The sequence below is a fragment of the Salvia splendens genome, chromosome 5 (assembly GCF_004379255.2).
Source record: "Salvia splendens isolate huo1 chromosome 5, SspV2, whole genome shotgun sequence".
Lineage (NCBI taxonomy): Eukaryota > Viridiplantae > Streptophyta > Magnoliopsida > Lamiales > Lamiaceae > Salvia > Salvia splendens.
The window spans coordinates 28,966,677-29,038,765 of NC_056036.1; the positions used below are offsets into that span (position 1 = coordinate 28,966,677).

The 72,089-nt window shown below is 39.9% G+C and overlaps 2 long non-coding RNA genes across 2 annotated transcripts; both read left to right on the plus strand.

Annotated features, from left to right (window-relative positions):
• The first annotated feature begins 18,994 nt into the window (after nt 1-18,994).
• On the plus strand, nt 18,995-27,578 carry LOC121803064. Its single transcript, XR_006050902.1, has 2 exons — nt 18,995-20,384; nt 27,307-27,578. It is a non-coding gene; the product is annotated as an uncharacterized LOC121803064 (long non-coding RNA).
• A 38,194-nt stretch (nt 27,579-65,772) lies between these two features.
• Nucleotides 65,773-67,693, plus strand: LOC121803364. Its single transcript, XR_006050969.1, has 3 exons — nt 65,773-65,823; nt 66,924-66,987; nt 67,457-67,693. It is a non-coding gene; the product is annotated as an uncharacterized LOC121803364 (long non-coding RNA).
• The last annotated feature ends 4,396 nt before the right edge of the window (nt 67,694-72,089 follow it).

Below are 72,089 nucleotides of genomic sequence, written 5' to 3' on the forward strand. Positions count from 1 at the left end.
AGGCCGGCAAGGAGACCAAGCAGACGGATCAGCAGGCCGGCGACGGGCATGCCGAGCAGGAGGTGCAGCAGATCGGCGATGGGGGCACCGAGCAGGCTGGAGGGAGTAGGGAGGCCGAGGCTGAAGCCGAAGTAGACAAGGAGAAGGAGGCTGAAACCCACAGAGGAGCCGGAGACGAAACTGGCGGAGTATGATTTCGTCTCCCTTCTCTTAGTTTAGTTTCTTTCTCTCCTTGTAAAATGGCCTTGAAGCCCTCCTTGTGTAAAAAATTTTTCTTGTGAATGAAAAAATTCTTCTTTCTACACTCGTGTCTTCTTTATAGCTTTTCGTAATCTCTTTTACTCCTGTTGTGGTTTACTACCTGCTCGGTAAACTGAAATGCCGAACTGACATAGCTGCTTTGTATTCTTAAGTCTAAGGAGCTGGAGGTACTTCACTGGAAGCGGCTATACTCTTCGGCTTTAAACGAAGCTGAGAAAAAAGCCATAGATGACCAGGTGAAGTATGACGAACTCTTGGCTCGGTTAGTGGAGCTGGAGTCCAACAATAAGGACTTAAAGTCCATAAAGAAAGATCTGGATGTCGAGCTGAACACTGTCATCGCTGAGAGGACTGCATATGAGGATTTCATCTGCGGGCGCGGGGGAATGACCATATCTGAAGAACAATGCGCTGGAGAGCTCGGCTTGCCAACAAGTTGTGAAGTCATTGCGGCGCTTAGCTTCTCGGTACGACATCATTCTTTCCCGGCGTCCCTCAATCGAGAGATTCCTTAGGCGTTTCCCGCCAACAGATGCTCACACTCCAACTCAAACCTCTAATCCACTTGCTCAAGACTCTGCTCCAAACCAACAACGGACTCAGGATGAACCGGAAACGTCAAGACGAGAACGTACTGCAAGTCAGCAACGGACTCCGGAGCAACCGGAAATGTCAAGACGAGAACGCCCTGAAGTTCGTAGAGGAGTTGTGATTATGAGTGAGCAAGATCAGCGGATGCTTCGTGAAGAGACTCTTCGCCGCCGAGGTGCTAGAACTTCCCGGACTCAGGGAAGGGGCGGTAGGTCGATCAGAGCATCTCGTCGACCTACTTATTCTTCAACTGTTCGGAACACCCGAACTCAGCATCATGAGGATTTTTTGGATAGGTGGCTCAACTTTAGCAACCGTGGACAGTAGAATAGTCCTTTGTAATGGTGTAACGCCTTCTCGTAGAGCAGCGAAATTGTATGCCGAACAAGACTTAATAAATGAAATTTTTTCATTTCGCTTCTATCACTGCGTATTTACAGTTCAGCGATTTTTTATTTCATTTATTGTACTCGTCCGCGGTCTTATGAAGAAAACTCTTCTTTGACCGGACTCGTCTTCGGTCTTATGAAGTAAATTCTTCTTTGACCGGACTCGTCCTTGGTCTTATGAAGTAAACTCTTCTTTGACCGGACTCGTCCTCAGTCTTATGAAGAAAACTCTTCTTTGACCGGACTTAGTTTGTGTCCTTATTTGGCGAGTTTTATCGCTTGGATTGGACTTTCCCTTTGTGTCCTAATTTGGCGAGTTTTATCGCTTGGATTGGACTTTCCTTTTGTGTCCTAATTTGGCGAGTTTTATCGCTTGGATTGGACTTTCCCTGTGTCCTAATTTGGCGAGTTTTATCGCTTGGATTGGACTTTCCCTGGTTGACCGAAGTGGTTTTCGGCTTATTGCAGTCCGTTTCAGACGAACTGCTTGTTTCTTAAGCTGAATTGTGGTCTTGTATCTCCCTCAGAAGCTTGGACTCACAATTGTCTTTAATACATGATCTAAAAAGGGGATCAGCCTTTAAAGATCAATATACCTCAGTACTATTTATAAGAGACAAAACGCACATAGAGACTAAACGCACATAAAGATAAAAAAGACGAAAAAGATTTTAAACTTTTATAAAACGACCAGCATAAAGGACAAATAGAAACATGAAAGCACATATCCCTAGGACCGAACTAGATACAAGACTGACCGGACCTTGTCTCTTACAAATGGAACTTCTTGAGGTTGGAAATATGCCATGTTCGGGGTACTTGTTCTCCTGACATGTGAGTCAATTTATAAGACCCTTTTCCCAGGACTTCTGACACCCGATACGGACCTTCCCATGTGGGTTCAAGTTTGCCCAGCTTTTCTGCTCGGCTTACTTCATTGTTTCTCAATACGAGATCTCCCACTTGAAACTGCAGCTTTTTCACCCTTTGGTTATAATACCGGGTTACTTGCTCCTTGTACTTGGCTGCTTTTATGCAGGCCAGTTCTCTTCTTTCTTCGGCAAGATCTAGTTCGGCTCTCAGTCCGTCATCATTCAGTTCTGTTGAGAAATTGAGTGTTCGGGGGCTGGGTATGCCGATCTCAACCGGAATTACGGCTTCAGTGCCGTACACTAGACTGTACGGAGTTTCACCGTTGGAGGTTTTTGGTGTAGTTCGGTAAGACCATAGGACTTGAGGAAGATTTTCTACCCATTGTCCTTTGGCTTGTTCTAACCGAGCTTTTAATCCTTTCACCAAAATACGGTTTGTTACTTCCGTTTGTCCGTTTGCTTGTGGGTGAGAGACCGAAGTGAACCGCTGTTGAATATTCAACTCTTGGCACCAAGTCTTGAATGTCTTGTCGGTGAACTGAGTCCCATTATCCGAAATGAGGATATGGGGTATGCCAAATCGGCAAACTATGTTCTTCCAAACAAAATCCAATGCCTTCGAGCTCGTTATCGTAGCTAATGGTTCAGCCTCCACCCACTTTGTGAAGTAGTCCACGGCAACGATCAAGAATTTCATTTGCCGAGGAGCTTGTGGTAGTGGTCCTACTATGTCTATGCCCCATTGCATAAAAGGCCAAGGGCTTTGCATAGCACATAGATCGGTCTGCGGCATCCTTGGGATATTTGCATGGATTTGGCACTTCGTACATTTCTTAACGAGCTGTACTGCTTCTTGTACCATAGTTGGCCAATAATATCCCCATCTCAGAACTTTTTTAGCTAAAGCTCTAGCTCCGATGTGGCTGCCGCACGATCCTTCATGAACTTCTCTAAGGATGTAGTCCGTCTCTTCTGGTCCTACACATCGCAATAACGGTTGAAGGTAGGACTTTCTATATAGGACTCCTTCATGAAGTTCATACCGAAGTGCTCGGCATGTGATTTTCCGAGCTTCTCTCTTATCCTCGGGCAGTTGTCCTTGATCTAGATACTTTGATATTGGCGTCATCCAGTTCGGCGAGCTGGTTACTGAAAGTACCTCAGCCTCATCAATGCTTCTGTGCGGTAATTCCTCCACTTTTGAGCTCGGATATGAGGCCAACTTGCTTAAAGTATCTGCTCGGCCATTTTCCGCTCTGGGAATGCGGATTATCCGAAAATAAGAGAAACTTCGGCTAATGCTTTGCGCTTTGTCCAAGTATTTTTTCATCCTTTCATCTCGGGCTTCACTTGTACCCAACATGTGATTCACTATGACTTGTGAATCACAATGAATTTTGAGAGATTTGATAAATAGACTTTGCGCTAACCGAAGTCCGGCAAGAAGGGCTTCGTATTCGGCTTCGTTATTAGTGGTTGGGAATAAGAACCGAAGTGAATAAGTTACCTCGTGTCCGTCGGGAGCGATAAGTAGAATACCAGCTCCACTTCCCGTCTTATTCGAAGCTCCATCTACGAATCCAATCCAACAGTCCGGCGGCTCTACTTCGGGTTCCTGGGGCTGTGTTGGTTCATCATTGGTAGGGCTTTTCTGTTCGGCAATAATAGGGATTGCTTGATCGAACTTTGCCTCTACCAGAAAATCTGCCAAGGCTTGTCCCTTGATGGCTTTCCGAGGTAGATATTCTATTGAATGTTCTCCCAACTCTATGGCCCACTTGGCAATTCTGCCTGATGCTTCAGGCTTAGTCAAAACTTGCCGAAGTGGAAGATCGGTTAAGACGCATACCTTGTGAGCATAGAAATATGGCCGCAGTCTCCTTGCTGCATTTACTAATGCCAGAGCAATTTTTTCCAGAGGTTGATACCTTGTTTCGGGACCTCTTAATGCTCGGCTTGTAAAGTAGATAGGACGCTGCTTTAGGCCTTCTTCTCGTACAAGTACCGCGCTAATGGTTTGATCTGATGCCGCTAAATATAAGAATATCACTTCGGCATCTGTTGGAGCAGAGAGAATAGGGAGTTCGGCTAAATAACTTTTGAGTTCGTCAAAAGCCTTTTTTTGTTCGGCTCCCCACTCAAACTTTGGTGCCTTCTTCAAAACATTGAAGAACGGCAGTTGCTTCTCGGCTGCTTGGGAAAGGAATCTATTCAGTGCGGCTAGACATCCAGTTAGCCTTTGCACATCATGTATGGACTTCGGCATTGCCATGTTCTGAACAACTTGAACCTTTAGGGGATTTGCCTTGAGTCCGTCCTTTGAAACCCAACAACCCAGAAACTTTCCCGAATCTACCAAAAAGGTACATTTTTGGGGATTGAGTTTGAGGTTGGCTTTTTTGAGCACGTCGAGAGTTGATTTGAGATTGTCTTCGTAATCCGAAGTGCTTCTACTTTTAACAACTATGTCGTCAACATAGACTTCAACCTCTTTTCCGATCAGGTGCCGAAATAGCTTGTCTACCATCCTTTGATATGTGGCTCCGGCATTCTTTAAACCGAATGGCATCTTTTTATAAGCAAAAATGCCGAAGTCAGTAATGAAAGCCGTTTTTGAAGCATCATTCTCATCCATTAAAACTTGGTGGTATCCGTTATACAAATCAAGAAAACAGAAAATTTCGAAGCCTATCAAAGCTTCTACTTTTTTATCTATGTTCGGAAGGGGGTAGCAATCTTTAGGACAGTGCTTATTTAGATCGGTAAAATCTATGCACATCCGCCATCCTCCTCCTTTTTTCTTGATCATCACAGGATTGGCCACCCAAGAAGGATATTTTACTTCGAATAATACATCCGCCTTCAGTAATTGGCGGACTTCGTCATGGATGACTTGATTTCTTTCTGCCGCAAAGAGTCTTTGCTTCTGTTTTATAGGCCGGACTGAAGGATCAATATTTAACCGATGTGTGATTACCTCGGAAGACACTCCGGTCATGTCCAACGGAGACCACGCAAAGACATCTTTGTACTCTTTGAGGAGCTGGATGGTCTTTTCCCGGAGCAGAGGTGTTCCCGCGAAACCGATCTTGACCGTTCTGGATGGATCATCTTCGTATAACTGAACTGTCATCGAGTTCGGCTCCGGTGTGACTTCGGTCATTTCGCCTGCCCCTGACTCCGGCTGCTGTGATTGCTATGCTTGATGGTGCCGATCTGATTGCTCGGCACTTTTAAGCGCAATCTGCAAACATTCTTTTGCTCTCTTTTGATCACCTCGGATGACTGCAATCCCTCCTTTAGTGGGGATCTTGATTGTGAGGTGATAAGTAGAGCAAATGGCCCGAACTGTGTTGAGCCAGTCTCTTCCCAGGATGATGTTATACGGGGACCGAGCTTTTACCACAAAAAACTCGATCATCGTACTGGAGCTAGTAGGCGCTCTTCCCACCGTAATCGGAAGGCTGATAGTACCTTCAGGGCGGGTGTCTTCCTGGGCGAAACTTTTCAGAGGAAGTGGGGCCGGACTGAGCCGAGCTGGATCCACTTCCAGTTTATCAAAACATTCTTTAAAAAGAATGCTAACCGACGCTCCTGTATCCACAAACACTCTGTGGATCAGTTTGTTTGCCACTCCGGCTTGAATGACAATCGCGTCTTGATGAGGAGAAATGGCCGGGACGGGATCTGCATCTGAAAACGTGATTACTTCCTCCTTCTTCAGCCTTTTATGCATAGGCTCCTCTCGATTGACGCCTCTGCGTTCTGCTTTTAGAGACGACTTAGTCTTCCCGGCTGGGAGAGCGTCAATAGTCTGGATTACTCCGTCATATTGCGGCTCGTCATCGTCTTCGGGATCCTGTTGCCGTTTAGGATCCTGAGGAGCGCAGTTCGCACCTCTCTGTTTCTTATTCTTCTTCGGCAGCTTGCTTTGGTATTTTTTTAACGTCCCTGCTTTCACAAGAACATCAATACCTGCTGCCAAATTTTGGCACTCCTCGGTATCGTGACCGTGGTCTTGATGGTAGGAGCAGTACGTATCCTGACTTCGGCGCGTGGCTGATTTCGTCATCCGCTTTGGTTTTTCGAACATATCAGAATGCAGTTCGAAAATTTCCGCTCTCGACTTGTTCAATGGTACGAACTGAGCGGGCGGTTTCTCAAGATCGAGACGTGGTCCCAATCTGCCTTGTACCGGTGCCCTTTGAATTCTTTCAAAAGGAGTTCGGCGAGGAAGCCCCTGATCGCTATGATCGGGCTTCTTTTTGTCTCCTCTGGATGAGCTGTCTAAAGACCGTTTTCGACGGTCTGCCTCATCGGCACGAGAAAACTGGTCCGCAATGTCCCACATCTCTTGAGCTGTTTGCGGACTGCACTCAACGAGCTTTCTGTAGAGAGCTCCGGGCAGAATTCCATTTTGGAATGCCGAAATGACAAGTAGATCATTGAGATCATCTACTTGTAGGCATTCCTTGTGGAATCTCGTCATGAAGTCGCTAATTTTTTCATTGCGACCTTGACGTATAGAAAGCAGCTGAGCCGAAGTGATTCGGGCTTCCGCTTTCTGGAAGAATCTCTTGTGAAAAGCATCCATTAGATCTCTGTAAGATCTAATGCTCCCTTGAGGGAGGCTGTCAAACCACCTTCTTGCGTTCCCGATAAGCAGCTCGGGAAACAGCTTACACATGTGAACCTCATTGAGACCTTGGTTCGCCATATTATACTGATAGCGTCCCAGGAAATCATGAGGATCCACTAACCCGTCATAAGTCATTGACGGAGTTCGGTAATTCTGTGGCAATGGAGTTCGGGTGATATCATCCGAAAATGGAGTCTTCAGCGCTCCATACATGGCGAATCCGACATCTCTTCGGTATGGTGGAGATGGAGTTCTCCTGTGATTTCGGTACCGAGGAGGAGAAGGAACATATCGGTGGTGAGGATTCTTTCTCCTGGAAGGTGCGACACTACTGCGGTAGTGGCTTTCATGTCTGGAGGGGGAGGGAGAATCCGCTGTTTTCTTCTCCGGCTTCTGGCTCTTTTGCAGGAATGTTAGGAACTCATCCTGCTTCTCAGCCAAGAACGACTTGACAGCCTCATTCAAAGCGAGCTGCTGGGGAGGCTCGGTGCGATGACTTTTTGAGTGGTTTGTTCCTTCACCGTGAGAACTGGAGGCAGATTTCTCCCGAGGCTGTTTTCCAGACCTATGGGCTGGACTAGCTTCCTCACCTTCATCACGGACGGAAGTATGGGTATTATGTGATCTGGTACGCATTTTTTTTTTTTTGGTAGAAAAGGATCAAAAACTCGCTTTTATCACAGTTTTGGTTCTCTGTTTCCCACAGACGGCGCCAGTGATGATGTGGCGAATTTTTGATGGGAATAAATGCAAGTAATAAATGATCACAACACGGAAAATTACGTGGTTCGATTTACTGAGGTAAATCTACGTCCACGGGAAGAAGAGAGGGCAAATTTGTATTGCTTGGTCTCGCTTACAGATTACAATGCTGATTTGCTATAAGATTCAGGATCTAGAGAGCTTAACCCTCGTCTATCTGATCTATGTTCTATTTATACATTCGAACTAAGATCGTGGTTTGCAGCCCTGGTAGTGGGGTTGATAACTGCTTAATACCACTAAATAGATCGTGGGTGTAGTGGAGGTCGTGGAGATCCTGCATGGGTCCACTATCTCCTTGTTCGGTCGAATACTGAGACCGAACTGCTGAACTTTGCCGATTAGCTTTTGCCGATCTGAGAGTAGAGCTTGATTGGTTGGCTTTTACCGAGCTGTAGGCTGCGACCGGACTCTTTGGTTGTGCCGAACCGAACTCTTTGGTCATGCCGAACTGATACTCTTTCTTGGGTTTTGGGCTGATGGGCCGTCACTGTTATTGGGCTCGCAACTAGGGTTTAGTTGTTTAGTTCGTACCCCATCATACACCTTCATCTTCGACAATCATGTTGTGCATAATAATACAGGCGTACATTATATCAGCAATGCAGTCGACATTCCACAAACGCGTTGGTCCCTTAACTGCAGCCCATCGAGCCTGAAGCACACCAAATGCGCGCTCCACGTCCTTTCGCGCCGACTTCTGCCGCGTCGCAAAGTAGGCCTTCTTCGCATCTGATGCGCACCGGATCGTCTTCACAAAAACGGGCCACCTAGGATATATCCCATCCGCCAAGTAGTAGCCCATATCCGCATCCCCACCACTACCTCCGGCATTACTCATTTCTTAAATTGATCTTGAACAGAAAGTAAGGTAGAGAGAGAGTACTCGTATATATATTGTTTTCAAAAGAAAAAAAATAAAAAATAAAATCTGACGCCGGTTTGACGCCGATCTGGGACCCACAATGGCGCCGTGAGGATCGGCGTCGGAACCGGCGTCATCGCGGGAATCGGCATGGCCACGCCGATTTTGACGCTGATTTCGCCGACGCCGGTTCCAATGGTTCGGCGTCAGAACCGGCGTCGGCGAAAAATCGGCGTCGCGATTTTGACGCCGTTACTGGAGATGCTCTAAAGAGTCCATATTGGTAGGATGTTGTATCTATATGAGTATAGGGAGTGTAGTGCTCCCCTATGAGTGCAACCCCTACTCTATTAATATTAGGCATTTTGGGAAGTTCCCCAAGAAGTTCCCCAAGAACAAGTTTAGCCCAAATATATACTAAGATGGAGTTTGGGTGTGCATCAACAAACTCTCATTGTGGTATCAAAGCAATAGTTTGGGTCGGGCCTGTATGCTCGAAGTTCGTTCGATTACTTGCACATTTTCCATTGTTTCTGTGTGGTCTCAATCTAGACCTGTGGTATCCTGAGACGTATATGGTCTTGTTTTAGTGTGGTCTCGATAAAGACATGTGGTAACCGAAGACCTGTGGGAGCTCAATCGAGACCTGTGGTAACTTGAGACGTGTATGGTCTTGTTTCAGTGTGGTCTCGATCAAGACCTACGGTAACCTAAGACGTGTATGGTCTTGGTCTTGTGGTCTTGGTTTGGCAAGAGGATTGTTGGGTTCAAACCATCTCACATAAGAGAATTAAGAAGATGCCGAAAAATATGGAGACCTAGCTAGCTCATTAGAATAACGAAGTAAAGTTGTCTTTTAACCTTTTACTCCCTCCGTCCGCCAATAAATGTTTCATTTCACTTTTACTATATTTGGTAAGTGGACCCTACCTTCCACTAACTCATTTCACTCACATTTTATTATAAAATCAATATATAAAAATAGGTCCCACATTCCACTAAATTTTCTACACACTTTACTACATAAAGTCAAACAATTTCTTAAAACCCGTGTCGGTCAAATATGGGACATTTAATCACGGACGGAGGGAGTAATAAAGTTTTATTTTAGCAACATGATTTATGAGGAGAAGATCTTCCCTTTAATGTCTATCACAACTCATAAGATGAAGCTTGCTGAGTTGCTTGCTATAAAAATATTATTTTCGTATTTTGTGTAAAATATTATTTTCGTATTTTGTATATATCTTATTTGGCTATAAAAATCAATCAAGCCCCCGATCAACATTTTTTCTGCGGCCATCTTGGCTTCGAAGCTCAGGAAACTCAACATCAGTCACCAACAATCGGTTTGTTAAAAAACATATAATTTGATTAAATTAATCCAAATGGTGATATATATAAGCGACATGTTGAATCATACAATCGCTATCCGCCAACTGCAGCATATTTAATTAAATTACGCACATGGGCTTCTTCATTTTTCTTATTAATGGTTTCATTACATGAACAGAACCCCAATGTTTATCCAGTTGATGTAATAAGTGTTGCCTCTACAATTAAAAATAAAATGAAAATGAAAATTTAAATATTTCTAGGCTTGTAGTGGTTGCATACAAACATTTTAAAAGGCACTTAGAAAGTCATGTATCCAACAACTCTAGCATATGTTATTGCTTTCAATAATGGTTGCCAAGCATGACTTGTTCATCTCTATCTTTTATTAAAAATTGCAATTTTCAATTGTGAAATCATAATACTTCATCTGTCCTATAAAAATAAAGACATTTTTCATTTTTGGATATCCCATAAAAATATCCCCTTCTATTTTTTATAACTCCTTTCTCTCTAATAAGGTGTGCCACATTCTCAATTAACAATACTATAATTATTTTTCTTTCTATCCCTCTCTTACTATACCAATTGTTCATTAATTCTCGTGCCATCCAAATGCCCATATTTTTGTAGGACGGAGGGAGTACCAGATTTGTTAATTGTTTTCTTAAAGAGTGGTTGTCTTCTTTCATCTCTATAAATCAAATTTGTTGTTTCCTTGCATCTTTGAGCATCAAATTGCCAATCTTCTTTTATCTCTTAGTACCAAATTGGTTTTCTTTCATCAGTAAGGGCAGCTTATGGAGCTTTAGCTTCTCTTATGCATATCATAGATAACCTTCACAACCATCCTACCCCTCCCATTTCCATCCCCAAAATACAAGTTCAATCCCTCACAGAAATGTTGTAAGCCATATTTCTATGCTTTAATGATTTCGATAAAGAAATCTAATTCTAGATTTGAATTAATTCAACCACAACATTATACTGTAAAGTGGAGATAAAATCACCAACCTCCATCCATGTTTTCTTCATTTGATGTAGAGGTTGGATCCACCGATTGATGTTCATCCTTTCTTTGACTGAATTCTTCAGTCAATGTTATCCCCTCTTTGACCTCTAATCTTTAATGATTCTTTTGATGGACAAAGAATCAACAACTTTATATATATATATATATATAGGGGTGTGATAAACTACAAACCCCTAAGATACAAACTACGCAAACTCTAATCCTACACATTTATTAGAAATAATCAACGGTTAGTATAGATTGTATACATAATGTCAACATTACCTATATAATTGTTCACTAAGGGTAATTTAGTGATGTAACTAAGCAGCCCACATAATTAGGCGTTAAGTTGTGATTGAGAATCCAGTCAGTTACTCATTTTCAACACCCACCCCTTAATCACGTTTCTTCTCTCCCCTTTCCTCCATTCGAACCCTTCGATAATCTACTGCAGTCAATCGCGTTTCTTCAAGGAACCAAACCTCCAGCAATCGTTCGAATAATCGGTGTTGACGCGACCTCTGCTCCGGTGACATGAGTGCTAATAATCGGTGTTGACGCGACCTATGCTCCGGTGACATGAGTTCTCCGGTGACCTTTGCACCAATTTTAATCTTTGTGATTTCAATTCGATTTTGAAAGTTAGGTAGAGGAATAAAACATTATCATGTCAGTATCATATTTGTAAATTATGCGTGCAAAGTTCAACAACAACATACCAGAAATGCACCAATTCTCTATACATAATCTCATTAGCCATCATAAAAAAAAAGTTCAATGTCAGCAGTGGATAATGTCAACAGAATATTGGGTAGTGTGTTTACTTTGCAATGTTAACGCCTAATTATGTGGAAATGTCAACAGAATATCAGTAGAACCACAATGTCAACATAATATATATATCATGGGCAGTGGATAATGTCAACAGAATATTTGGGTAATGTCAACGGAATATCAGTAGAACCACAAAGGCACCACACAAATGGCAACACGAAATTGGGAACATATCTGGAACAGATCAGTGAAATGTTATTGACAAAGTTAAGGAATGGTTGGAGTGAAATGTGGGATTTTTGTAACCGATGCATGAATCACATTCCCTAAACACCCCAGTGACATAATTTGTGTTAAGCGTTGACATCCCCATATGCATCCCAAACGTGAACCGTTGATCAATTGCAAGGAGTGTGTATGATTAAAGTTTGTAGTTTGTATTATAGATATGAGTTTGTATTTGATCACACCTATATATATATATATATTCTCTCTTCGCCAAGAGACTGTGTATACACATATTCATACTTTACTTAAGCATATCTTTATGGTTTATCCTTAATGAACACAAGTAAAATATATATACATGTATGATCTCTGTCGTCTCATTTTGAATGGCATCTATATCTATTTAGAGATAATCAACCGACGCCATTAACCTACAATTGAAGAGACGTGACTTTTCAATACAATAACCATAATGAAGTTATATCAAAATAACTTCTTTCTCATATCAAAAGTCAACCGTCAGTTTCCTTCAACGGCATTACATATATATATATTACTACTTTAATATATAATTACTATACCATTTATATATATGCATATCATGAATCCATTCGAATATACATATATACATTATCTTTAATGTACAGTGTAATATTTTATTATGAGGTAAGAAGGAAGGGTTATCAATACACTCGATTCTAATTCTTTAATCGAAACCGATCCATCACGGAATCGTCTTTAATATTAGAATCCTTAACTTTTATTATTATGAACTTAATCTTTATTATTAAACCAATAGATACATAGGTCACATAAGAATATAAATATTCTTACATTCTCCCACTTGACCTTTGTATCGTCTTCAAGGTTTAATTACCGTAATGCGCACTTTTACATTGAGTTCTAAATATCCTTTAAATACTATAAAATTATAACTAATCGAATCATGGTGGTCACAAATCATTAAGCGACATAATCCCTTGCATGTATCACAAACCAATTCCAACTTTATATTTTATCTTTTGATTGAGAAGAACCTTAATTCTCAATTTTATCATATGTTATCCAAGAACCATAATAAATACATACTATAATGATAACATATTCAATAAAACAGAAACACAACTTTAATTGAATTCCAAGTGTCTTACACCTTATGAGCACAATATAATTCACAAGCAAGACTTTTTCTCTAATACCCATATATTTTTCATGGCCAATAAACATTTAGGTGATAATCATTTATTTAATGGATCCGCTCTAATTATATTTTTCCTTATATGCTCAATGGACACTTTATGTTTCTGTACTTCTTCATTTACAGAAAAGTACTTCAACGTCATGCATATCACCTTTCAAGTACTTATCTTCTTTTAGAAGAAGATTTCAGCGAAATTATACCATAAATTCTCAGCGCCTTGGCTATAATGCTAACATTCCCAAGTCCCAAGATTAAGTTTCGCAATAACTTTTCACGAACCCTGACCTTAAAGCATGTCAAAATTCAACTTTTATAGTGGAAATAGCAATGACAAACTATTTTCACTTTTCCATTATATTGCTCCCACGACTTAAAGGAACAAATAGCCAAACGTCAATTTTCTACTATGACGCATCTAGCATAGTCTGAATCTGAATATCCAATGACCTCTAAGTCATCGGATCCCCTTTGCATAAGCATGTGCTCTTTTGTGCCTTGCAAGTACCTGAGGACTTTCATTGCAGCTTTCTAGTGATCCTTTCGGAATTACTTTGATATCGACCCAACATACCAACAATAATGTAATATTCGGTCGCCTACATGTTTGAACATAGTTCAACCTACCAACCACTGATGCATATGGAATTCTTTCAATTTCCTTACGCTCCAATTCACTTTTAGGACATTGTCCGTCTTCTGAATTGGAGCTATCTTTATAGAGCAATTTTTTTTCCATTCTATCTCTCTAAAATTTTATTGATATATCCTTTATGAGACAAATTCAATAATCCTTGCGATAAACTCAAAATATTTCTATTTCGATCACATAAGATGTCTCATTTATATCTTCATTTCAAAATCCTTATGCTCCAATTCACTTTTAGGACATTTCATTTACCGAACTTGTCTCCCTTCTGAATTAGAGCAATCCTTACAGAGAGATACTATTTATTAAGATCATGTAACATACTCATATCATTTGCAACAAACAAAATTTCATCAACATATAAGACTCACTTTATAAACTTGCTCCCACTGATTTTTACATAGATACATCGATCAATAATGATCTCTATAAATTCATATGACATAATGGTACCATTAAACATTAAAATACCATTCACATGAAGCTTATTTTAACCCATATAATGACCTACTCAACTTACATACTAATTTTTCTTGTCATGTGGTTAAGAATCCTTCAGGTTAGTCCATATATATTTTCTTTACAATTTCTCCATCTAGAAAGGTGATTTTTACATCCATTTGATAAAGCTCAAGATCATAATGAGCCACCAAAGTCAAAATAATTCTTAAAGAATAGTCACTTTTCATAGCTCGTTGGAATGAGTAAATATTTATCACGGCTTATGTCACATTCACTTTTAATAGGGTAAACCATAGTCATTTGAAACGACATATATTATTTTCCTTACTGATCGTCTCAATATTTATTGTGGTTCACTAATCTCTTCTAGAATTGTGACAGGTTCATCTACTTCATTTTCGGTTAGTGGGTTTTACACATCATCATGTTGTTCTATTGTGTCTTTTGATTGTGATACAATAGGAAAACAGCCTTAGGTGCAACAACATGTGGATGAACTTTATCGTGGACTTCATGAACATCGACCTTTCACCACTCCCACTAGTTTTCACCATTTTCAATGAACCACACATTTCCCGTTTAAACTATTCTCGTACTATGGTTAGAATAATAAAGTGTAACCCCTTCAATTTTTCCGGATAGCCAATAAAAACAATTCACTGACAATCCTTGAATCAAGAATCTTTTCATGTGAGTTATATATAACATAATTTATGCTCGACCAACCTAATTACGAATATGCCTTAAGCTAAGTTTCCTTTTCGTCCACAGTTCAAAAAAATGTTTTAGGAACTGTCTTACTGGGAACCTAATTAAGCATATACGTCGTAGTCTTTAAGGCATAAATCCACAATGAAAAGGGTAAAGTATAACAACTTAACATACTTCTAACCATTTCCATTAATGTACGATTCCACCTTTCCACTACACCATCCTGTAGCGGAGTATTAAGCATTGTATACCGTGCAAAAATACCTCTACTTCGAAAAACTTTACAAATGGACATGAATAATATCTATTATAAAAACTCAACAACTCTATCCGATCTCACAACGTTAACATTTCTATCTAACTGCCATCCACTTCGTCAATGAATACCTTTTGGACATTCACTGGCTTGGATCTTTTATGCAATAGATACTTATTCCATAATGTGAGTAATCGTCAATAAAGATGATAAAGTAATTCTTATCAACCCAAAAAGGAGTATCAAAATGATCGCATATATTAGTATGTATTAACTTAATAAGCTGAGTGCTTCTCGTGGCTGATTTCTTTATAATGTGTTTAGTTTGCTTCCCTTTAATGCAATCTATACACTTATTTAGGACACTAAATTCCTATTTTCAGGAAGACTTTCATACTTTACCAATCTCGTAATCCTTTCTTTGGAAATAGGACCTAATCTTTAATGCCACAAGAATGCCAAACTTTTACTTGACGAAAAACCTTTAACGCCTCTACTATCAATATTAAATAAGGATTCAAAAACTTTACATCAAGATTGTATCCATTAAGTGAATCAAATAATGTACCATTACCATAATAGTAATAATTTCAGTACGATGTGGATACCATATCCAATCTTGATATTAAAACTTAAGTTATCCAATCCACTTACAAAAATAATATTTATAGCACACTCAGGCACACAGAGATAACCGTTAAGATCTACATGACATCTGATGTCTAAGATCAATCTATAAGTCTCAATGCCTTCGTTCCATGCCTTTATCATGTTTCTTATGAACAATTATTGTTTAAATCCTTTTGTAGATTGGATCAAACTGAATCCATGTTTAACATAAGACATATGAATTGTAGGACCAAAACTGACCACTAAGTATTATTGGGCTCTTCGATAAGATTTAATTTAATGTAAACAAGACTGTTGTGTTCAACTTTCTTATAGAACCAAGGCTTCCTCTTAGGACAATCTTTCCTGGAGTGTTCTATTTGCTTGCAAATGAAACACTTCTTTTCATCATGGATATGCTTTTTGGACCTTTCATAAAAAAATTATCCTTCCTTTTGTCCTACTTACTTAGTTTTCCTTTACTGGTACCTACACTTCCAAGAACTATGAGATTCGCGATTTGATAATTTATTGTCTCTAATCTCCCTTCCTTTTAAACCAACATACCCTTTAATTCTTTAAACGTCCCATTTATCTTTAATGGTGTTATAATTTACCTGGAACTGGCTAAATTCAACATGTAGGGAGTTTATGATAAATTTGTCCAACATCGCTCATGAACCCTCCATTCTCAAGGTCGTTAACTTTACTGTCAAGTTAGACATGTTTGTCACATGATCGTCAATCGGCTGAGACCAGTCAAACTTCTTTGTAGTAAGCTCATTCATTATGCTTCTACATTTGACTTATCAGCCAAACCCGATTGTGAACACTCTTTTAATTTTCTTAATAAATTCCCTTACTTTTTCTGTCATGGGCAAGGATGACCTCAAATTTTCTGCCATTGTTATTCTCATAAGGCTCAACCTGTTTGATCACTCCCAAGTCTCACATCGAGATTTTTAGCTACAGAGTGACATCTACAATGGTTGAGGATTCCTCTTCCGTTAGTATGACATGGTCCAATATCTTTACACCCAGCATAAGCCGGATCTATTCGGACCATTCGCCATAATTTTTCCCATTAATTTAATGACAGAGTAAGCATATGCGTACAAATTTTATAAAGCTACAACATTTATACATGCTTATCTAATCGTGCTTGAGTTCTTTAACACAGATTCAAAAACAATAATAAAACTTTAAATAACATGCATTCAAGTAACCTTTGAGTAATACTTAAACACATGTACTTTCAGCGATGCTAAATATATGCTTTAATAATTAATCAAACTAAACATATATCAAATAAGCATGTTGCCTTTGGGTGTACATACTAAATGACACATGAATAAATGATTAATCCACTTCGTATATATCAACTATATACAATGATCCACCTTTGGGTGATCTCCCTGTATATAGATAATAAAATAATTGATCAATCAAACTCTAGTGTCATTTATAGAATCTCTATAATCATGATCGATTAATTAACATACATCATTTTCAATAAATAAATGCAATATAACAAGACCACTTTGGTGAAAAGCATGTTATATATTATTTAAATATTGAAATCTTTAATGGGTAGAATATCCTAATATTGTTTTAACATTTCATAAAACAATTACCCAACACAGAAGCGAAAACATATTAACCAAACTCGAAAAATCCAAGATCATTCAAATTTCGATTTTGAAATCACATAAATGGTGAATTAACCAAATCTAGATTGACTCTGATACCAACTGTAAGCCATATTTCTATGCTTTAATGATTTCAATAATGAAATCTAATTCTAGATTTGAATTAATTCAACCATAACATTATACTATAAAGTGGAGATAAAATCACCAACCTCCATCCATGTTTTCTTCATTTGATGTAGAGGTTGAATCCACCAATTGATGTTCGTTCTTTCTTTGACTAAATTCTCCAATTGATGTTATCCCCTCTTTAACCGCTAATCTTTAATGATTCTTTTGATGGACAAAGAATCAACAAATTTAAATACATATATACATGTATTCTCTCTTCGCCAAGAGACTCTGTATACACATATTCATACTTTACTTAAGCATGCCTTTATGGTTTATCTTTAATGCACACAAGTAAAATATATGTACATGTATGATCTCTGTCGTCTCATTTTGCATGGCATCTATATCTATTTATAGATAATCAACCGACGCCATTAACCAACAATTGAAGAGACGTGACTTTTCAATACAATAACCATAATGAAGTTATATCAAAATAGCTTCTTTCTCGTATCAAAAGTCAACCGCCAGTTTCCTTCAACGGCATTACATATGTATATTACTACTTTAATAAATAATTACTATACCATTTATATATATGCATATCAAGAAACCATTCGAAGAGTTGTGATCAATGTCGAATCAATTTTAAAGACCGAACTAGAGACCAAATCTGGGCCATTAGATCTAGTTTTTTTTATGAGATGTGCAGTTGTGTAAATTTTTCGGTCTTCATTACAAGCCCATTTTACTTCATTGTATAGGTTTATTACTTCATTCCGTACGTAATACCTTGAAACTACAACATGTTTTTACTTTCTTCCAATAGGTTTTGAAATGATTCAACATATCTTTCATTTGAATTCACTGACCTGAGTTTTTACTTTATTTACATTAAAAAGTGCAATTTATTCAAGTGCGTTTATTACTTCATTCAGAAACGTTATTACTTCATTGGATAAGGTTTTTACTTCATTCCAGTAGGACTTCAAATGCTTCTACACATACTTCATTCCAATAATTTATTACATCATTCCATGTGTTTATTACACCATATCAGTGTTGTGGCGGTGGTGATAGATATTGTAGAGAGAAAGAACGGCACGCGACGACGAAACCGCATTTACGTACTGAAATGAAGTAATAATGCTACTGGAATGAAGTAAAAACCTACTGGAATGAAGTTAAATCTTCGTAACATGTTAGTATGACTTATTTACCTTCGGATGAATTAAAATAGGCTCGTGATGAAGGCGAAAATAATTGATAAATTTGTGTCTCTCATTCATAAAAAACTACATCTAAAAACCCTAATTTGGTATGGTTCGGTGGTTCGGTCTTTAAGAGTGGATTTGTGAATAATGAGACTCACCATTCGAATATACATATATATTATCTTTAATGTATAGTGTAATATTTTATTACGTGGTAAGAAGGGAGGGTTATCACATCCAATTCTAATTATTTAATTGAAACAGATCCATCACGGAATCGTCTTTAATATTATAATCCTTAACTTTTATTATTATAAACTTAATCTTTATTATTAAACGAATAGATACATAGGTCACATAAGAATATAAATATTCTTACAAATATCCTTGTTGGAGTTTCTTGATTATTATATTTCCTGTGTTGTTATCGATGGCCATGAAGCTGATCCATTGGAGTGTCGTATTGCTGATGCAGTTTATGCAGTTGAGGATGTTATCGAATCCCAAATTGTGCGTCAAATTCAGAAACGATACACTGCTGTTGAAGATAATGACTTCTTTCATGATTGTAACAACCCGGAAAAAAAAATCAAAAAAAAAGAAGAAGAAAACGTCTCTCACTCCTATCCTCACGTTGAAACCGCTCTCCCCTCACTCCATAAATCTCTCCCCCATCTAAACCAAATCTCCACATGCATATCTCCCCATGATTCCACGTTTTCTTCAGTTCTATTAATTCCAAGAAAATCAAGAATTAGAAATACAAAGAAGAAGTGTGAGCACAGTACCAGTTGAGGCCTAAGAAGAAGATCAAGCATCCAGTGTTTTGCAAATTATCAACGGTTCCCCTGAATTTTACTCTATTTTCAACTGCTTTTATTGGCATATCTCTATCTGCTCGAAAATATCCACCCATCTTTCTCCCCTGGTAATTAAGTCGTTCGTTGGTTGCTAGTTGGAGTTGCGTAGTTGGGGGATTGAAGAAATTCGAGTTGAGATAATTGCTCTCCGGTTGAATGGGGATTTGCCGGCGACAACCAGCGAAGGAGAAGAGAGACTGGAGTCAACAGCGGCTGACGTGACAGATTGTGCTGCAGCAGCAGCAGCAACGGCGACGCGACCTCGACTCTGGGCTGGATCGCGCACAGCCACGGTGGGAGGAAAGCAGCAACGATGCCAGCGTCGAGTGCGAACAGCACCGTGCAGCGAGGGATCAGCAGCGACGCCTTGGAGAAGAGAGCAGCAGCGGCTGACCCGGTGACTACGCCGACAGCACCATGGCGGCAGCGTCATATCTTCTCGGCAAGCAGTGGCCGGTGGCGTGGAGTGAATCGGGAAGGCGACGGGGAAGGTGAAGATGCAGAAGCAGATAGGAGGCGATGCGCCGTCGTACTGCTACGCGTGCTTCTCCGGTAATTATCCGGTGCAGCCGACGGGGTTTTGGGGAAGATTCCAATTGATGAGTAAATTGGGAAATTATGCAAGGAATTCATTGTGCCTTTGCATACTGATGCGGCGCAGGCTTTGGGAAATTCCCTAATTTTGGGCATAATTAAAATGAAGGAGAAATAGGTGAAATACCGATGGTGAAGAGGAAGTGATGTTGGGCCACTTTGGTTTGGGCCTCACAAATAAGGTGGAGAATTAAGGTGGCCAAGTAGAAAATTAATTTGTGTCATATTACAAATTAAAAAGAGATAGGCTAAGGGGAACACTCATGATGACGAAGGCTTTTCATGCACGCTTTTCGGGGATGGAATGAAGCACAAGTTAAAGCTTTAAACAAACGAGGTGGGCTTTCGAACTAAATACTTTCAAGAGCTTTAGTTTTAATATATTGATTCGAGCATCATTTTATGTGACGAAATTCCTTTTAACTGAGATTGCAAGTATTATTAATTTTATTCGATGATGATGTGATTTATGTGCTTAAAGTGAAATGATTAAAGTGAAAGTGATGTTATGTGATATATGTGTTGATTTATCAAGTGATTTGTGAATTGCTTGGCTTTGTTGATGTGATGTGAATTGATGCTCGACCTTGACAGAAAAGTGATTTATGCTTCAAATACGTTTTTGAGGAAAATAAAGTTTGCAAAGGGAATGTCATGCCATGTTTTTGTTTTGAGAAATGCCTATCGGTTTGTTTAGCAAGGGAGTTGTCTCTACTAGACCTATTGAAATCGAATTCGGGTCTGACTAGGAAGTGAGTTCCTACTCAGGCTAGTGTACACCACGTAGATCGTGCGCTATCTCTTCGAGTTGGCCGGTCTAGTGACTTTGAATGTGGCCGCATTCCTTGTCATGTATGTTGAGGTTGTTGAGATGATGTTGTTGAGGTTGTTGAGATGATGATGTTGATGATTGCTTAGTGGGGAGTGAGTCCCTACTATGAGTTTAATCAAATTCGGGTCCTAGCAAGGGTGCGTCTCTGCTTGGGCTAGTGTACACGATGAGGACTGTGAGTCATCGAACGGGTTGGCCGGTTTTCGTGCTCGTGGAAAGTGGCCCCCTTACACGGCACCCTAAAGAACATATATGGCAGTTTCTTAAATAAATCAAGGAGAAATGATTGTGTTTTGAAATGATGAGGAAAAAGGATTTGAGGATGAGTTGAAAGTTTGTGTTTGAGATATTTTTAGTGTCTCGGGCCTTTTCAAGATTAAAACCCCGAGGTCACTCAATGGTGGCATGATATAACTGTTTTTATAAAATTGTTTTGGCATTTGTTCACTGAGTACATCAAGTACTCAGCCCTGCATGTGTTTTTCTTATGTGCAGGTTGAGCGGTGACGAGCGCGGTGGGTGTTTAGCATAAAAGTGAAGAATGTCTATCAAATGTCTAGAATATGTTGTGTCTTCATACATAGCATTATTCTACTCTCGAAATGCTTCCGCTAAATATTGTTTCTTTTGATGTTCGTGTATTGTTGAGATATTTTCATTTGGAGTTGTTGATTGTTGAAATGGTACTCTGATTTTATTCGAGCTATTCCCGTTTGTTTCGAGCTATTGTCGATTTGTGTTGATTCCCCCCTTTCTTCCCCGCTTCTTTAACCCTCCCCTAGTCGTGATCAACCGTGTTTTCTATCCTTAGAAAATGCGGGCGTGACAATGATTTACAGAAAGTTATAGACGAAATGAATCTAATCAAGAAAGAGGTGAAGAAGATTGCAGTCGGAACTCAGCTGCAGCAAAAACCCACTGTTTCTATTTTGACGACTTCTTCCACTGTGAAGGAAAACATGATGGTAGGGTTTGAAGAAGTGTTCCTTGAAGCTTTGGGTTTAAAGAAATCTATTTGGGAATGCACTTATTAAGGAGCATTTTGATATTTGTGCTTGGACTTCAATTTCTCAAACCTATAATGTTAGAGACATACTTAGAGAAATTCTTTTTCAAGCAAGTGGAGAGTCGAGTTATCTAAGCGAGTACGAATTGGGGGATAAATTATACAAATTTTTATATGGCAGAAGGTATCTACTTATAATGGATGATATGTGGAGTGGAGAAGTGTGGGAGAAGATGAATTTTTTCCTTCCAGATAACAAAAACCAGAGTCGAATTTCTTGAAGATGGTAACCGAGAGGGATAAGGGATAAAAGGCTAGGCATGGTGAATTGCAGAGAACAAAGTTTATGATTTTCTTATTTCTGTATTTCTGTGTATTTTACATTGTATACAATGATCTCTTTTTATAGGAGAGAAATACAAGTATATTTGGAAACATATCAATCTATTCTAGGTATAATCACTAATTGGTATTCTCCTAAAATAGATTTATTTCTTTCCTTGATTCTTTCCTTGAATTGTGTCTTCTTGGGTTTGACACTCCCCCTCAAGTTGAGCCGCGGCATCTCCGATGCTCAACTTGCCAAGAACTTCTTTGAACACTTTAGAATTCACAGCTTTGGTTAAGATGTCTGCCAGCTGATCCTCTGACCTCACAAATGGAAATTCTATGACTCCTTTTTCTAGGTTCTCCTTAATGAAATGTCGATCTACTTCCACATGCTTAGTCCTGTCATGTTGCACTGGATTTTCTGAAATACTGATCGCCGCCTTGTTGTCACAGAATAACTGACTCTTCTGTGTTGGAGGAAATCCTATCTCCGTAAGTAACCTCCGCAACCACATAATCTCCGTTAAACCACTCTTGATTCCTCGGAACTCTGCTTCCGCACTAGATAAGGCAACGACCTTTTGTTTCTTGCTTCTCCAAGTGACCAGGTTTCCCCCTACGAACGTGAAGTATCCTCCCGTAGATTTCCTATCAACTGGATTGCTTGCCCAATCAGCGTCAGTGTATCCATGAACCTCCAGATCTCCTCCTTTTTCTAGGAGTACTCCGTATCCTACAGTCCCCTTCAGATATCTTACAATCTTCAAGGCAGCCTCCATATGGTCTTCTTGCGGTTTGTGCATAAACTGACTGACTATACCAACGACATAGGTAATATCTGGTCGAGTATGTGAGAGATAGATCAACTTTCCCACCAATCGTTGATACTTCTCCCGGTCTGCTAGCTTTGCTCATTCTTCTATCTTCAATCCATGGTTGGGTACCATAGGAATATCTGAGGGCTTGCAATCTAGTAAACCAGTCTCTGCTACTAAATCCAGTACGTACTTCTTCTGTCTCAGGAAGATTCCCTTCTTCGATCTCAAGACTTCGATTCCAAGGAAATATTTCAGTGCCCCCAACTCTTTCATCTCGAACTCCTTAGATAGATTCTCCTTCAGATTCTTGATTTCCTCTTCATCGTCTCCTGTGATAATCATGTCGTCCACATAGATGATCAGACATGTCACCTTGCCGTCCTTCTTCTTAATGAACAATGTGTGGTCAGAGTGGCTTTGTTCATACTCATGCTTGAACATTGCCTGGCAGAATCTCCCAAACCATATCCGGGCAGACTGTTTTAGTCCATACAAGGTTTTCCTCAATCTGCACACCTGTCCGTCTCCGAATTCTCCAAGAAAACCTGGAGGGGCTTCCATGTAGACTTCCTTATTTTCTTCCAACTCTCCATGTAAAAAGGCGTTAGTGACATCCAGCTGATGTAAAGGCCAATCTCTAGATGCAGCTATAGACAACAGTGTTCTAACTGTATTTAGCTTGGCTACCGGAGAGAACGTCTCTGCATAATCCACTCCATAGACCTGAGTGTATCCCTTAGCCAGCAGTCGTGCTTTATACCTCTCGATTGAACCACCTGCTCGTCTTTTGATTGTGAAGACCCATCGACATCCTACTGGCTTCTTTCCCTTTGGTAGAGTACACTTCTCCCATGTTCCATTCTTTATTAAGGCATCTATCTCTTTCTTCATTGCCTCCCTCCAATGTTTGTGTTTCATCACCTCCTCAAAGGATTGAGGAATCTCATCCTCATAGAGGGCAGCCTCAAAAGCTCTAGCAATTTCTGTGAGATGTCCCTGCACAAGATTAGTTATAGAATATTGGGACTTTCATCCTTTCCAGTCTGGAGAGTATCGCCGAGGAGGAACGCCTCTCGTACTCCTTAGCGGTAACTCATAACCCATGTCTGCTTGTTCCTCAATTTCCTCATTCTCCCTGTCACTATTAGTTTCTTCCACAGGATCCCTGACCGGGGGTAGTTCGAGGTGTCGCCGAACTCCTCGTCCTGCACATTGGAACTTGACGGCCCGGCGTTACAGCTAACTGTCTCTGGTGGACCGACGTTTAGAACATGTTGACTTGGACTCGTCAAGTTTCCCTCCCCCTGCCTGTTGTGATTCTCTTCCTGGTTTGGTGCAGGCTCGGGTATTGGTGTAGGTGTAGGTTCGGGTACAGGTGTGGGTGTAGGTGTAGGTGTAGGTGTAGGTTCGGGTATTGGTGTCGGTAGCCATCCTAGTGAGTCATTTTTCGGAATTTCTGGTCGACTCTCCCCCTGACCGCTAGGTTGGCTATAGAAGTATTCTCCCTCAACAAAGTCGCAATTCATGGTGGTATACATGGTTCTTGTTTTAGGATCATAGCATCTGTAGCCCTTTTGATTCCGACCATACCCTAGGAAAACACATTTAACAGCACAAGGGGAAAATATAGACCGCTCGTGTTTGGGAATATGGACAAAGACGGAGCACCCAAATATCCTAGGTTCTAGACGAAGAGATGATAGGATAGTGGCTTGGGCAGATAGGATGTCCAAAGGTGTTTTGAAGTCCAGGCTTTTGGTAGGGAGACGGTTTAGAAGGTAGACAACAGTGGCTACGGCTTCTGGCCAAAAAGATTTTGGGATTCGGGATTCGATTAGGAAGGCTCGTGTGACTTCTAGAATATATCGGTTTTTCCTTTCTGCTACCCCATTCTGTTCAGGAGTATGTGGACAGGTGGTTTGGTGGACTAATCCCTTTTCAGTGAAGAAAACTGCATTTTAGAATTGACAAACTCCCCCCCATTATCGGATCAAAGGATTTGAATATTGTGTTTGTATTGAGTTTGTACGAAGGTATAGAATTGGGTGAACTTGTCAAAAACTTCAGATTTTGTTTTTAAGAAATAAACCCAAGTCATGCGTGTATAATCATCAACAAACAACAAAAAATAGCAAAAGCCCGATCCCCAGTAACAGGTGCAGGCCCCACACATCCGAATAAATTAATGAAAAGGGAGTTTTTACTCTAGTATTATTTAACTTAAACGAATGTCTATGGCTTTTGGCCAAAAAACATGTTTCACAATTAAAGGTAAAAGAAAAATTCAACTTAGGAAAAAGCAGACGGAAATATTCTATAGATGGGTGCCCTAACCAGCGATGCCAAAGCCAAGCCTGTTTATCGGTCAGTCCGTGAGACAGCAACGCAATACTCTGATGGGCCACCTCATCCACATAGTACAGTCCGTGTCGTTCAGTGCCACGCCCAACTATCGTCCCCGTTTGGGTATCCTGCAGTAAACAGAAACGAGGCTGCATTAGTAACTTGCAGTTCAATTCTTTAGTCGCATGACTAACTGACAATAATTTGTGAGATAGTGACGAAACAAATAAGCAATTCGAGAGTCGAAGGGTTTGGGAGATAGTGATGGTTCCCGCCCCCTGAACAGGTGCCAGCTCTCCACTCGCAGTTTGAACATGGGTTTTATTTGACTTGGAAATACTTTCAAAAGTCATTGTGTCAGTTGCACCACAATCAAAAATCCAAATTTTATTCTTTTCTCTTATTTCTGAGGTAGAAGACATGGCCAAGGCTTCAAAGGAATTTTGGCATTTTATTGTGGGATGTATCACAAGATTTTCACAAGGTTTAGGGGCTGGAATGTGTTTATGAGGAATTTTGGGGAGTTTAGAGGAGTTATTTTCGAAGTGGGGTACGGGGTCCAATATGTGAGGAGTTTTGGGGCTGGAAACAATAAGTCTATTGGGATGGGGTAAAAAACGTTATTTGGCAGAACTTGGAGGGTTCAAATGAGAGAACCCCCCTTTACGTTCACTCCAAACCCTAGACGGGTCCGCCGCGTTTGCTTCTCTTCCAATCTGCACTCTCGCCGCCGTGACAGTGACTACGGCTTTCTCCTCCTCGCGTCCGCCATAATTTCCGGTGGTGGTTGGAGTACCGAAGCCACCCACCGCGTGCTCGGCGTAGGTGGCTTGGCCTCCGACCGCCGCTGCTACTGATGCCGATGCCCTCGGTCCGCCGCGATTCGCCACCCTCTGGAGCTTGGATTTCTTCATTTCATCCCACCATTCGGGATACCCTTGAATGAGGAAGCATGTATCTTTTGTATGCCTCTTTCCTCCGCAATGGCTACAAAACAATTTGCTTTTATCTTCGTCGCCTTTGCGGTGATCGGCTGGATACCGGGACGGTGCCGGTGGTGGCGGTGGAGGCTGACTGGTCCTGTTGCGATCGAATACGATTAGTCCCGCTCTAATTTCGGAGCCTGGTTGTTCGGTAGGTTTCAATATTCGCGCATTGTCGGCATTGCGCCTCACCATCGCGTATGCCTCTCGAGGAGTCGGTAATGGCTCTTTGTTGATGATCTCCTTCTTGACTGATTCATACCGTTCATCGAGTGCGGTAAGAACTAATACACCCTCATCCTTTGGGTCCGTTGATTGTCTTTCTCGATTGACGGAGGATGGTCAATCGTGCTTGGATCTCGGGCGTCTATGGATATCCACAGATCCTGTAATTTTTGCCACAATGCTTCCAAGGTCATTCCTCCTTGTTTGATCGTCATACATTGTCTGTGTAGGTCGTACACCTGAAATGGATCTCTCCCGCTGCCATACGTGATTGTCAGGCCCTACCAGAGGTCCTTGGCGGTCGCGTATTGAGAAACTTCATTTACAAGGTCGGATTCGATGTTGTTGATAATCCAATTAAAGGTGCAGTGATCTCTCTGCTGCCACCTCGGGTAATTTGGGTCGGTTATCGGCGGTTCGGGGTCTGAAACTCCTATTATGTGAGAGGTCAGCCCTTTACCGCCAATAGCCCTCTTCATCAGGTTGGCCCATAGGGGATAGTTGTTCCCGTTGAGCTTTGTTTTAATGGTTACTTCCCCCAGCGATTCTGGCTGGGTTGAGGGGTTTTTCGAGCTCTGCCCTGATGAAAATTCCTTAAATTTCAGGAATTCAGCAAATTGTGCCGCGAAATCTGGTGGAAAATTGGTTTGGTTTGAAGTGTTTGTGTTATGTGGATCTGTGTTTGAACTCTCGGTGGTTTCTGACATTTTGTTTGCTCACAGGGTTAAGGACAGACAGTCGGGATAGGTAGCCTTGGGACGGTGATGAACTCTCTCTGAGTCCCCACCTTAATAACCTGCTCTGATACCATCTTGAAGATGGTAACCGAGAGGGATAAGGGATAAAAGGCTAGGCATGGTGAATTGCAGAGAACAAAGTTTATGATTCTCTTATTTCTGTATTTCTGTGTATTTTACATTGTATACAATGATCTCTTTTTATAGGAGAGAAATACAAGTATATTTGGAAACATATCAATCTATTCTAGGTATAATCACTAATTGATATTCTCCTAAAATAGATTTATTTCTTTCCTTAATTCTTTCCTTGAATTGTGTCTTCTAGGGTTTGACAGAATTATCTTAACAACTAGGCTGTCAAACTTGTGTTCTCAGCTGAATACATCTTATAGTGAAATTCCTAGGTGAGGATAGTAGTCGGCATTTGTTTTGCAAGACAGTGTTTGGAAAACAAAGTTGTCCTCTTGAGTTGGGAAATATTGGAAAGAATATTGTAGCGAATTGTAAAGGACTTCCTTTATCAATTACTACAATAGGAGGTCTTTTGACAAAATCTGAGCGCACAATAGTGTATTGGGAGCGTATAGAGAAAATTTTAAATTCAATTATTATTAACAGTAATGATGAATTTTGCTTAAAAATATTGAGGATGAGCTATATCTATTTGCCAATCTATTTGAAGCCATGTTTTTTGTATATGGGTGTTTTTGAGGAAAATCGTAGGATTTGTGTGTCAACGCTCAAGAAGCTAAGGATTTCTAAAGTAATTTTAAAACCAAAGAATGGGAAATGTTTGGAAACAATTGCGCAAGAGTACTTTAATGAGTTGGTTGATAGGAATCTCATTTTAGTTGAGGAGTTGGGGTATATTAGAAGTGTTAAGTATTGTAAAGTTCATGATTTGTTGAGAGTTATGTGTTTGAAAGAAGTTGATAAGGAAAGGTTTTATCATGTCATAAGAGATGATCCTCCAGCCAATATTGGTGAACGTCGGGTTGTTTTCCCACGTAAAACTACAATGATGTTTACAAGTGAAGTCTTGGGAACTTTATCTCATGCTCGTTCCATAATTTGTGACCATGGAAAGTGGGATGGAGAAGTTCAACTGCCTCGCAATCTTCGATTGTTGAGGACTTTCAAAGCATATGAAAAGTATAGTGTGAATGGCACTTATTTCCTAGATAATGTGCTTGAATTGGTGAACTTACGGTACCTTGCTGTTACGAGTCCAATTTCCCTTGTCCGATTGATATCCTTTGGACTCTACACTCGTTGATTATTCGTTGTCAACAATATCTTATTGCACCGATTGAAATTTGGAAACTGCATCAACTTCGGCATCTCGTGTTTGATGATGGCAAGGTGATTCTGCCGGATCCTCCTAGTGGTGACAATGACATTGTTATCATGGAGAATCTGCAAACACTAAAAGGAGTTGTGAATCTGTATTTGAATGAGGAGGTGGTTAAAAGAATTCTCAATGTGAGGAAATTGCATATAAGCTACACTGAGAAACAAATGGAGGAAGAAAACTGCCTCAGCCATCTTCAGCATTTGAGTAAATTGGAAAACTTTCGATGCTCCACCGAATATGGATAGGAAAAGTGTCACGAACGCCCTTTTAGGGTAATTAAATGCGGCGATCGTGACCTAACATGATTTAAATGCAATCGAATAAAAGGGGCTAGGGTTTTATAAAAAGGGGTTTGACCAATGAAATAAATGAACAATAAATCAAGAGAAAAGGGTCAGGGTGACGCTTTGACAGATGGACCAAAGGAGAAAACAATTATAATCATTGGTATTCAAGATAACAAAGGGTTCAACGTACTCCAAAATGTATCATGTCTTTAGATTCTAAACGGAACTCAAAATAGTGTCAAGATCAAACAATAAGTAAAACAGGTTTCAGCGGAAGCATCCAAGAGAAAAGTGAAGTTATGTGTGAAGACACAACAACACTCACAGATCAAAGATAAACAATTCCTCCTTCAATTAACTTGCTCAACACCCACAGATCAAAGATAAACCATACTCTCGCCGCCGCTCAACCTGCACATAGGGAAAACACACGCAGGGCTGAGTACTATAAAGATACTCAGTGGACTTATGCCGAAAACATTTTCATAAAAATTATTATTTATCATGCCATACATACGTAACCATCGGGGTTTAGTTTTAGAAAGGCCCGAGGCACTCAAAATCATAGACGTTAGCCATATCTGCTCATACATGACATGGAATGTGGCCACAAACCAAGTCACTAGACCGGCCAGCCCGTACACTAGCACACAGTCTACCATAGGTGTACACTAATCCAAGTAGGGTTTGTGGCCCTACGAGGACCCGAATTCGATTTAAATAATAGTGGCGAAGCTACATCAGATATGCACGTTAAAATCAAAACACGTCATGATAAACATAGTTGCATTTCCATCGATAAAATCTTTAGGACATTGTCCTTATTTAAAAGAAAGCCCACCTCGACGGCTTAGATCTCAAGTACTTTCTTCCCCTTGCTATCACGCTGAGAGCGCGAGTTATCACCTTTAAAATTTATAAATCAGTCTCAATTATCGACTCAAAATCATGCATGTCCCCAACGTTTCCCTTTTCCCATCAATTCGTTTTATCAACATAATGAAACACACCATAGCATACATCAACGTACAACACATCACTACATCATAGAATGGGTTCCTTAACACATATGCATCATGTATATCATTCAAAGCTTAACAACATAGATTATCTTTGCATGACTTAAATCTGACAGAAAAGCGCAGTCGTTTTGTAAAAATTCCATCCGACCTCCGTTGGGGCTGAAATTTTTCCACAACCCATTATACACATCAAAGGTCATCCAGTTAAAATTTCACATCAAAATCACATGTTTAGGTCGGTCAAATCAAAAACGAAACTCACTGGTCGAGAATACAAATTCTGACAAAACTGCGTAGTCGACTTCAATAATTCATTAAAACTTCATCTTTCGACCAAAAAGGCTGATTTTCACATACAACACAGAAGACACCTTGAAGATTACTAAGTTAAAATGTCACACCAGAATAAGATCGTTTGGTCAGTCAAACACACGTCGGAATCTACTATCCGAACACCACAGTTGTCATGCTTTTAAATTTTGAATTAGGGTTTATCAAATATTCATCCCAACGTATATGTTCATACTTCCAACACATAGTCACGCTTCAAAAAGATCTCACCATCATGTTCTCATATATTCACATAGCATTCACCACAATCATCCACAAGTTTATTCTTAAACAACCTAAATGCATATACATATCTTCTCTTTTTTTTCATGCAACCATCAGTCCCACCCGATTAAGTATTAGATCTACGATCTCTACCCTTATTATATGCATGATGGAATCAAAATTGAGGTTTTAATGGAGAGGATGAGGAAAAGAAGTTCAATTATACCTCTCTTCATTGAAACGATCGGTAGAACGACGTATAATCTTGGTTCTTCAACAATTCTTGGCAAAGAATGAAGAGATCTTGAGGGGAAAATAAAAACAAGTGGAAGAGGAGTAGAGAGGAGAAGAGTGGCGTGTGGGATGTGAGGGAGGCGTGTAGTTGGCTAGGGTTAGGATTTTTCTTTTCTCTCTTATTTATAGAGTTACAATATAATCCCCAATTAATTACATGAAGATTTGGGGGAGATTTGGTGGGGAGGAATCGACGTGATTTTTGGGGAGGAAAAAGGCGGATTTCGAAATTATAGACTATTTAATTAGCCTATGATTTAATTTGGTATTTCACGGAGTAAAATAGAATAATACGGAGCAGAATAAAAATAATAAATCCTCCCAATAAATAGTGAGTAGGCGATTTTTTTAATATATATTCTCCCACAAGGAATTAAATTCAAATCCTAATAGGATATGGCAAGTTTTGCTAGGATCTTTGAATTTATTCATGGGAGGGAATAAATAAGGGATCAAAATATATAATGAATAATTTCCTCCTCCCATAAATAGGAGAATTTTGAAATCTCCATGGTGTAAGGCATAGGTGTCGTTTTATCATGGAGAGAATAAGGAATAATCGGACTTTGGATTTAATTTGGATAAATATCCCAAGCAATTAATTAAATCCAAGGAAAAATAGGATTTCTTCTCCAATAATAACAGGGGTCGAAAATGCCAAATGAATACTGATGCTCTTATTTAATCTCACTCATCCCTTAAGAAATAATTCGCCACAATATATTTCACCCGGCATAGATTATTCACACAACCACGTCACAATTTCAACCATTTTTACTTCCACCACATATTCTCAACACTTTGATCTTTCAATGGCCACGTCATATGTTCCACATCTTTGACTATTCAACAACCACATCATATGCTCAATGGATTTGACTAATCAAATCAAATCTAAATTCCAAAACGCAATTAGGTCACACAGAAAACATGCTATTAATTCACTCATCATTTAACTCACATACTTTACGACATTAAAAGCATTAAATGCAAAAATTTAATGCTTCGCAAATTAGGGTTCCGAAAGTGGGGTGTTACATCCTACCACTCTTTAAAGAAATTTCGTCCCGAAATTTGGTACCTTCATGAGAAGTGTTCCGGGTACAATTCCATCATCTTGTCCTTAAGTTCCCACGTGGCTTCTTCATACCCGTGGTTTCTCCACAACACTTTTACGCTAGCTATCAATTTATTTCTCAAATTCTGAACCTTTCTGTCCAGGACCATTTGGGGTCTCTCCTCGTAGCTCAAGTCAGAATTCAACACAACTTATTCGTAATGAATCACATGCTTTGCGTCAAACGCGTATTTCCGCAACTGTGATACGTGAAAGACGCTATGCACATTTCCGAGACTTGGCGGTAGCGCCAATGGGTACGCAACGGGTCCTACTCCTTCTAGAATTTCATGAGGCCCTATAAATCGCGGTTTCAACTTTCCCTTAACACCAAAACGCATTATCCCTCTCGACGGAGATACTTTGAGGAAAGCTTTATCGCCAGCTTGAAATTGCAAGTCTGTTCGTCGGACATCCGCGTACGACTTTTGTCTATCCTGGGTTTCTTTGATTTTTTTTTCACGAATTTGTCGTACAAATTTTAATCATTTCTTTAACTACATCAGGTCCCAGTACTCTTCGTTTGCCAACTTCATCCCAATAGAGCGGCGATCTACACTTTCTTCCATACAAGGCTTCGTACGGCGCCATGTTTATCGTTGCTTGGAGACTGTTGTTGTAAGCGAATTCGATCAGCGGTAGCACTGGTTCCCAACTTCCTTCGCGGTCGAGCACCACGGTTCTTAACATGTCCTCGAGAGTTTGGATCGCCCTCTCGGATTGTCCATCGGTCTGCGGGTGAAGCGCCGTGCTAAAATTCAATCGAGTTCCAAGCTCGCGTTGCAGACTCATCCAAAATCTTGAAGTGAATTTTGGGTCACGGTCGGACGTGATTGTCACTGAGACTCCATGCAGTCACACTATTTCCTTTATGTAGATCTGAGCTAGCTTGCTCGATCCATGCGTTACGGGAATCGGTATGAAATGCGCACACTTGGTGAGTCGGTCTATAATTACCCATATGGCAGTATTCCCTTTTTGCGTCTTTGGCAATGCCGTCAAAAAATCCATGGCGATGTGCTCCCATTTCCACTCGGGAATTTCTAGTGGTTGCAACTTTCCGTACGATCATTGATGTAGAGCCTTCATTTGCTTGCAGGCTAAGCAGATTCCTATAAATGCCGCTATGTCTATCTTCATGCCATTCCATCGAAAGGACTTTTTCAAGTCTTGATACATCTTCATGCTTCCCGGGTGAGCGGTGTATGGAGTCTCATGAGCTTCACTCATGATCTCGTTCTTGAGTTCCACGTCGTTTGGTAAGCACAGTCTCCCTTCAAAAGTGAGGGCGTTGTCGGACTCCTCACTAAAACTTCCAGATTTTCCAGTTCTCACTTCAATTCGAATTTCTTCAAGTTTCGTATCCATCTGTTGAGTTGCAACGATTCTCATTCTTAGATTAGGTTCAACCACTAAGGTGGCAATTCGGCCTTCCACTGTTTCAGGTGCCCTTACCACTTCCAATTACATTTTACTAAACTCTCGTATTAGACTTTCCTCTTCCGTCAGAAAAGCGCCTAGTTGCGAATGGTTCCTTCGGCTCAAAGCATGTGTCATTACATTTGCTTTACCAGGGTGGTAGTTGATGCCACAATCGTAGTCTTTTACTAATTCGAGCCATCTTCGTTGTCGCATGTTCAAATCTTTCTGCTCGAAGAAATATTTCAGGCTCTTGTGGTCCGTAAAGATTTCACATCGAACTCCGTAGAGATGGTGCCTCCAAATCTTTAGGGCATGCACTACTGCTGCTAGCTCCAAGTCGTGGGTTGGGTAGTTCAACTCGTGCGGTCTCAATTGTCATGATGCTTAGGTGATCACTTTGTTGTTCTGCATCAACACGCATCCTGGTCCCACCTTCGAATCGTCGGTGCAGACTACGTAGTTCACTCCAGGCTCTGGCACAGCTAACACTGGCGCGGTGGTCAATTTCTCTTTCAAGAGTTGAAAACTTGCCTCACACTCCGGGGTCCAATTGACTTCGACTCCTTTCTTGAGTTGTTTGGCCATTGGTCTCGCTATCTTGGAGAACTCTTCTATGCTCCTCGGAGTTGGTCAAATAGGTCATCTATCCTCGGTATTGGATACTCGTTCTTGGGAGTCAATTTGTTCAACTCTCTATAGTTGATACACATTCTCATCGACCCGTCCTTTTTCTTGACGAAAAGCACCGGTGTGCCCCACGGTGAGACACTAGGCCTAACGAATCCTAGGTCCATGAGCTCTTGAAGTTGTATCCTGAGTTTCTCCAACTCTTTAGGCGCCATTCGATACGGTGCCTTAGACACAAGTGCGGCTCTTGGTTCGAGGTCGATCGTAAACCCCACTTGTTGATCTGGCGGCGGTCCAGGTAACACTTCGGGAAAAACGTCTGGAAATTCTCGTACAACAGCGACGTCTTCCACTTTCCTTTCCTCCATCTCCTCTCCGTTGAGATAAATGAGATATGCAGGACGCCCTTTCTTCATCATTGCGGTAGCTTGAAGTGCAGGGATTATAGCGGTTCGCCGGTTCATCTAGATTCCATGGTACACGATGGGTTCATTTCCTCGGAGCTTGTAGAGATATTTGTCTCTCCTTACAACGAATCATCGCAAAAATTCACGGTCAACCAATCCATCCCTAAAATTACGTCGATATCTCCCATCGCCATAACTTGCGGATCGTGAGCGACTAACTTAAGGTTTCCCATAGCGATTTCTATGTTCGAGCATGTTCGAGAGATTTCTATTGTCTCACCCACTGGTGAAGACACTACCATCTTATGTTCAGATTTTCTAACAGGCAAGCTCAATGTATTCACACACAAATCAGATACTAATGAATGCAATGCGCCCGTATCAAACAACACAACGACAGGAGTGTCGAAAATTTTGCCCATACCTGTCAGGTTTCCTTTTTCTCGGTCGTCTTGCTCCTGCTTCGGTTGTTTTTGTTCCAACGCGTACGTTCTAGCTGGAGACGGAAGTCTTGAGTGGGTTGTTGTTGTCGTGACAGCTGGTCGCGATTTCCCCTCGATTCACTCTGCGATGCCCTTGATTGCTAACGGGATCCTTGATCGTTCTGCCTCGATCCCGATCCTCCCTTCTTGCTCGGACACTCCCTAGAGAAGTGACCATTCCCTCTGCATTTGTAACACTTGGTAACGTTTTGATGCCGACATTCTCCGAAGTGATACTTAGAGCACACGTTGCACTGTGGTGCCCTGGATCGGTAGTCTCCTCGCTGACTAGAAGTATGTTGTCCTCCTCCGTGTTGAGATCGATGCTGACTCGACTGGTACCGTTTTCCGTCGTATGGAGTCTGAGAATCATCCCACTTCCTTTTCTCCCGGGAGTGGTGTGTCATTTTTGAGCATGTCTGACTATAGAAACTTATTCCTTGTGTATATCCGAGTCGACTACTGCATTTCCCTATCGTCTAGTATCAAGGATTCGAAATTTGACCCAACAGTCTTACTTGGATATGAACAGATTTCAAATTGTTGCAACATTGCTAAGGATGTCTTTAGTCGGGAAAGCTCCAAAATTAATCACGGAAACAAGAACAACAATGCAATGATTGAGTTTCATTGGACTCAACCCGTCCATTCTGAGAATTAAATGGTTTAGAGGTATCAAATAAAGCCCATAGAGCTTTGAGAATTTACTTCTGATGAGAGCTCAGAAGAACATGAGATAGGTCATGGAAACATGATGAAACTGTAAAAATTCTCAAATTCCATAGCCGACTGCTAGATCACAATTTGCAAAATTCTGGACAGCAATGAAGGATATCGTTCAACATATCAAGGCCTAAAATAATCAATCGCGGCAGGATTTAGAAACATGGGCAAATGTCATGAAATAGTACAAATGATGGTTCAACAACATCATGTTATTGGAAAAGATGAAATCACATCAATGGGTTCGCAGGTTTGTTAAAGACAACTCAAAGTGAATGGAACTTTTCAGAAATTTAACACGATCAACCCGTTAAGGAAGAAGAGAACAGGATAGCCTTAACTTGGTGTTGCAGAAAGAAAAATCATTGAGTATGAAACAATATATGTAGTGAAACCGAGCTAAAAAGAATTTCACTTCTGCAAGAAAGAACTTGTCACATGCATGTTTACAAAATAAAGAGGTGAACCAGTAGTTCCAAGAATAATAGTCCATTCTTTGAAGAAAACATGTCTGGAGGTGTGATCATACTGAAGGTCATAACTGCAAACAACCTTAGGAATGAAGTTCAATGACGGAAGTTCATAAGGTCAAAATATTGTCCTTATGAATGATGAATCAAAGGAGACTACTCAATCAAGTTATCCAACGTTACAAAGGCAAACACAAACTTTCGAGACAAGTGAGTCATGACTCGATATAGGGAAAAAAATGAACATTACTTGCAAATTGGGAGTCAACCAAGGTGTTTAAATAGACAAGGGCTCACGTTTATTCAAAACGTCCCGAAAAGAACTTAGAATCCAAATAAGTACTGTTGATTTCAAAAATCGTTCATTCGAGGGTCGCACTCCCTCGCACATTTTTCGCGAGCCTGAACATGGTAACATCGTTCTATGAAATCGTGGATTCCAAGTTGAGATTCATCGTATCGTCGAAATTAATAAATATTTTTGATGGTCGCATCTTCAAAGTCTTCTTGTCATGCCACGTAGTTTTCAAAGTGCATTGTCATTGCACACGTGGTCTTACAGTGTCGTAAACGCCGTCGTACTTGTGTCGCATAGCCACTTTGGCATGGTATGCAAGACTGCATAGTTTAATTAGATCTTAGGTGTGATCTCGCCATTGTGAGGATACACCAAAGTTTGAAATATATATACTTTCGTTGGTTTTATCACTCAGGAAAGTGATATTGCAGTTGTTAACTTACAACTAAGTTCTAGCACGTTCAGTCTGGCCTACCTCTTAGGCACTCTATAATTTCAAGTATAGCTTGAAGTCTCGTACTTCAACGTATATTGATCATTACCTAACTCAAGCTTCATATGGCTCCTACGTTCGCAACAAAGTTCAAAAGTTCCACATTTCACTTTAATAATGGTTCTACACAATACCTCGTACTTCATCGGTCATAAATTTTCATCACATAAACATCATCCATATATTGCACAATCAACACACTTATTCGTATAATCATTTGGTGTTCCATAGCATAACAAACATCATACATTAATATATGTGAATAGGAACACTCAGTCAATCAATCATCCATGGAATCGTATTTCATAAATCATGCAGTTCATGCTCATCTGTATCACAATCACAACTCGCAACTACACGCGTATCATGCTTTGCATTTCACAGTTTCATAGTCATGCAATTTTAACCGCCTAGGCATAAAATTTTGTCGTTCATGGAAGCAACACGTATTTTCTTCAAGTAAATTTTGCAGTTTCGTGAATGTAATAGCAAATCTCAACATCAACCAATACAAGTTCACAATCATACTTCAATATCCAGCACATTCAACGCCATCATACCTCACTGTTAAACAAAAGCAATTGTATAATCTCATAGTGTCTTCCTATTCATATCTTCACAACATTTTCCAAAAGCCATAGTATTTACTTATTTTCCACAGGTGTTGTTTCATAGTATAATCAAGTAATCACACTCATACTTCACATTTCATGTAATTTCAATAATTTAGAATTTCATCTATCCAAACTCATAGAAGTCCAATCACATATTTGCCGATTTTCCTTATCGGGGTGTGCACAACAGTATTCATCATTTCTGGCATAGTCGTATTAAACAATTTTATATCCATGCATATTCATTATTTCATATTCCAAGCAAAATTTCCAAAATGTCATATTAGCTTCGATTTCCATCGAAATTTCCAACCTTCTGTAATTCAATCCAAAAACTCACAAAAATATTTTTACCTCTTTCTTCGTGGTTAGGCGGAGACGAGTCGTGGTGTTGAGCCTTCGACGATTATCAATTAGTCAATTTACACATGAATAGATTTTGACTCAAACAAGACTCTTGGGTCTAGAGCGGAAAGAACTGAGACTCTGATACCAAACTGTCACGACCACCCTTTAGGATTAATAAATGCGGGCGATCGTGATTAAAGAACTTAAAGAACAGACATAGAAAACTAGGGTTTCAATAAAAGTTTGACCCAGAATTAATAAAACGACCAAGTGTTTACATTATTCAAAAGATACAAAGTTTTCAAACATTCAAATAGACAGCTTCAAAGTTTAATAAAAGACAAGTAAAGGAAATGTCACAGCAGAAGCATCCAAGAGAAGAGTGAAGTCATGTGTGAAGACACAACGACACTCGGTGTTTCAAGACAACCATAGTTTTTATTGATATTTGCTCAACACCACCAACCGCTCGTCGCCACTCAACATGCACTTAGGGAAAACACATGCAGGGTTGAGTACTATAAAAATAATACTCAGTGGCTCATGCCGAAAACATTTTTTAGTAAAAATATAATTTATCATGCCATACATAAGTAACCATCGGGGTTTAGCTTTAGAAAGGCCCGAGGCACTCAAAATCATTTCCAACTGTAAAAGTTGACTGATCAGTCATTTTCCCATAGACGTTAGCCATATCTGCCAATACATGACAAGGAATGCGGCCGCAAACCACGTCACTAGACCGGCCAGCCCGTATGCTAGCACACGATCTACCATAGGTGTATACTAGTCCAAGTAGGGTTTGCGGCCCTACGAGGACCCGAATTTGATTTAAATAATAGTGGCAAAAGCCACATCAGATAGGCACGTTAAAACAAAACACGGCATGATAAACATAACAATTTCCAGCGATAAAGTATTTAGGACATTGTCCTTAGTTAAAAGAAAGCCCACATCGACCATTTAGACCTTAAGTACTTCTTTCCCTTTATTTTCACGCTTCGTGCACGAGTTATCACCTTTAGATAATGTGTATTACCAATCAGTCACCAACATTGACTCATAATTATGCATGTCCCCAACGTTTCCCTTTTCCCCAACAACAAAAGGAAACACACCGTAGCATGCATCATCGAATAACACATCACTTCATCATAGAGTGGGTTCCTTAACACATACATATCATGTATATCATTTAAAACACAACAACATCGTCATTTTCGCAAGGATAGAAATCTGGCAGAAAAGCGCGGTCATTTTGTAAAAATCATTTAAAATTCATCCGGCCACCGTTGGGGCTGAACTTTTCCCACAATACAGTAGACACATCAAATATCATTCAATTAAAAATTTCACATCAAAATAATCTTTTTAGGTCGGTCAGATCGAAACGTAACTCACTGGTCGAGGAAAACAATTTCAGGCAGAACTGCGCAGTCAACTTCAAAAATTCACCAAATTTTCATATTTCGTCCAAATAGGTTGAAATTCACACACGACACATAAGACACCTTGTGGTTTACTCAGAAAAAAGAATCGTACAAAAAGGAGTTCGTTTATTTGGTTAAACATGCGTCGGAACCTACTATCCGAACACTACAGATTTCATGCTTCAAAATTTGAATTAGGGTTTTATCCTCATTCATCCAAACTCAACCTTTTTATGCTTCCAACACACAACCATGCTTAAAAGGTTCTCAAATCATGTTCTCATATAATCACACATCTTTCACCCATGATTCATTTAGACTTCACACAAATTCATTCAAAACACATATTCACAAATTGCTCTCATTCAAACACGAATTCCCCCGATTAAACTCCTAGATTTGAAATCCCTACACTCAGTATATACATGAGGGAGTCAAAACAAGGTTTGAATGGAGAGAATGAAAAAAAGTTCGATTGTACCTTTCTTGATTGAAACGATCGATAGAACAAATATAAATCTTGATTCTTCAACAAGTTCTTGGCAAGGGATGAAGAGATCTTGAGAGAAGGGGAAGAACTAGTGGTAGAGGAGTGGAGAAGAGAGGAGGCGTGTAGGAGGGAGAGAGGAGGCGTGTAGTGGCTAGGTTTAGGGTTTTCTCTCCTCCCTTATTTATATAGTTAGAAATAAAATGTCCCACAATTAAATAAAGATTTGGGAGAATATGAGGGTATGGAGAAAATAGGCGTGAATTTGGGGGAGAATATTTCGAAATCTTGGCTATTTACTTAGCCTATGATTTAATTTGGTATTTTCATGGAGTGGAATAAAATAATATGGAGCAGAATAAAAAAATAAAATCTTACTATTAAAATAGGGAGTAGGCGATTTTTATGTTCCTCCCACAAGGAATCAATTTCAATTTTTTTCAATTGAATAAGGTAAGGCAAGATTTGCTAGGATATTTCAATTCACTCATGGAAAGAAATAGATAGGGGATCAAAATAATTTCCTCCTCCCATAAGGTGGAGATTTTCGAAATCTTCATGGTATAAGGCATAGGTGTCAATTTTTTTCATGGAGAGAATAAGGAATAATCGGGCTTTGGATTTAATTTGGATAATTATCCCAAGCAAATAATTAAATCCAGGAAAATAGAATTTCTCTCCAATAATTATAGTGGTCGAAAATTCCAAATAAAATGGCCAAGGTAATTATTGATGATCCTATTAAATCTCACTCACCCTTAGGAAAATAATTCACCGCAATATATTTCATCCCTCATCAAGTATTTAAAAGCCACGTCATAAAAATCAACGATGTTAACTCAGTCAAATCAAAATTAGGTCACCAAAGAAATCACATAACAATCCGTCATTTAATTCGTGACATTAAAAGAAATAAAAGCAATCGTCTTAGGGTTCGAAATTAGGGTTCAAAAAGTGGGGCGTTACAAGTGGAGAGGAGAAGAGTGGCGTGTGGGATGTGAGGGAGGCGTGTAGTTGGCTAGGGTTAGGATTTTTCTTTTCTCTCTTATTTATAGAGTTAGAATATAATCCCCAATTAATTACATGAAGATTTGGTGGGAGGAATCGACGTGATTTTTGGGGAGGAATAAGGGGGATTTCGAAATTATAGGCTATTTAATTAGCCTATGATTTAATTTGGTATTTCACGGGTAGAATAGAATAATACGGAGCAGAATAAAAATAATAAATCCTCCCAATAAATAGTGAGTAGGTGATTTTTTTAATATATATTCTCCCACAAGGAATTAAATTCAAATCCTAATAGGATGTGGCAAGTTTTGCTAGGATCTTTGAATTTATTCATGGGAGGGAATAAATAAGGGATCAAAATATATAATGAATAATTTCCTCCTCCCATAAATAGGAGAATTTTGAAATCTCCATGGTGTAAGGCATAGGTGTCGTTTTATCATGGAGAGAATAAGGAATAATCGGACTTTGGATTTAATTTGGATAAATATCCCAAGCAATTAATTAAATCCAAGGAAAAATAGGATTTCTTCTCCAATAATAACAGGGGTCGAAAATGCCAAATGAATACTGATGCTCTTATTTAATCTCACTCATCCCTTAAGAAATAATTCGCCACAATATATTTCACCCCGCATAGATTATTCACACAGCCACGTCACAATTTCAACCAGTTTTACTTCCACCACATATTCTCAACACTTTGACCTTTCGATGGACACATCATATGTTCCACATCTTTGACTATTCAACAGCCACGTTATATGCTCAATGGATTTGACTAATCAAATCAAATCTAAATTCCAAAACGCAATTAGGTCACACAGAAAACATGCAATTAATTCACTCATCATTTAATTCACATACTGCACTGCATTAAAAGCATTAAATTCAAAAATTTTATGCTTCGCAAATTAGGGTTCCGAAAGTGGGGCGTTAAAAAAGAAATTAAGTTCCCACGCTCCCTCGAGAAGTTGTCTATTATTGCCCCTTATGATATGGAGTTGGGAGACATAATGCCGAAAATCGGTTCTTGAAAAGTTTATACTAAAAGATGGTCGATTTAAAACTGGCAAGTGGGAAACGATTGAAGGTCATTTCCCAAGCCTCAAGTTCTTACAATTGGAAGATTGGATTGTGTCCGACAACTCCCACTTTCCACATCTCCAAGAGCTTCGCCTCGGATTTTTAGATAAATTCCATCAGAAGTTGAAGAAATAGCAACGTTGAGGTTTATTTCTTTGGAATATTGCAGTGATTCGGCAGTAGTGTCAGCTAAACGGATAGTAAAGGAACAGGAGGATTTATGTGGCAATCAACTAGACCTTTATATTCACGTTCACTTTTGGAAGGAGTAAAGATTTGGCAATTGGCAACTTTGAAGTTAAGTAAACTTGTATGTCATGTACGCATGTAGTGTTGGGAGTCACTTCCTCTTCCCATACCAACTCAATTTCATGCGTTTATTAAATTTTTTATCTAATAGGATTACTAGTAATATTTAATCGCATGCTGTAACGAGAGAGTTGCGTTTTGCACTCAATAAACACTTAACAGGTACTCCATCCGTCCCAAGAAAGATCACCCCTTCCTTGGGCGGCACGGGATTTTTTACGATTTTATTTTTGTGTTAAGTAGAGAAAATAAAGTAAAGGCGGAATAAAGTAGAGATAAAAGTGTTTCCATTTTTAGTAACTGGCCATCTTGATTGGGACACACTAAAAAGGAAGGTGGCTCATCTTCGGTGGGACGGAGGTGTGAAGAACTATGTAAAACCATGCGAAGAAAAATGTAAATGGACATAACTCAAAATAGATGGTGAAGAGCCTCGGCTACAGTTTCATTGATTGATTAACTTACAACCAGATCATATTACATATACTGCATATTGGAATGATCCATAATCTCTCCTTAATCTCCATAGTACAAGGCAAATCATACTTTAACAACGTTAATCAAAACCAACTCTGTTAATCAAAACTAACTTTGCAACGATTCCTTCTTCTTTAATCCACGTATCAACACGTCTCTCCAAGTACAAGTGTGGTCCCCCATCTTATCTGTCTTGCTTGGCTTGTCCTTGGCTCCAGCTCGTGGCTCTCCTTGCACAGCACGTGCTTCAATCTTCTTTGTCGTATTCGCATCGATGCAACGTACAGTGAGGTCCAGTGGCTTGACACCTTGGTCCACAGCTTGATCAACTTGGCCATTAGGACCATGATTAATGGCTTGATCAAGTTGACCGCCATTACGACCACGATCAACACGCTTGATTGATGGCGTGAACAAGACATCTCGTTCAACACACTTGATTGATGGCTTGATCAAGCCATCTCCTTCTTGGTTGATCAAACCAATCTTCTTCTCATGCATCGATAGCTTGATCGATGACATGATCAAGCTAATCTCCTTCTCATGCATCGATGGCTTGATCAAGATCTTACTTCTAACATCCCCCCTCAACCTGAGTGAGGCTAGAGAAACTATACCGAGCTTGTTTCTCAGCTTCAAGAAAGGTTGTTGTCCAAGTGGCTTAGTGAATATATCAACCACTTGGTCTTGAGTAGGAACATGTCTCAGTTCAATATCTTTGGTTAGAACTTTGTCTTTAACAAAGTGAATATCGAGCTCAATATGTTTAGTACGAGCATGCAAGACAGGATTTGAGGCTAGTGCAATCTTTCTTTTGATTTGATCGCTGCATCAGATTCAGAAGAGGTTGTGTCTGTGCTGGAGGAATGAGATCTCATAGTCTCCATCCTTGACTCAAAAGTGAGTAGAAAAGCAGTAGCATCACCTAAACTCCATGAGTCTGGCCTTGAGCTGATTACACACACAGCTAGATCATATTCTTGTCCCAGGCCTCCAAGAATGTGCATCACTTGCTCATCTTCAGATACTCTGCAACCTACTGATCCAAGAATATCAAAGCAGTTTCTCATCTTTCCAATGTACTCACTCATGGTCAGGGAGTCCTTCTTGAGATTCTGCATTTGCTGCCGGTATTGCATTATTTTAGCTGTAGATCTGCTTGCAAAATTGATCTCAAGGGCACTCCAGATATTCCTTGCATACCTCAGGCCAACCACCAAGCCCAGAGCTCCTTCTGAGAGTGAAGAGATCAGTCATGCTGCAACTCTCCTATCTTGCCTCTGCCATGAAATAAACTCATCATTAATGATAGATCCCCCTTCTCCCTCTGCAATAACAATTGTTTGGGGTGGAGATTTCTTTTCTCCATTCAGAAATCCTTCAAGCCCATATCCATAGGCAGTGACATCAACTTGTTGTTTCCACATTAAGAAGTTTGCATCAGTCAGCTTCACTGATATGGGGGGCAGCTGCTGTGCATAGAGAGACGGATTGTTTTGACCCAATGCCTCCAGATGTAGAGCTGGAGCTTGCCATTTGTGGAAAGAAAACAAAAACGTAGAGAAAGGGGGTATAGAGACAAGATCAAGAAGATCCTACTCTGATACCATGTGAAGAACTATGCAAAACCATGCGAAGAAAAATGTAAATGGACATAACTCAAAATAGATGGTGAAGAGCCTCGGCTACGGTTTCATTGATTGATTAACTTACAGCCAGATCCTATTACGTATACTGCATATTGGAATGATCCATAATCTCTCCTTAATCTCCATAGTACAAGGCAAATCATACTTTAACAACGTTAATCAAAACCAACTCTGTTAATCAAAACTAACTTTGCAACGATTCCTTCTTCTTTAATCCACGTATCAACACGTCTCTCCAAGTACAAGTGTGGTCCCCCATCTTATCTGTCTTGCTTGGCTTGTCCTTGGCTCCAGTTCGTGGCTCTCCTTGCACAGCACGTGCTTCAATCTTCTTTGTCGTATTCGCATCGATGCAACATACAGTGAGGTCCAGTGGCTTGACACCTTGGTCCACAGCTTGATCAACTTGGCCATTAGGACCATGATTAATGGCTTGATCAAGTTGGCCGCCATTACGACCACGATCAACACGCTTGATTGATGGCGTGATCAAGCCATCTCGTTCAACACACTTGATTGATGGCTTGATCAAGCCATCTCCTTCTTGGTTGATCAAACCAATCTTCTTCTCATGCATCGATAGCTTGATCGATGACATGATCAAGCTAATCTCCTTCTCATGCATCGATGGCTTGATCAAGATCTTACTTCTAACAGGAGGAAGTACTAATAGAACTACGAAATTATGCCTAGCTGAACGTTTTTCAATGTTCATATTTTTTTCCTTCCACAAATTTCAACAAACACTTTTCAACTCCTCTAACTAAGATTCAAACCTGCAAGAAATGTTTGAACCAGACTCCGATATTTTCTTCATACCTCCGCCCACTCCTTTCTGTCATGCGTTCTGTCAAACAGTTTTCAATGTATTTGTTCAGCAACTTCTCCAAATTCTTCACCAGCTTCACCGTGCATATATATAAGCTACCCCAACTTCATTAGTACGAGGCCTTTGGGAGAGTACATAAATAGCAAAATCCTGAAGACTTTGCCTAAAATGGACAATATCATACTAATGTAGAGTTCGGATGTGCACCACAGAACTCTAACAATATGTAAGAAACAACTCGAAATATTCTTTATACTAATATATAATCTTTAAAAAAAACACAATTGAAATGATGCTAATTATAAAGCATGTCTTTTGTGGAAGCTTGATTTTATAAACACTAAGTAATTAAGTGGCGAAATAATTTGATATTTCATTCATGAAAAAAGTCACACTGTGTTGTTTTAGGGTGTTCATGAAAATTAGTCTTATTTAAAAATGAAATTTTCTTTTATAATTCATTCACTTTCTCCTCTCTCTCTCATATTTACTCAATTTTTTGAAACTCAATTTTATTCTTTTCAACTATAAAAACTCATCTCGTCCAACAATTAATTTACTCCATTTGTCCCACAATAAGAGTCACATTTTGTCATTTTGGCCCTTCCCATGATAAGATTACATTTCACTTATATCATAAATGGTCACATTCCACTAACTCGCTTCACTCACATTCTATTATAAAACCAATATAAAAAAAGTGGGCATCATAATCCACTAACTTTTTCAACCCACTATTCTTTGTATTTCTTAAACTCGTGCCCACACCAAATGTAACTTTTATTATGGGATGTAGGGAATATTTTTTATGGACGGAAGGAATACATTTTTTCTAGTACTAACTTACACAATGGGATGTTAAATATATCAATATATTTAATTATATTCTCTTTCTACTTAACACATTGTTGCAAGTTAATGTTAAATTTTTATATCTTCTATAAAATATAGCACATCTCTTTTTTAAAAAAAATTAATTACTATTAATATATCAAATTACACTTTTTCTTTCTTCGTTATTACTACATTTTCTTTCTCACAATAATATATTTAAATATATTCTATTTTTACTTAACACATTAAATAATACTCCTTCCTCAGCTAAGATGACACAATTCTTAGTTGGCACGAGATTTTAGGAGTTGTTAGTTAATGTGTTTAATTGGAAGGAGAAAAAGCGGGTGTAAGTATTAAATTGAGAGAAAAAAGAGTGGAATACTACTAGGGAAGAGAAAGAAGAGAATAAATGGTTGACTGTATTAATTTGAGAGATGTTTCTAAAAATAGAAATGTATCATTTTATCTTTGAAAAATTAAAAAAGAAAGTGTGTCAATCTTAAATGGGACGAAGGGGTAGTTATTTCGTAAAATCATTGTGTCATTTCCAAATGTATCATCTACTCCATCCATGAAGGGAGTATTTTTCTCTTTTCTTGCACTTAGTGATTTATTTTTCAATCTCATCAACAAGTTATTATATATTGTCTATGTTCCATATAAATAGAGATTTTTAGACGACATAGATTTTAATGCAAAATCAATAAAATAAGTGATAAAAGCAAAAAGTAATTAGAGTAGTATTAATGGAGAATGAGCTACACCTCATAAGAGATAAATACTTATTAAATATAGAAATAGACTAATTTTATGGGACGAATCAATATGAAAGAATGTGACTATTTTCGGATGGAGTATAATTTTACAAAGGAAATAGAAAGTACCAAAATATATTGAGGTTCCTATATTAAATCCCAATATTATTTAATCAGTAATTAAATGTAAACTCTAAATATTGTACAAACTCCAAACTATGATCTGGACCGTTAGAAAATGTCAACAGATGACAAAACAAAAAATGTCAACACAATGTCTGTTAGGGTTGGTATACTGAAAAGTATGTATCGAGCACGAATAGAATGTTGCTTGTATACTAAAAACTCTACAATACATTTTTAACCCGATTCAGTATTATTCGAGCAGTTTGCACGAATAGAATCAATATATTATTACATTGTGTTTGTTTGTGCATTTATAAGATGTTATTTAAACATTTAAATGTGTAAGAAGCAAACAAAGTCTAAGTCTTTTGCTTAGTAGACTGGTTGTGAGCGTCGTCCACTTTAAGGTAACACAATCGGTTCTATGCGATGCTTGGCAAAAGATAAAGAAGAATTTCACAACCTAAATAGGCTTAGACTACTTATCGTGAAAGGTTGCAATGTCAGTCCGATTATCTCTAAGCCTTACTGAAATAAGATGACGTTGGTGTGGTATAGCACTGAATGAATCTAACAGAAATACGGGTCTTTATGCTATCTACTAAAAGACTAGATTTTGACAAATAAACATTTCTTAATCTACATATGTTAGCATTGAGCATACGGTATTGATTATGCACTACTTGACTTATCAAATGGTGTGGATTTTTCGCAACCGGATAATACTGATATATTGGGTAGTTGTGATTAATATATAGCGGTGCTAGGAGTGCTATTATGTTGAATCGTGTGCGAGGTGAGTCTCATTTGATAATGTCCTCAAGAGGAGCTCGAACAAGGTTTTATTATTCGGAAACTGGCCAGTTGGAATTTAATTATTCCATGAATAATAAATAAGTGTTTCTTGTTAAGTCCACTCTTAGAATTAATAAGATGTTAATTAATTAAGTCCATATCGGACATTAATTAATTAATGGACATTTATATCTTGGGAGTCAACCAAGGTGTTTAAATAGACAAGGGCTCACGTTTATTCAAAACGTCCCGAAAAGAACTTAGAATCCAAGTAAGTACTATTGATTTAAAAAATCGTTCATTCTAGCTACGAGGGTCGCACTCCCTCGCACATTTTTCGCGAGCCTGAACATGGTAACATCGTTCTATGAAATCGTGGATTCAAAGTTGAGATTCATCGTATCATCGAAATTAATAATATTTTTTTGATGGTTGCATCTTCAAAGTCTTCTTGCCATGCTACGTAGTTTTCGAAATGCATTGCCGTTGTACACGTGGTCTTAAGGTGTCGTAAACGTCGTCGTATTTGTGTCTCATCGCCACTTTGGCATGGTATACAAGACTGCATAGTTTTATTAGATCTTAGGCATGATCTCGCCATTGTGAGGATACACCAAAATTCGAAATAAATACTTTCGTTGGTTTTATCACTCAGGAGAGTGATATTGCAGTTGTCAACTTACAACTAAGTTCTAGCACGTTCAAACTGGCCTATCTCTTAGGCACTCTTTAATTTCAAGCATAACTTGAAGCCTCGTACTTTAACGTATATCTGATCATTACCTAACTCAAGCTTCATATGGCTCCTACGTTTGCAACAAGGTTCAAAAGTTCCACATTTCACTTTAATAGTGGTTCTATACGATACCTCGTACTTCATCGGTTATGAATTTTCACCACATAAACGTCATACATATATTGCACAATCAACACATTTATTCATATGAATCATTTGGTGTTCCATAACATAACAAACATCGTACATTAATATATGTGAATAGCAACACTCAGTCAATCAATCATCCATGGAATAACATATCATAAATCATGCAGTTCATGCTCATCTGTATCACAATCACAACTCGCAACTACACGCGTATCATGCTTTGCATTTCACAGTTTCATAGTCATGAAATTTTAACCTCCTAGGCATAAAATTTTGTCTTTCATGGAAGCAACATATATTTTCTTCAAGTAAAATTTGCAGTTTTGTGGACGTAATAGAAAATCTCAACATCAACCAATACAAGTTCATAATCATGTTTCGATATCCAGCACATTCAACCCCATCATGCCTCACTGTTAAACAAAAGCAATTGTATAATCTCATAGTGTCTCCCGGTTCATATCTTCACAACATTTTCCAAAAGCCATAGTATTTACTTATTTCCCACAGGGGTGGTTTCATAGTGCAATCAAGTAATCACACTCATACTTCACGTTTCACAATTCATGTAATTTCAATCATTTAGAATTTCATCTATCCAAACCCATAGAGGTCCAGTCACATATTCGCTGATTTTTCCTTATCGGGGTGTGCACAACAGTATTCATCATTTTTGGCATAGTCGTATTAAGCAATTTCATATCCATGTATTTTCATCATCCCACACTTCCAAACAACATTTTCAAGGACATCATATTATCTTCGATTTCCATCGAAATAATATCATTTTCCACCAGAGGAATATCCCCATCACACTTTCCAATATTTCACAGGTTCAGATCAAACTTATTGAAACGCTTGTTACCTCATTCTTCGTGGTTGGGCGGAGACGAGTCGTGGTGTTGAGCCTTCGATGATTATCAATTTGCCAAATTACACATGAATAGACTTTGACTCAAAAAGACTCTTGGGTCCAGAGCGGAAAGAACTGAGGCTCCGATACCAAACTATCACGACCGCCCTACTAGGGTATATTAAATGTGGCGATCGCGACTTAAACAGACTTAAATATAACAAGGAAAATAGGCTAGGATTTCATCAAAAAGGTTTGACCAACATATTAAATGAGTAATTAAGTATAAAACAAGATGAAGACTCAGGTTTAAATAATGAGTTGGGCCTGAAATTAATATTCAAGGAAAAGATTAAGAGTTTGACATTATCCAACAAGACTTTAAAAATCCAATAACCGAACAAATTCAAGTTCAAGCCCAATAGCTAATAAGTAAAAGAAATATCGCAGCGGAAACGACCAAGAGAAAGAGTGAAGTCATGTGTGAAGACACGACGACACTCGGAGTTTCAAGACAATACTATCAATTTGTTTAGTTTGCTCAACATCGCCTACCGCTCGTCGCCGCTCAACCTGCACATAAGGAGAACACATGCAGGGCTGAGTACTTATAAAAATACTCAGTAGACTTATGCCGAAAACATTTTCAAAAAAAAATGTTATTTATCATGCCATACGTAAGTAACCATCGGGGTTTAGCTTTAGAAAGGCCCGAGGCACTCAAAATTATTTCCCATTGTAAAAGTCGACTGATCAGTCATTTTCCATAGACGTTAGCCATATCTGTCAATACATGACAAGGAATGCGGCCGCAAACCAGGTCACTAGACCGGCCAGCCCGTACGCTAGCACACGATCTACCATAGGTGTACACTAATCCAAGTAGGGTTTGCGGCCCTACGAGGATCCGAATTTGATTTAAATAATAGTGGCAAAAGCCACATCAAATAGGCACGTTAAAACAAATCACGGCATGATAAACATAGTGATTTCCATCGATAAAGTAATTAGGACATGGTCCATAGTTAAAAGAAAGCCCACCTCGACCGTTTAGACCTTAAGTACTTCTTTCCCTTTGTTATCACGCTTCGTGCACGAGTTATCACCTTTAATAATAGCATGTATCACCAATCAGTCACAAACATTGACTCATAATTATGCATGTCCCCACGTTTTTCCTTTGTCTCCATCGACAGAAGGAAACACACCATAGCATACATCCTTGAATAACACATCACTTCATCATAGAGTGGTTCTTAAGCATTTATATAAATCATGTATATCATTTCACATAACAACATAGTTGCTTTTGTAAAGATAGAAATCTGACAGCACTGCGACATCATTTTGTAAAAATCATTAAAAATTCACACGACTTCCGTTGTGGCTAATATTTTACCACACTGCAGTAGACTCATCAAATAACTTCCAGTTTAAAAATCACGTCAAAATAACCTTTTTAGGTCGGTCGAATTGAAAGCGTAACCTACTGGTCGGAAAAACATTTTCGGGCAGAACTGCGCAGTTAATTTCAAAAATTCAGCAAAACTTCATCTTTCGTCCAAATAGGTTGAAATTCATACACAACACAGAAGACACCATGGAGTTTACTCAGAAAAAAGAATCGGACAAATAAGAGTTCATTTGGTTAGTTAAAAATGCGTCGGAACCTACTGTCTGAACTCACAGTTTTTCATGTTTCAAAATTTTAATTAGGGTTCTATCCCCATTCATTCAAATACAACCTTTTCATGTTTCAAAATTTTAATTAGGGTTCTATCCCCATTCATTCAAACACAACCTTTTCATGCTTCTAACACACACATGTGCTTAAAAGAGCCTTCACACTCATGGTTGCATGTAATCACACATCATTCACCAATGATTTATTTAGACTTCACGAAATTGCATTCAAAATGCATACACACATACAGACACAAGTTTCCCCATCGATTAAACCCTTAGATTTGAAATCCCTACACTCACTAGATGCATGAGGGAAACAAAAGAAAAGTTGGGATGAAGAGGATGAAGAATAGAGGTTTGATTGTACCTTCTTTGATTAAAACGATCGGTAGAACAAATATAAATCCCGATTCTTCAACAACTCTTGGCAAGAATGGAAGAGTGGAGTAGAAGAACAAGTGGAGATGATTGGAGAGAGCGACGTGAGTTTTGGGGGCTAGGTTTAGGTTTTGGGTTTAGTCTTCCCTTCCTATTTATAGGATTAGAATAGGCTCTCAAATAATTAGGAAGATTTGGAGAATTAATTGCATGAATATTTGAAAGAGATTAGGGGAGATTTGGGGGAGGGAATTAACGTGAATTTGGGGAGGAGTAAGGTGAGATTTTCGAAAATCATGGCTAATTAATTAGCCTATGATTTTATTTGATATTTCACGGAGTAGAATAAAATAAGGAGCAGAAATATTAATAACAAATCCTCCCATAATATGGAAATAGGCTTGTGATTTTAGCCCCTCCCACGAGGAAAATTTTCCAAATCTCTAATGGAATAAAGTAGGCAAGATTGGATAGAATATTTATTATTTGTTCATGGAAAGAAATAAGTAAGGAATCAATTATATAATAATTAATTCCTCCTCTCCCAAAAATTAGGAGATTTCGAAAATCTCCATGGACAAGTCATAGGGGTCGAAATTTCCATGGAGGAAATAAAGAATAATTGGCTTTGGATTTAATTTGGATAATTATCCCAAGCAATTAATTAAATCCAGGAAAAATAGAATTCCTCTCCAACAATTCATAGTGGTCGAAAATTCTAAATAAAAAGGCAAGATGAAAATTGATGATTCTATTTAAATCTCACTCCCCAAAATAAAATATAATTTACGACAATATATTTCATTCCGCATCAATTAATTAAGACCACGTTATCAATCAACGAATTTGACTCGGTCAAATCAAAATTAGGTCACCAACGCAAATACATAACAATTCGTCATTTAATTGCGACAATCAAAGTAATTAATGCAAACGTCTTAGGGTTCGAAAAGTGGGGCGTTACACGGGGACGATTTTTTTATTTTCTCCTCCATGAGTTTTTCAGCTCTCCTCCGTAAGAAAGTTCTGTCTTCTTTATTCGAGTCCTAGTATTTTGATAAGATCAATTCACCCTGATATCGAGATACAGTTCGGGAACCAGTCAGAAGATCTGTAGTCTAGTATTGAAGATCATCACATGGAGAAGGCGCGAGCAATCGTCGATTTTTTGGAGAATCAAATCGGTAACTCTAAATCGTAGTATTCCTGTTTACGATTTATTTTCTTTAAGCATGAATTATTTGTGTTCTAGCATGCAATTATCTGTTTAACATGTGAATCAATTAATCGCATAATCGTTCAAATAGATACTTATCTGATTTATTTGAATTGCAAGGGGCACCAAACCCCAACAATTAATATTAGAGCCAATTTCTGGCTCTAATTATGTGGATTAATTTCATGTTATGTGAATTGCTTTAATGGATGTTTTAACCGTTGCGTGGTTGGATAAATTGCGAAACCAATTCTCACAAATTGCGTTGTTTTTTATCCATGACTATTGGAGCGTGATATGTGGTATCTAATTCCATATATATGTAATCAAAACATTATTGTTTTGTGTAATGATAACTCCAATAATTTGTGAACGTGAATCAATTCGTTGATGTTGATGTCTACATGTATGCATAGCTTTCTTATTTTTTTGCGTAAAACGTGAAAATTGAACATGACGAACATGCCTGCGTTCGCGACATGTTTTGCGGCGGTTCCCGTTCGTCTTAGGGCGATAGATTGTCGAGCAGTTTGCGGTTATACAGCGCCGGCGGCTGGGCTGTGCGTGACGTCGCTTTGTCTCGTCTCATGACTTCTCTTTCCAAAATTAAATTAGGCCTAACTCTTGGAATTAATTTTGAAAATAATACAAGATTAATTTAGAATCAAGATTTGAATATATATTGTGGATTTTATATTTTATATAAGATTTGATTTTGTATTAAATCATGGATTAATTATAGATTTTATCCTTATTTTGTGGATTTGTAGGAATTTAATTCATAGATGAATCCTAGTTAAATTTGGATAATAACAATCTAATTTTTATCTGTATCCTATGGATTAATGTGGATTTATCCCTAGACAAATTCAAGTTGAATTTAGATAATGATAATATTATTTTATTCTTATTTTATGAGTTTATATGAATTTATTCATAGATAAATTCTAGATGGATTTTGATAGTGATAATATAATATTTTATTTTTATCTTATAGATTTATATGGATTTGTTCCTAGATAAATCTTGGATAGATTTGAATAATTATAATATAATATTATCTTATTCTATGGATATATGGATTTATTCCAATATAAATCCTAGATGAATTAGGACAAACATTTATATTAATTTATTTTATCCTATGGATTTAAATAGATTTAATTCTATTAATACAAATCTTAGATGGATTAAAATAAGTATTAATCCAAGTTATCCTTATCTTTTGGATTTATGTCCTAGATAGATTAGGATGTTAATGATATATAAGAAAGTCCTTATTTAATTGGATTTAAAAAAAATTATTTATCTAAGAAATCCTAAGTAATGTTTGATATATTCTGGATATCTATACTAAATAGAATTAAGATTTGTATAAATCTTGGTTGATAGGATTTTATTTTTATCTTATGGATTTGTTTCTATCTAGTAATATCCTTGTACTATTTAAATAACGATAATCCTATATCAACATTATCTTGAATTGTAGGATTTGATTTTATCGAAATAAAATCTAGAATAATCCTAAGTGGATTTAGATAGTTAACTCTATCTTGATAAATCCTAAATGAATTGAATAATTATTATCCAAGATAAAACATAATTATTTAATTGTTTCTCCCTACAATAAATTAAATAATTTTCGATGATTATCTTGTGTGTTTAAATGTCATGCATTAAATGGATTTATCTGTTTATTTGGTGTTTATTTATTTTAAGTGGATTATCTGTTTTATCAGCTTATGTGATAATTGTGCAAAAACCATATAAAATATCTAAGTGATAATTAAAACAAATGTGTTGTATACTGTCTCCATCGGTTGATTTGCAAATTTTATGAAGCCAGTTCCTAATATTATCGTCACCCATGTTGTGGGGACAATAATCCTAAGAAATAGCAAGTTCATAAGGGAAAACTTCTCAAATATAAATAGTATGAACTAAAAAGTAGTTTCTAATATTATCATCACCCATGCTAGAGGGACAATAATCCTAAGAAATTACATGTTTCAGAAGTTCAAACAGAATTTATGAGATAGTTTGGTTTTGTTATCAGCACATGAGCATTGTTATGGGAGTGTGTTGTAGAAACAGGATTTTGTAATGCTAAATATGATGGTCGTGCTTAGGCAACATTTGGCGGTCATGCCGTGCTGCAGTCCCTGGACTATTCGTCGGTGTTGTGACCAGTAAAATTGCTAAAATTTTAATGTTATTGACCTCTGCTGGATGGTACAAAATTTTAATTTTACAGTTGCAAGATACAAAATTGTTTTGTGGTTATTTGCAATTATGTATTGAGCATAAGTATGTGTTAATAAGTTTATTTGCCAAATCTTCATTATGTTATTCAATAAAGTAAACTCGAACTGTGAAGGACATGTGAACTTAGGGACAGAACTAGAACAACCTCCCTATGTACAATCTGAAACTTTTAACCTCAAAGATACCCCTGGCCATTTTGGCCTTATTTTTTTCTAACTTTTTCATGGAGTCAGGTTACATCATTTCCTGCCCTCCCATTTTATGTTTTTTTGCCTTTTGTGGGTCAGATTATACATTCTTCCTGCCCATTTTCTAATTTTCTTCTCTTTTTTTTTCATGTTTCTCTCTTCTATTTTTTTCTGGGTCAGGTTACAATGCGTCCTGCCCTTTTTCTTTCTAACTCTCTGTTTTATACTCCCATGTTTCACAACCTATTTCCTATCCCAAAACGGTGAGTTGCCCTAGCCTATCCTCTTGTTCACATGACATGAAGGATTAGGGTTTCCAAAGAAAGGATGATCATAGTTAAGGCTCAAAAGGTGTAACTAGGAGGTGCCCTTACAGTGAGGCAGATCCATCTGGTTCGAAAGAATTAAGCTCAACTGGGTGTTCTTATTGCCTTTAGTCCTCACTAGCTTGTCTCGTTTCCCTCTAAGCATCAAAGGCAGCCTCTCTATTTTTTTATTTTAGTAGAAAGTGTTCTACTTTGGCTTCTAACTCACATTTTAGAGGGCTTCACAGAGGGATTAGATTAAAGCTACTTCTATCTTTCTTACATCTTCCAAGCAAATTTTGGTTTATTAAAGAAGGGAAACTCACAAATCAACATGTATCCTCTCTTCGATCACTCTTACTAAGGGAATCTTGCCTTTATTTTCTTAAACCAATTTTTATCTAAAAACACATCAAGCAAAAAAATATTAACAGAAGATTCCTAGCTAAACAAAACACACAACTTTGACACTAACTACACCAACTGTTTCTCCCCTCCCACTTCATTACAGCTTGTCCCCAAGTGACTTAATGAAGTGGAAAATAGGGTGGTTGGTGTCAGAAGTAAGAAAAAAAACTTCTCACACTTAGACCAAGCAGTGGGCTAAGTGTGAGATGAGCAGACAGAAAATCAAAACTGCACAAACATACTCTTTAACAAAAACTTCTCACACTTAGACCATGCAATGGGCTAAGTGTGGGAAGAACACAGAACAAACAGAACATATTATTAAGGAAAACAGATAAACTTCTCACACTTAGACCAGGTACTGGTCTAAATAGGAGAAGTACACATATAAACAAGCATCAATAGATAAACTTGTGGGTAGAAGCATAGTCAGTATATATATATACAGGCAGAAAGTATCATGCTCAAGCTGAAAAGAAGTAAATATTAACCAGAAACTAAAGTTTACTTGGTTCTGCAAGTTAGTTCTTTTTCTGGCTCCCTTGGGAGCAAGACTGCTTCTCCAACTTGATCCTCTTGGTCGTGGATGATGTAGGTAGTTCAGGGGGTGGCTGGTTGGTGGCGGTGGTTGGCTTCCTCTTCCTTAGTGTCCTGGTAGATGTCGTATCTGGAGTGGTTTCATGGGGTTTGCTTCCTTTTGAGGTTGAGGCCGAGGATAAGAGTTGGAGGGTCAACTGATTGTTCTGATTCGCCAGATCTGTCATCCTCTCAATCAGAGAGAGTGCTTGGTTCATATTTTTGTTTTGGAGCTCAAGAAGTGCCTGTTGATTTTCGTTGGCCTCTCTGAACTTTTGCATCATGAACTCGATTATCCTCTGCCATTTCTCCTCCGTGCCTTATGACTTCTTCTCGGTTGATTTTAGTTGCACCTCGAGAGTTGTAGGCTTTGCTTTGGTAGGAGATGGTCTCTCTGAAGGAGTCTCCACTTCTGCAGCCTCCTCGGGCTCGTTTCCCTCTTCGCTTGCCTCCTCCTCACTTTCTCCCTCCGATTGCTCATGCTTACAAAATACCACTGCATCCCTTTTTCTCTCACCAATTCCGATGTTGATGAGATAGTTCGTGTCAAACCACTCTGGATCCTCGCACATCTCGATAGAGGATCTTGGGATTTTCAGCCTTAGCATAACATTCCTTATCAAATAAGCCCCCAGCAGGTGGTAAGCGTATAGATGGCGAACAGGGCGATGAGCTATCTTGTGACATGAATGGGGCTAGCCAGCACCCTAGGTGTACCTTGACCTTCTTGATCATACATCACATAAAATACAATTCAATCATGGTGACCGTGGTGTTGATATGACATTTAGGTTTGCCAATTCCCCTCAGGGACCAATCCCCTATCTTTTCTGCTTTAGGGCTCAGCAGTCCCAACATCAACGACCATTCTCTGAGATTCATAGTCATCTCTTGGTTGAAGAACCTTAAATAAATGGACTCCTTGTCCAAATCAGTAGTTGATTCAAAATGGAAGAACGTGAAAAATTCCTTCGCAAGATTCACCGGCACCTCACAGTGTGCGTGTTCCAAAAACCAGCCAAAGTCGATCCCTCTGATATAGTCAACAAATTGTTTCTTGACACCGATCATTTGCAAAGAGGTATAGTGAAGGTTTCTTCCGGATTGCGCTGGTCTTGACTCTGACACTGTCCTCGTGCAATTCCTCCTCAACTTTGGGTCTTCGAAATTGATCATAGCCTCCAGCAGCTTTTGATCCAGATCTATCTCCTCTCTTTCGAACACCCCGATATGTTGATCCTCCTCCTGAAGGTGGAGTGGTTTGGTGGGGTTGTTAACAGCTTCCTGGATCACTACCCCCAGTGATGCCGGTCTTGATTTTCTACTCTGGCTTAGGGTTGCCACACGCTTCCCCTTTCTCTTTCTTTCTGTTGCTTCACTTTTTGCAGCCTCTTCCCGCATACTCCTTAATTCTTCGCTGTCCAGCCCCCGTTGTGTACGGAAACTCCTTATTCTCTCCCTTTCGCTCAGGGTCTCCCTCTCATCATCTGACTCCATTTCTTCCACATTCACCACTTCTAATGCCCCTCTTGCTGATCTCCCTCAACAGGTTTCTGAATCTCTCTTTCCTTTCCTTTATCAGTTTCGCCATTTTCTTGGCTGTATCCTTCCTCGCTGGACTCCACCCCTTCTTCAATTCCCACCTCTTGTTCTAGATTTTCTGCGGTTCTGGTTGTTTCCGACATGAGGGTTTGAGCCGCTGGTTTTGTTGGGACCAGTTCTCTGATTGGGGTTCTGACGGGAATGGGAGTGACTCGACCTTCTTCTTCTTTAAATCTGTCGGCCAAATTGGAGAAAACCTCACTCAATTTGTCACTCGGAACGAAATTCCCCATTACGTCTCTGAAAGAGCAGGTTTGCGTAGGTGTCGTTCAAGCAAGATGCGTCCTACTGATCAGTAAGAAACAATGCCCTGCTAAGCCTAAACATGGTATCAATAAATCCTCAACCCTCTTCTACTGGGTAGTATAGTGAAGGTAGGGGTCGAATCCCACAGAGATGGTGACGGTTGGACAGATTGAGGTGATATTTTGGATGGTTTGGTTAGCTACCACGCTTGGGTTGAGTCTCTACCTAGACGGGAAATTAAGATGGTGTCCTACTGACTAGAAAGGGTGAATGGTGGTCGACATGTAGTGGTGTACGTGGAATTATGGTGAATGCGGTGTAACAGAAAATATGCGGAAAGTACTAGGCTTCTATAAAAGACTAAACAGAAAAGCAGGGAATAAGTGGTAGTTGTGGTGACTAGACTGTCGGATCTGCAGGGTGTACTAAAAGTGAAGGACAAAAAGCAAAAAGCATCTAGAAAGCAAAGTGGTCCCCAACATTGGATCTGGACATCATCTTCTTCAAAAAATACAAACTAAAATCAGAAAACAAACCAGATTCAGCACTATTAAAACACAGATTGATAACTCACGAACACAGATCTACAATCAAAGATTCCAAATCGAAAATCAAACATCGAAACTGAAATTCCGCCTACTGATCAACATGGAAGAAAACAGGAAACACATAACTGCACCTTGCATGAAACAAACCTCTATGAAATAAAAGTAAACATATTATGCTAACTCGAAGAAATAAACTACGAACTAGAAACACACGATTCGATTCTCAAAACGACCAGAACTCTAGATCCAAGCTAACTAGGCAGAAAGAAAGGAGATTGGCGAAGTAAACTGAACAGAAAACAACTTCATAGCATAAACATGTTCGGATCTTCAAACAAAGTACTTCTAGGCAGTGAAATTCAAAAGCAAACAAAGATCCAGCGTAAGGAAAAATAAGCAATTTAACTACGAAAGCGAAATAAAAGTGTTTTGCCACGCCGGGCGATGGAACTTCTAACTACGATCATCCCTACTGGCTAAAACACTCAACCTGCACACTTAAGCAACTTGTTTTGCAGATAAAGTTCAAATATGCACATCATACTGACCAGTAACCAAGGCCTAGAATGCGACTTATCAAACTGCTCACACTTACCACATGCTTGTCCTCAAGCGTGAAGACAAACAAAAGAAGTAAGTCGTATTCTAACCTGGTTACTCCTCTGACCGACTCTACCTAAACTAGACTCTATACCACGACGCAAAGAAAAACACTTGAACAAACACAGAAAAACACACAATCAAACATAAAATGACTAAAACACAAAGATTGGGCTATATTTTCAACCATCCCTCCCCTCGAGATTAGGTGCAATCCGGCCTTAGACAGCCTCGCCACCCCCTCTTTCTTTCCCAGTCAGTATATCCGCTTGTCAAGATCGCCCAAACTCCCAGCCAAACATTAGGTTCACTCAGTCACTCATACCTTACCAGGACGATTAGGACTGCATTCTCTCAATATGCTCAACCACAATTGCTTCGGACTTAGATCTCACGTGCAGCTACTGAAGGACTTAAAGGCTTGTAATGGAGCTATTGGTTTGTAATGTTTTGGGGTGGATGTTCCTAAGGCTCTAGGTTCAAAATTTCTGCCTTATTGAGGTGGGGGAACTGTGTGCATTTGGGCTCTTGGTTGTTTCTTCTCTTGGCTGGCGCTTCTGGCTATGATCTCCAACTGGTCAGTAGCTTCTTGTGGCTTCGCCACCCTTATTCCTTCCATTTCCTTTTTTTTGTGGTCAAGTTTTCTGACCATTTTTCTTCATATTCTTCTCTTTTTTTTTATTTTTCCCCCGTGGCTTCGCCGCCCTTATACCTTCTTCTTTTTCTTTTTTTGTGGACCTGGGATGACTCCCTGGTCGATTTTCTTCCAAACTTTCTTGTCCAGCTGGATTCTGCTTTCTTGTACACCCTACTAGCCAGTAAGCTTCATTCGCTTCATGCCTTGCACACACACAGTCCCAGTGGCTAGGGGTATTTATCTGGGTATAAAGAGTTAGAAAAGAGGTTCTAAAGGTGGTTTTTTTTTTTGGGGGGGGGGGTTCCTACTGCCTTCAGTGTTGCTACCCGTGGTCACTTCACCCTAGGCAATTTGTGGCAACCGCTCTTTTCTTTTCTAAACATGTGGAAAGTGGTTCCACTTAAAGCTTATAACTCACATTTTAAGAGGGCTTTCGTGTTTGGCTCTAAGTATGAGCTTTTCTCTCATACTCACATCATCTATCCTGGCTAGGAGGTACTAAGGGGGGTGGTTTTTGTTTTCCAGCATGTCTTATTTCCCTCAATTCCCCTCACAGTCAGCTCAAGACAGTTGAGTTTTAAGCCCAGTCAACACACAAAATAAAAAAAACTATACCTAACACGACACTAACACAAGCACAAACACAGACCACACATATACACATTCATCATACTGGTCATTGCATCCCCCCTCCCACTTCACAAGTGTCTGCCCTCAGATAGGGCTGTGAAGTGGAAAAGGTAATGGCCAGTATGATGGACACATAGACAAACAGACAAAAACAACATATTAAAACTAAAACTTCTCACACTTAGACTATGGAATGGGCTAAGTGGGAGACTTTGAAAACCTAAACAGAAACCAACAAACAAAACACACATATATACAAAACTCCTCACACTTAGGCCATGCAATGGGCTAAGTGTGAGCCAACATGCTTACGAAAAAGAAAACAGAAAACACAAACACATGCGCCAAAAAGACAAACCCTTTACTTCTCACACTAAGACTATTAAATAGGCTATGTGTTAGAAATGGGGTTTGCACACAAACAACAAATTATAATACCTAAAAAAAACAATTAAAGTACGAAAAAAACTAAAAACTAAAAATAAAAAGAAAACTAACTGGTCAGGTGGGGTGGTGGTCACTTGTTCCTCCTGCTCCTTCGCGGGGCAGGTTGTGGTGCAGGTGGTTCTTCAGGTTGCTCCTCCTCATCCTCGGATTGCTTGTTCCCAGATTCTGCCCACTCTTCGGCATCTCCTTCCTCTTGTTCCGCCTCTAGTTTCTGCTCTACTTCTTTCGTCTCGGTTAATACCTCCTCTGATACTCGTGGTTTATTAGCTCGGCCTCCATGGCCACTTGGTTCAACAGCTTCCTCTTGGCCTCGTTGTGTTAACTCCATCAATATCTCGTCTATCACGGACGCCATCCTGGCCATTTCTGTTATCAACCGGTGGTTTTCCTCTCCTAGCCTGGTAACAATCGTCTCCAAAGCCTCTTGCTTCTGACTCTGCCTCGTCTGTCCTGCAGACTCCTTCAGGATCCCTTCCATTACTGATGCTAACCGTGTCATTTCTGATCTCATCTGTCTGTTTTCCTCCGCTATCTCGTCCATAGCCTTCTCTAGCCTTTCATGTCTCTGCTCCTGATCTTGTGTTCCCGGATGTGCTGCAGATCTCCCAGTAGGTATAGCTTCTTCTCCCATTGTGTAGAATTGGGGTACGCCCTGTCTCATGTAAACGGTGTTCGTTCGGACGAACAAAGGTGTATCAAAAAGACCAGGAGGATCCACCATGATCTGGTCGGATAAGTCTTCGGCCTCCGTGATGATGATGTTGTTTCTGACAAACACTCCCAAGACATGGCAGAGAGTGAGGTTCCTCGCTGGGTGGGTGGCAATTAGATGGCATTGGTAGGCGGTCCAAAAACCCAGATGCAACTTCCTTCCATGCTTGGCGCACCAGAGAAGGTATAACTCCGTCATCGATGTCCTAACAGCAGAGTTCGACTGCCCCAACAAATTGAAATCCAGGTAAAGCTGTACAAGACGCAGAATCGGGTTGTTGAAATGAACGGAACGGGAAATAGTGGACTGGAATTGCCCTGCATCAGGGTGAGTAAGTTCCTCCCAGGCTTCCTGGGGCTCAAATTCCACATGTCTGCGGGGAATTCCCCGCTCCCTACTTCTCCACTCAGGCCCTATGGCCTCCTCTAAACTGCACATTCCCAGACGCACGGTCCACTCAATCAAGCTCATCCGTATCTCTCCGCTAAACAACCTAAAACTGATACATTCCTCATCTTGATCAGTGGTGACCTTAAACCTAAAGGTCGTGAAAAACACCTTCGCTAATCTAACCGGGACACTCGGATCCCCATTCTCCAACAACCATTCGAATCCTAACGCGTGCAAATAAGAGAGAAACTGCTCGTGGGCACCTAACTCATCTAAAGAAGGAATATGAAGTACCTTTCCGCTCTTCACCTGCTTACTCCATTCATCCTTGCTATCAAAAACTTTATGTAGCTCCTTCGAGTCGAAGAGCTTCATCTCCTCCACCAGATCATCAGTAAGGTCCACTGTCCAGCGCCGGTACCTCAGTCTCTCTACCGGTGGGTGGACTAACTCTCGATGATCATTCTGAAGCTGTTGTTCTGCGTACTCCTCATCCTCCAAAGAGATATCGTTGTCGGAGGTTGATTCCTCGCTGGCAGCATATTCGCTATCACTTTGTTCCCTCTGGTGTTCCTGGACTCGGTGAACTGACTCAGTAATGACTATGCCAGTGTTTACTGTACGTGGCTTCTTGTTGTTGGGCTTCTTCTTCATAGGGGCCTTCCCCTTTCGTTTTCTCTCTTCACGGTATCTAACTTCCTCTCCATCATCTTTGTCTTTCTCTTCTTCGAGTTCCTTCTCAGCTTGTGTTGAAAGTGGATCCTGGGTAGTAGGACTGGTCTCCTTGTGGCCTACTGACCTGGATGCGAGGTCCAGACCCTCAGCCATCCCGTCAGCCTCTTCACCTTGGCCACTCAGTGTTGGAGAGACCGCTCCGGTCTCCATTGCAGTATCCTCTAGGTCAGTAACAGGTAAAGACTCCTCCCCAGGTTTTGTGGGAGTGGTCCTCTCTTCTTCACTCAAGATCTCTACGGGATCTGCCTCTGTGTTCGGCTTCGCCTTACTAGCTGCCCACTTCCCTAAGCATCTTTGTGACACCCTCTTTGGCTTCGGCTGTTCTGCCCTAGGGTCTCCCTTCAACACCAACTTCCTCTTGATGGCCTTCGGTTTTACTACTGGTGGCACCACTGGAAGAGGTACATCAATCTCCGATTCTGTTTCCTTTGCTTCCGTTTCATGTGCTTCAACAAGTGTGTCACCCCCTCTGCTTCTGGCTGGGATGATTCCGGCATAATTTCTTCTCCCCTATCTTGGCTTTCCGAGCGGTTTCTTTCTTCGGCTTCTTCACTTTCTCCTACTGCTCGTGATGCGAGGTCTAGCCCCTCAGCCACCACGGCAGTGTCATCTCCCATCCGATTGACATCATCTAAAATAGCCTGAAATTCCTCATCGGTCATTAGGCCTTGCTTCTTGGCTGATTCATTCAGATCTATCTCCTCTCTCGCCACTTTTCGGGGAACGACTTCCGCCGTCAGCGTTTTTTTCTGATCCGACTTCCCCCTGTAGGTTCCTCTATTCCTGACTTTTCCTCGCTTCACGTTCTTCTGAGTCGGAATCGTAATGAGCGGAAATGGGGTCAATCTCCATTGAATCACTGTGTTGTGGAGTTTCTGAGGGTTCCGAGGACTCAGGTGGTGCGGTAGTCGATGGAGCTTCTCTTTCTGGTGGAATTTCGGAGGAAGTCGCAATGGAGGTGGGGAGTGTTGCTGTAGCTAGTACAATCGGTTCCGAAGGATTTTCTCTGATTACTCTCTCTTGTCCCCCGATTTGACAAAAACCGGCCAGCGCCGCCGACCAATCCCTATTAGGGTCTTGCTGTCGAAGAAACACCGCCATTGCTTCCAAGGAGACCATTGTTGGCGCTTGAGGAGTCGGCTCTGAAGTTTGCGGTTGTGGTTGTGGGCTTGGTGGCCGTTCTTCCCGCGGCAGTAGTTATTGGCTCGGTGGCCGTTCTTCCCTGCGGGTTGAAGTGGGTTTGATTTTTGTTGCCCGTGCTTTCTTTCCCATGGTTGTAGTGGTGATTTGGTGGTGGAGATTTGGAGTTTAATTTCTGGGCGAGATGGAAGAAAATTTTTAAAAGTGAAAATGAAAATGAGGGTTTGTGAAGGAGGAAGGTGAAGACGGTATGGTTAAATGAGGGAGAGAGAGAGAGCAGTTGTGGGTAGTTGTAACCGGCTATGGGAGGTATCCGGTCGCGTCGTTTCAAAGGAGAGACGGTTGAGAATGCCGGCTCCTGATTGGCTGGCGTGTCTCCTCTCTCTGCTCACGCGCCTTCTCCAGCCGCTGCCACCCTGCAAAAGTTGCACAAACTTTAATTCAAATTTTCGTACTCTCCATAATTCCCCCTATACTTGCCTAATAAGGAAAATAATTCAAATGAACACTTAAATAAAAATTGAAATAGTACCAATTAAGCAATCTCGTGGTCAATGCATACTTCAAAATAATAATTAAGGCCCGAAATTATTTTTGGGTTTTCTAAACATTAACATGCAAAGGTATAAATCAATTAACTACCACATATTAACAATATTTAAATCTTTTCCTAGGCAATTTAGAATTCTACTTGGCCAGTAAGTGTAGACTTTCAAAAGAATTGGCCCAGTGGAATTCTAAATTCCTATCCTACTGGTCAGTATGTGGTCAAAGTACGTGGTTGCAGTGGGATCTCATCCACTACAGCCACATCATTGTTGTCTCTAAACACCTTGAGCCTATGCCCATTCACAATAAAAGGTTCAGAGTTAGGAAAACTCCCTGAAATTTCTACTGCTCCTTTGGAACGGAGTGAGTTGATGAGATAAGGTCCTGTCCACTTCGATTTGAGTTTCCAGGCATGGGCTTCAACCTTGACTGGAAGAGTTGTAACGCCCCACTTTTTGAACCCTAATTTGTAAACCCTAAAGTACTGGTTTTAATGCTATTAATTTTGCGAAGTCCGTGAATTAATTGTCGGTAAATTAATTGGTGAATTAATGGGTGTTGGACTGAGATTTGTGAAATAAATTACATCGCGAATCTAAATAATTTCCTTTCCGTGAGGAATATTTATTGAACTCAATTTGCATACTGGATCGAATAATTGGACAAATAATATAAAGGTTCAGTCCGTGATAAATAAATTAGGGACTGCACAATTTAAAATAAAATACAATGGGCTGTGAATTAAGCTAAACTAATTAAAATAAGATATCTTTAATTCTAATCTTTAATTAAATATTCTACGCAGATTTTCCTCCTCCGTGAGTACATATTTCTCCTCCGTAATCTGCAAATAAAATACCAAATAAATTCAAATAAGAAAAAAAAGAGGATTTCGAAATTTCTCTCCTTTCCCACTACTAAAAACCGTCCCTCCATCTCTCCCACAAATCTCTCCCGTATCTCAACTTCCTTTCCCCTATATTAAATCTTCAACCATTACTTTTTCCTCACCTATCGTCTCTGCAAGCAAGAATCATCCTTCAACTTCTACTCAAGGTAAACTAAATCCTATCGATTTGTGTCTAAACTTTCTCCTGCTTCAAAATCTAACATCAAATTGTGCTATTGGCAGTAACCAAAATCCTCTAGCTTCAAGAACCATTTTTTTTTCTTCCTCAACATCCGTCTGCAATTGAAGGTAAACACCTCCCCCATCCAAATTTCAATTTCATTCTACTGCATCCATACACATTACACCCTACAATTACCACAATCTGCAATATACCTTGAATCGAAGCAAAATAATCTAAAGAAACAAATTTTAATCAAATAAAGAACTTACCTTCGGGGAGGAAATCGGGGCTGCGCGGTATTAATTCGGGTCGATTCGGGGCTGTTCGGAGTTGTTCGGGGTTGCACGGTATCCGTTCGGGGTAAGTAGGGACTGCCCCGATTGAATGACAGCGACGGTGGTTTGCGGCACGGGCGAACGGCGCTGCGCCTCCTGCTGCGGCCTGACCGTGCGACGACGGCTTCCGGCGGGGAGCACAACAGCGCCTCCCGGCAGCGACGGTAGCGGCAGCACCTCCCGGCGACGAAGGAAGCGGACGGAGGAGGCGTCTGACGGACAGCAGCGACGGCAGCGGCTGGCGAAGGCTGACTGACGAGCAGCAGCGACGCGATTCCGGTGAGCAGCGGTCGGCGACGGTGGAAGGCGACGGTGAGAACTCCCGATTTGGACGAGAAAGAAGAAGAGAGAAAGAAGAAGAGAGAGAACCGAGATGTGAATGTGAGGGGGGAGTACATTTTGATTTTGGGCCTTGTTAATTGATTCAGGAAAAATAAGAATTAGCTTTGGGCCTTTTTATTTAAATGGTAGGATTTGGTTAGTTGGGCTCCAATTTAATTTGTTGGGGCTTCCTAATTTAATTGGAGACATAAAGTGGGGGAGATAATTAAGTTTTGGGGCTTTTAAATAAATCTTTGGGCCGATAATTAATTGTGTCGAATTATCTAATTAATTTCGGAAAATATCAACGAACGAATAATTATATCCTAAGTCCGAAATAAATATAGCTCGAGGGGAAAATGCTTGCGATAATTTATTTACTTTTTATTGATTTTGGGAATTTTATTTCGATATCGTGGAGAAAAATACGAGGAGCTAACGGAGGAATTAAGGGTGTAAGCGGCCGCCGAATAACCGAAAACCGAGATAAATAACTTCGCTTAAGATGCATGCATTTTATTTATTTAAATGGAAGGTATGTTGATATATGTATTATTTAAATTCTAAAGGTGAGACTTCGCAAGGGAATCGAGATACCAAAGGGAAGGAAGTGTAGAGAATTATTCAATTGAGGTGGGCTTTCTTTTAAATAAGGACAACGTCCTAAATAATTTATCGATGGAAACGAAACTGTATTTATCATGCAATGATTTGATTTTTACGTGCCTATCTGATGTGGCTTTATGCCATTATTATATAAATCGAATTCGGGTCCTTGTAGGGCCGCAAACCCTACTTGGGCTAGTGTACACCTATGGTAGATCGTGTGCTAGCGTACGGGCTGGCTGGTCTAGTGGCTTGGTTTGTGGCCACATTCCAAGTCATGTATTGGCAGATATGGTAAACGTCTATGGGAAAATGACTGATCAGTCGATGTTTGAAATGGAAATGATTTTGAGTGCCTCGGGCATTTCTAAAGCTAAACCCCGATGGTTACTTGTGAATGGCATTATAAATTACTCTTTATTGAAAATGTTTTCGGCATGAGCCCATTGAGTATTTTTATAGTACTCAGCCCTGCATGTGTTTTCCTTATGTGCAGGTTGAGCGGCGACGAGAGTACGGTGGTGTTGAGCAAGTAAATTGGTAAATGAACTGTTGTTTTTGAATTATGGGTGTCGTTGTGTCTTCACACATGACGTCACTCTTACTCTTGATCGTTTCCGCTGTGACATTTCTTTCACTTATCGTTTATTGGGCTTGCAACCTGAATTATTTGGATATTGAATATTTTGGGATTTTACTAATTTATGTCAAATTCTTGGTCGTTTTATTTGAATATTAATTGTTGGTCAAGCTCGTTATTAAAACCCTAGTCCTTTTCGTCTTTTTATTAAATTCTCTTAATCACGATCGCCCATATTTATTAACCCTAAAAGGCGGTCGTGAAAGTTTGGTATCAGAGCCTCAGTTTCTTTCCGCTCTGGACCCAAGAGTCTTTTTGAGTCAAAAATCTATTCTTGTATTAATTGACTAAGGTATAAACATTGAAGGCTCAACACCACAACTCGTCACGCCCAACCGCGAAGAAAGAGGTAAGAGTATTTTGGTGACTATGGGATTGGATAATTGAATATTGAGAGTTGCAATGGAAAATTTTTGATTTTGGTGATGGGGGTCAATACGTTAGTTTTGGAAAAATTGCATATACTTCAAAATGTAGTATGATATATATAAGGATGTTATTATTTGATTGTGAAGCATGATTTTGCTAAGTACCATGAATACCGTCAAGCATGAGAAATTGTATATATTTAAATGAGGAAAATATGTGATTAAATGGTGAACTTTCACGAGTGTTAGAAGAATTTAACTCGTATCTTACCTGTGTGTAGGGGAATTCTATGTGGTTTTGAGAGTCATTAAACGCCGAGTACGAAATATTGATTTTGATAGATACTAAGATAGAGATACGAACTACAATGCCTATGACGATTAACTTCTTGCGTGTAACCATACGTATCTATAGAATACGTAATAGATAACTTCGTGATGAAAATAAACGTAGAAGTACGAAATACGAGGCAAGTAGCCTATGGGAAACAGAAGTCGATGTACTGTGATATGAAGATATACAAAATCAAACAAAATGAGCGAACCTTTTACCTTGAGAGCAAAAGTTTATTCTTGGAGTGATACAACCATCATACCCCTATCTCGTATACACATCCATATGCATCTCCTTATTACTCTCGGCATCATTTTGAGCCACATATCTTCAATATTCTTTCCTATCTTTGACTTGATGTTGAGGTTTCCTTCTATGTAGATGGCCGGATCGTACTTTGCCCAAATGCGAAATCGTTATGCCAGAAATAGGAACCTTCCCGTTGAGAGGTACCGAGAACACGAATGGGATGGAAAGAGCGATCTCATGGGTTACGTCGCTGAATTTTGGGATTTATGGATGGACGCCTATGCGTTCGGGGGAGCCACCCACCATGCTGGAATTACAAAGCTTATTCATACCCTACCACCATGTTGGAGCCAGTGGGTCGCTCAGACGGCAAAATCGTTTACGTGGTATAGACTGCCCGAATACGCACCGCGTGGGGACTTGCCTGGTCTTCTTGAAGTACTGTTTCCGGCCTTAATAAGGGCAGCTGATGGACCACCACGTTCTCCACCACCACAGATTTATTCGCCGGAGCAAGCACACGCAAGGAAGTTTCGATCTGATAGTGAGCCGCATGTCTCGCGCGTGCCCAAAAGGATGAGGCTCGGGATGCGCACCTCGGCCCCTTCAGGAATAGAAAGGGAGGTCGAGAAGATAATCGCGACAATCCCTTCACCAGTACGCGTTGAAGAAGAGGACGAGGAAGAAGAGGAGGAACGCCTCGAGGAAGAAGAGAACCCGGATATGGAGATTAGTGGAGAGAATGAAGAGGAGAAGGAGGAGGGAGAGATTTAGGAACAATAGTCATGTGATAGATTGTTTCGTTTCTCTCCTGTTTTGATATCATATTTTTTTTGCTAGACTATTATTCATTTTATTTCCACGTTTTGGCTCTTCATTCTTTGGTTATGATCGATACTAAGACCTCCTGGAGGCAACATTTTATTATGGAAACTTCTACTTTGCTATCTTGTTTGGCCATGATCATTTGATATTCTGTTGTGCAAATGTTCTTGATATCTTATTGCGTAATCATCCTTGTTATTCCGTTGTGCAAACACCTTTTGTTATCTCGTTCAGGGAACATCATTTGCTAATCCAAGATACAATTGTTCCTCTTATTTCTATTGTGCAAACGTCTTTTGTTATCCCATTGTGCGAATATCTTTTGCTAATTCATGATGCAATTGTTTCTCCTTAATCTATCGCACGAATGTCTTTCGCAATCCTGTTGTGCGAACATCTTTGCTAGCCATGATGCAAATTGTTTCTCGTTATTCCATTGTGCAAATGTCTTTTTGCTATCCTGTTGTGCGAATATCTTGCCACGTCATGATCCAATGGTCCTATTCTATCCATGACACAACTATCTTTTGTCTTGTGGTACAATTGTCCCTTGATCCCTACTTTCGAAATATTACATGATCTTCCCAACTATACAACATGACTATTGATAGATTTGAGTAAGTGTGATAATAACCCGTTTGTTTGGTAATGAATCAGAATGCCGCCAAGACGCAATGTAAGGAATGCGAACCGGGCGCCTACACCTCAGGCGACGGAAGTCGAGAGTGTGGCACAACCAACCCCACAACCTCCACCACCACCACCTCCACCTCAAGTGGACCGAGAAATTGTGAAGTTGTTTTTGAAACAGAAACCGTCTGTCTTCGATGGAATGGGAGAGCCGGAAAAGGCTGAGAGTTGGATACGCGCATTGGAGCGCATTCTTACAATTCTGATGTGCAACGATGCCGAGCGAATGGCTTGTGTGACCTATCAGTTGACTGGGTCAGCTGACTTCTGGTGGGATACCAAGATGAAGACCACGCCACGAGATCAAGTGAATGGAATGACCTAGGAGAATTTTAAGGAGGCGATATATAACAAGTACGTGCCAAAGAGCTATCGAAAGGCGAAGGCGGCTGAGTTTTACAACTTAACTCAAGGGCGCATGTCAGTGACTGAATATGATCGCGCACTCTGTGATATGACCCAGTATACACCCGAACAAGTTGACACGGATGAGAAACTGGCAGAAAAATTTCGCGAGGGCTTAAGGCATGAGATAAAGATGGCTTTGGCTAGTCGTGGAAGACTTACATATGCGGAGGCGTTGGCCATCGCGCTAGATGTTGAGGCAGCTATGCCTAAGGAGAGGGTGACGGAGAACACTACACTGGCTCTAACTCCATCACATCATTCCCGGGAGAAGAGGAAGCGGGATGGGAACAGGACCCACTATGACAACAAGAGGTACCAACCTACTCAAAACCGACCACAGTATGGAGGCAGACAGAATTTCGCTAGCCAAAGGGGTGACTTCCGACCCAGACCACCCCAATGCAATGTGTGCTCCAAGTACCATTTCGGAGAGTGTAGGATGCAGAACACCACCATGTGCTTCAACTGTGGTGGAAATGGTCACTTCTCTAGAGAGTGCCCGAGCAAGAACGTGGGGACGGGTTCAAGGCCGAACAACCAAGGATTTCGTCCGCAAACGAGGGCACCAGCGGCGGGATCAAGGATGAATCGTGATCAACCTCCGCGACAACAACAACCTCACCGTCCGAGACTACCCTCCCAGGCTAGAGCATATGCGCTGAGTTATAGACAACCCATGACTGAACAAGGGAATCACGAGAGTGGAAATTTGGCAGGTATGGGCGAACTCCTCGATACACCTATTGTTGTGTTGTTTGATACGGGTGCATCGCATTCTTTCATATCAGAACTATGTGTGGACACATTAAGTTTGCCAGTTGCTAAATCTGAACATAAGATGATGGTGATCTCACCAGTGGGAGGGGTAATAGAGATTTCTCGAACATGCTCGAACATAGAAATTTCCATGGGAGAACTTAGGCTAGTCGCGCACAACTTACAAGTTATGGCCATGAAGGATATCGATGTAATCTTAGGAATGGATTGGTTGGCTGCGAATTTTGCTACCATCCGATGTAAGGAGAGACAAATAACATTACAAGCCCCTGGAAAGGAACCAATCGTGTACCATGGGATCACGATGAACAGAAGCACATCTATCATCTCCGCACTTCAAGCCACAAAGATGTTGAGAAAAGGGTGTTCTGCCTATCTGGTCTATCTACAAGGAGATGAGAAGGAAGAAAGGAAAGTGGAAGATGTCGCGGTGGTACGAGAATTTCCAGACGTCTTTCCTGAAGCTTTGCCTGGCCCACCGCCAGATCGGCAATTGGAGTTCACGATCGACCTAGAGCCAGGGTCGGCACCAGTGCCTAAGGCTCCATATCAAATGGCACCTAAGGAGTTAGAGGAACTCAAGATACAACTTCAAGAGCTAATGGATTTAGGTTTCATTAGACCCAGTGTGTCACCGTGGGGCGCGCCTGTGCTTTTTGTGAAGAAGAAAGATGGATCGATGAGAATGTGCATCGATTATAGAGAATTGAACAAGATGACTCTCAAGAACAAATATCTACTGCCGAGAATAGATGACTTATTCGATCAACTTCGGGGAGCTGGTGTGTTTTCAAAGATGGACTTGTGGTCCGGATACCATCAATTGAGGGTCCGAAGA